This window comes from Nelumbo lutea, chromosome 2 (assembly GCF_056320005.1).
Source record: "Nelumbo lutea isolate HS-2025 chromosome 2, American lotus-T2T, whole genome shotgun sequence".
NCBI classification, from domain to species: Eukaryota; Viridiplantae; Streptophyta; class Magnoliopsida; order Proteales; family Nelumbonaceae; genus Nelumbo; species Nelumbo lutea.
The window spans coordinates 30,222,688-30,294,776 of record NC_142685.1 but is presented as its reverse complement, the minus strand read 5'-3'; the positions used below and the strand labels follow the sequence as shown (position 1 = coordinate 30,294,776).

Below are 72,089 nucleotides of genomic sequence, written 5' to 3'. Positions count from 1 at the left end.
CAAGGATTCTGATTCCACTGCCAATTTTGAAGTTTGGATTTAAAACCACAAGAATTCTGATGGTGGGCATTTTGGTAATGCCCCGCTTACTGGTGACTCGGATGTTTATTGATGGTGTGTGATTTGACTGCTCTCTGGTTGTTTGGCTACTTCCTGGTGGCTGGTGACTTAGAGGCCAAGATGGAGTATTTCTATTGGATGAAGACTTGGATGCCAAGTTGACTAGGCTGAGTCGGGGGTAGATTGGGTGTCAAGCTAAGTAGCTCTTTAGAGAAACCTGCAAAGAAACAATGTTAGAAGACCCCGGCTGGCTAACCCAACATGGTAACTCCGATGCTTAAGATAGTACTGGATGTATTGTGAGTTGAAAGCTTGTAATGAGAGAGTTAGTATGCAAGTAATCGTGCGTACTTTCCCCCACTTTTAGGTTGGAGGTTAGGCCTTTATATAGGCATTGCTTGGCATGGGCTTCATGCATCACGCCCGAGTTCTCCGAGAAGTCATGCCCAACCAGTCTGAAGCCCACAGAGGTAGTCATACACATAGACCAGCCTTCCTGCCTTGCTCGGTCACCTCCGGAACATTCGATACGAGGGCTAACTTTTGAGAGACCTAGTAGTGATGGGTCGTGCATGCAAAATTTGTCAGTGAGCATGTCTCGCAAGTCGCCACCTGGACCTCGGTCAGGTCGGAAAGCCCTTGAGGGAGGTTGCTTCTCGTGTCAAGGTCACTTTAGCCAGTGATGAGGTGCTATAAGTTGGCCCTAGACGAGGTGCTCCTAGCCAACCTAAGTTATGGTCGAAGTCACTAGGTCGGCGGTAAAGGCAGGTTGCCAAGTCGGGGTGAAGACGAACCCCGATCTGGGGCTCCAAATTGTCACTTAGGTGGTGTTTATGTGTCATCCAGTTGTACCAAGATTCCATGTGTCATAGTGTCACTGGAGGGCCAAATCCGCCCTCATCAATTTCCCCCAACTCCTGAGCTGAAAGTAACTCGACGAAGAGAGTAGAATGCTCCTTTTGGCCCGGAATGACTAATTTGATAAGCTCGTAGTCGTAAGCATCAGTCCAATTTGCTTCTTAGGTCATAAGGGTCCAAGCATTTGCAGCCTTACACAAGGCCTCACCGCCTTGAGTATTAGGGCATGAGAGCAAATTCATCTGCTCGAGGAGAGGTGGAGTAGGTATTCCGAGGACATCTACCTTATTAGGGATGTGACCATCAAGGGGTTCTGCAATCTGGCTAAGCACCTCAAGAGCGAAGCTCATCACGCCGTCCTAAAAAAGGGGTTCTTTATGATTACATTATTGGGTCGCTCCACTTAGGTAGACTTCGACGCAATGTCCCTTGAGTTGGTTCTCAAAAGAGTAGCCAACGAGTTCGATGCGGAGCCTAAAACTGAGGTGGAGGTCGACTGTGAAGGGATCGGCGAATTTGTATATCTACCACGGTGTTGAAAGTGAACTAGTCATTCCTTTGTTTCTTTTTCTCTCCCTTTTTGTTTTCTGCTCTTTTTTTTTTTAGGTCGGCGGTGAGATGTTGACATCCTTTGATGTCGATTAAGTGTAGCAACTGCAACCATGATGCTATCTAGCTAGATAGATAGGGGGCAACCTACTGAGATCGGTCTTCATGTTGTTGATGTGCTTCGAGGTTGGCTTGAGGGGGCCTTCGCTAAAAATCAGTATAGCTTTCCCTTAAAACTCGATTTGATTAGGTCGCCAGAGTAGATAGTCGTTCTGTAGTAGCTTTAAATGTGGTTGCTTCTATGTCTTCACTTGAGATTGGCTTCCCCAAGTAGGTGCTTGCGAGATCATGGCGTACATGTACCACTTGCTCCTGGAACTGCTAGCTACCCACTCCTACTGGAGTCCTAGGAGGCTCACCTTGAGGGGTCAGCTTTTTTGCCTGCAGGTTGCCTACTCTCACGGGAACCATGAAGGGCTCAACCTATGAGGCCGGTTCCACATTCAGTTCGCTTCCAACTCTCAGGGAAGCTATGAAGAGCTCGATCCATAGTGAGGCTTCGTAGTTCAGGCTGGAGGTAGTTTGGACCTGATCACTGAGGCTCACCTGGGCTGGTTGTTCATTTATGTTCTACTTGAGAGCTTCGTTGATATGTACACTACTCTCGACGTCAGATGATAGGGTGATGCCACGACCGCACTACATCAGCCCTTGGAGATGCTAATCATCTACTCCTACGAGAAGCCATAGGGAGCTTGACTTGTGGGGGCAGCTCTACTAACTGTAGGTCGCCAATTCGCACGAGAGGCTTGAAAGGCTCGACCTGCATGGGCGTTCACATAGTCCATAAGTCACTAACTCCTGTGGGAGCCACGAAGCGTTTAACCTATAGGGGAGACCTCATGAAGAAGGTTGACGAGGCTTGTTTGGGCTAAAATGAGGTCAGCAGAGCTGCTTAGTCTGTTGGTCATCAACTCCCGCGTGAACCATGAATGGCTCGACTTGTGGGGGTGGCCTAACTCCGAGATGCTTATCGCTAGACCGCTGGCTGTTGAGGTCGTTCTGCTACTGATTATTCTATGGCAGCATGAGTGCACCAAACTTTTCCCGTGCCTACATCTGGAAATTCGTGCTTCAGCTCAAGTACTACTGCGCTTCAATCCCAGTGGGAACTGCTGATGGCTCTATCACAGGGTGAGGGGCATTCACATGAGGTAGCAATGTGTTTTTTTGGGGTAATGGGAGTGTTGGGTTTGACACGGTTTCTACTCCAAAAAATGCCATGGGCACTGAACTTGCTTGATTGTCACAAGGGGGGTTCTCAAGGTTCATCATGGATGTTATTGTCGAGCTTGGTAGCTCTTCAAAGAAACCTGCAAAGAATCAATGGTAGAGGACCTCAGGTGGCTAACCCGACATGGTCACTCCGATGCTTAAGTTAGTACTGGATGTATTGTGAGCTGAAAGCTTGTAATGAGAGCATTAGTATGCAAGTAATTGCGCGTACCTTCCCCCACTTTTAGGTTGGAGGTCAGGCCTTTATATAGGCATTGCTTGGCATGGGCTTCATGCATCGTGCCCGAGTTCTCCAGGAAGTCATGCCTAACCAGTCCAAAGCCCACGGAGGTAGCTGTACACGTAGACCAGCCTTCGTGCCTTGCTCGATCACCTTTGAAACATTCGGTACGAGGGCCAACTTCCGAGAGACCCGGTAGTGACGGGTCGTGCATGTAGAATTTGTCGGCAAGCACATCTTGCAGGTTGCCACCTGGACCTCAGTCAGGTTGGCAAGCCCTCGAGGGAGGTCGCTCCTCGTGTTGAGGTCACTTCGACCGGTGACAAGGTGCTTCTGGCCGACCTAAGTTGTGGTTGAAGTTGCCAGGTCAGCGATAAAGGCAGGTCACTAGGTCAGGGCGAAGATGAACCATGATCTGGGGCTCCAAATCATCGCTTAGGTGGTGTCTATGTGTCAACCATCTATACCAAGATGCCATGTGTCACGGTGTACTGGAGGGCCAAATCTGCCCTCATCAAATTCCATCCCCCAAATCCGGTGGTAGTAGATGCAGAGTGGCAGGGAATAGTAACGAGGGAACAATGGTAGTGAACAGTATGATGCGAAAACCATGGTTCAAATTGGAACAGTGGCAGTAAAACTTAAGGGTCATTTGTGTCTTTTCCCATAACACTTAAGGTGACTTAACGCTAGGTATTAGGTTATCTTAAAATGAAAATTTGGATACTAGATTGTCGCATTTTAAACTCCGGGTACTAAATTCCTTTCCTTACATTTTCCTTCAAACCAAACATAATCTTAATTAAAGTAATTAATGGGTTGTTGAACCGAAAGAGTTATTGCTTTGTCTTTTAGTTGTTAAAATAATTATATAATAAAAATTTCAAGAATACGGTGGTCTTATCCAACTTCAGTTTCAACCACCTTAAAATCTTATGCACTAAAAGGCAAAATGATTAGTATTTTCAGCTGTTAAAAAGTAATTATTTTTTTACTTTTTCTTCATTGAAAAAACAAATTAGACTTGGATTAGATCTAAATCAGATCCAAGATCCAAAATTCGAAAGATTTCGGATCGAAGTTGGATTGGATTCGGATGTTGCTTTACCCGACCCGATTACAGCACTGGCCAAGCGTCCAGTGTCCAAAATCGATCTGAATCCAAAAATAATAAAATCTCCTTCGAACGAAACTTACGTTAGCTAACCAAATTTGGATCTAGGGGAACGGATCCAGTTGGTGAGCCCTAAGCATGACGTGGGTATATGATTTCATCTATGATTGCACAATGGTTTTCACATTTCCAACATGGATCGCCCACGGTTATTTTGGTGCTCCCTCCAATACCCAAATAATATTGGAAACATCAAACCATCAAAGCACAAACGGTCAAACAATTTTGTCCTTTGACGACACCCTGACCCGAAGATCGAGAGTTTTTACGCAATCGGACCGCCAGCAGGCATGCAATCAAATCCTCGAGATCACACGGTGTACAATCCCATCAAATCACATGATTTCGAATACCCTCCCCTCCCACTTTTTCCAATAATGGCATCTATGTCCTCATTCCTTCATATCCACCCAACGTTGGCATTTCTGAAAAATCGAGGGTATTTTCAGTAAACTGGAAGAGTATAATCTCGTTCACACTGCTCCTTCCGAAAAGGTCCCCACGGAACGACTGGAGAGGGATACGGTCGCATCGAAAATGAAAGAAATCTTTAATTCTTGCTTTTCTGTCTAATCTGTTTTTATTAGAAGAAAATACTTATTATCTTTTGTTAATTAATTTCTCGGTTTTTCATATAAATAGCAGCATTTCATCTGCTTCGAATCCCAGAAAACCCAGAAGAACCCATCTTCAAAACCTCCGCTAATTCGTCACTTCGGTCGTCGGTTTCGTTAATTCGATCAAAAACGACGGGAAGAAAATGACGAACAGTGAAAGCTTGCCGTTCTTTATTAAACAACAACTGTTTGAATCGTCCGAAACGTTTCAGATACTGAAGGAGTGTCCCTCCTATTACTACGAACCTGCTATCACTTTCGCAGAACTGGCTGAGGATAACTCTACAAAGGATGGAATTGTTTCAGGTGATTTTTCGTATGGGGGATATAACAAAGATGAATTGCCACCTGTTCTTGAGGGAATTGCTGCCGTAGTTGGTCCAGAAATTCTCTTTGGAAAGAGTTGTTGTAATGGTAGTAAAGGAAGGTCAGAGGTGGTTTCCATTTCCGTTTCACAGCGTTTTGGCAGCGAAGCGCCGAAGACGATGGAGGAGAAACGAAGAGTTAGTAGTGTTACGGTGGAGAAGAGCTTCCGGGGGGTGAGAAAGAGGCCCTGGGGGAGGTGGTCGGCGGAGATACGGGACCGTATTGGGCGTTGCAGGCTCTGGCTCGGCACTTTTGACACGGCGGAGGAGGCGGCGCGAGCTTATGACGCGGCTGCGAGGCGACTAAGAGGATCCAAGGCTCGGACTAATTTCGAGATCCCTTCGCCTTTACCCGAAACGTCTGCCTCGTCGCCGTGTTCGTCTTCATCATCGGTGGACAAGAAGAAGCTAAGAGTGCAACGTAGCAGGAGCTGTATTGTCGTTACATCTTTGGCGCATCTGTTCGGTCCAGCAACCGAAGAATGAGAAGCTAACAGAGTAGAGTTTGACTTGAAACTTGGTCTCAACTTCTCAGACAACAACACCATCGCTGTAACTTCTAATCTGAGATTTCTGGGAAGACCTCCTTTCTTCTTCTTCTTCTTCTTCTTCTTCTTCTTCTTCTTCTTCTTCTTCTTCTTCTTCTTCTTCTCTCTCTCTCTCTCTCTCTCTCACTTTTTTGGGTAGTCCTAGGCTCTTTAGCCTCTGTTAATTATCTCTGAAGAAGAAAACCTATGAGAACTTTTTGTGCTTTGCAGAGAATGTATAGCTGTTTGCACCTTTGATGATGGTAATGAGATACATAGAGAAACAAAAAGAGAAAAAAGAAGGAAAGGGTGTCATGTTCAGGAATTTCTCCTCTTTTGTTCAGTGGAATGAGTGGATTTACCGCATATTGGTTTGAGAAACTCTCTCTCTCTCTCTCTCTCTCTCTCTCTCTCTCTTGGTTTCTTAGCTCCCTTATCCCTACTTGGAATTTAAAATTTTCTGCTATTTCATCTTCCTCTAATGCACTTTGGGTCCCTGAATTGTTTGCTCCTTTTACGTCGTCGTCGTCTCTCTCTCTCTCTCCAAGTACGAATAAATAACAGAATAATGATCACAGTGTAGCCTTTTTCCGGTTTGTGAATTGTGACGGAGGATAATTACCCTGAATCAAAGGTGGATATGAAGATGAAGTTGGCAGCGTGGCTGCAGAAGACATATACACGCAGAGAGAGAGAGAGAGAGATGCTTTTCAATTTCGATCAGAGTGATAGATGGTAACGGTATCATCTGTTGATTACGATAAGGCGGGAGAGTTGGTGAGGGTGAGAAATCATTATTGCCTGATAATACGCCACCTGCCCCGCCACCATCTTCGGCTCTGCAATCCTTCGAAATACAAATAAGAAAATTAACGGTGCTGGACCTGTCTTAGGCGGTGTTTGGACCGAAATCCGAAATCCGAAATGCAGGTTAAAAGCTCATTTCGGTCAACTCAAAACGCACCACCCACCACGGAGGCCATGACGACGTATTTTGGAATGAGCTCTACCTAGTTACGTTCTCAAATACAAAACATTGTGAATTTTGAAACATGCCTATATTAATATCTCTCGTGTTGTAGAATGCACCACATCTCTTTCTAATTCTAATCATAAAGCATTGATTTAGTATAAAATATAACTATTTTCACATCTCAATGTCTTGGAACACATCACACCATCACGCCATCACAGTAGGGGTGTGGTGTATTCTAATACTTACCACAGAAACAAATACGTCCAAAATTGTCAAGTATCAATACATATTTTACCAAAAATAAATATCATTATGTCACAACTTTGCATCAATATTTGGACCAGCTCCATATCAATGACTAATGGTCCAATCATCCAAATCTAGCTAATATTAATGAATGAAATCTGATTGTAGGCATTTTCTCTTCAAAATAATAATAATAATATGCATTGATATACAAAGAAAAATGAAATAAGAGAACCATAGAAAGTTTAGCCTGAGGGGAATTCAACTTTCAAACCAAACATAGCCTCAAATTATTGTATATTATAAATATATATAAAATATAAAGTTTTGCATTGTACGTATTTGTATTTTTACTCTCAGTTTGAAAAAAATACAAAAAAAAAATGTACAGTATAAATACATACAAAATAATATAAAAAACAAAGTTTTGCACTCTATATTTGTATTTGACTCCTTCCGTACTGAGCCAAAATAGTAAAAGATAATGAAATAGAGCAAGGTCATGGTGATCCATCAAAAACCTTGTTATATTGAGGCTCAATTGGATAAAGATGATTCTTAGTACGCATGTCTCAAGATCTTCTTGTAACAACATTTTTTACTAGACTCTTAGAATTGAAAAATTTTCCATTCAGTCAGTCATCCAGTACTTTTAGACTGATAAGGCCTTTAGATTGGCAACGGATCATCCACAAGGTTTGGAATTTACCTATTTTACATTAATATATAAAGGGGGGTTCTTTTTTTGGATTTTGAGAGGGGGAAGTTGGTCAATGGGATTTTGGTTCTCATTGACCAAGAATCCCATGTTCATTTTACAGATTTATGGAAAGTTCATTTTTCCTAAGTATCTCCAAAGTGGATAAATAATCTTCTCACCTAGGGGGAAGTTGCTAACACTTGAATGGGACAAAAATACCCCTTTAAATAATAGATTTTTATAACTAAAATGGTCATTACCTTATTTACTCAGGAAATAAAAGAACATGGGTAAATGCACTTACCCTGATAAGTATTTCCCAGGAAAAACTTACCGAGGTAATTGCATTTACTCAGATAAATAACTTATTGAAAAGCGAATGGGGCCTAAGATTCTAATGGCCAATGTTTTCTATTGCTAAGTCTCTTGTAGTTTTTGCCTTACCTAGGGGAGGTTCAGTTCTATAGGCCATCCTTATGTGCTTAGTCATTCTTTTTTATGTCTTAAGCCAACTAAACTGGACCTGGAATGGAGTCTTTCTTATGGTGGCAGCTGTTATCCTTTACCATATTTTGTGGTTTAGAAATGATACTTTGTTTAGAGGAATTTGTTGGCTTCCCAACATCCAAGTGAATTTTAGGTTCAATCAAAGATTCTTGGAGTGTTTCTTTTATTGGGAAGCTAGAAGAGTCCGAAAAGGTTTCTTTTGTAGTTCCTAATTCTAGTAGCCTGATTAGAAATGTTGATTATGGGGATGTTTGTAACAATGGCCATTTTTCAAAAAAAAAAAAAAAATGGTGCCACATTGGATCCGCATAGGCATTTCAATAAACACCCATGTATGTCATTGTTTGGTTCAGCCAATTATTAAAAAATCGGGCATGCCTTGAAAATCGGGACCCCACCTCAATGAACCGTTTCCCCCAACGGTTGACTGATGTGTATCCTATGTGGTGTTTACCTGTTAGCACATACATGAAAAATGGAGATGAAAATCACCTTACCAAACAGTATAGTGTTGCTCACTGCCTACGTGGTAGAAGCATTTTTTTGTGAAAAACGGGTCTTGGACGTTTTTTTCTTAAAAATCGGTCCCAAAAAGCACCCACACTTCCAAACACCATGTATGTCATTTTGTGATTGTGGGTTGAGTAGTTATGGGATAGGTTTGTATTCTTTTGTTTGTTTATCTAATGTTGGATCTTCTGTAGTTGTTGTAAGAGGGAGATGTTTCATGAATGCTTCTTTGTTGGGCTTGGAGCTAAGAGCCATTCTAGGCATGGTTTTCCAAACTAGATTGGACTGGACGGTCGGACTAGAAAAACTGGAAACCAGTTTGTTTTTTCCCAAAATTGGATTTTTCCCAGAAACCATTGATTTTGGTCAGCAAACCGCTGAACTGGACAGTTAACCGTTCAAACGGTTTTTGACCGCTTTTATTTTTTTAATTGTTATGTCAAAAAGGCCGACCGTTCAACCCGATAACCAGACCCCTGACCGGTTCGGTCTCCAGGTTCGTTTTAAAAACCATGATTCTACGTGTTGTTTTGTTTGATTCAAGGGAGAATCTTCACAATATTATTATCCTTTCGGACTCTTTATCAACTGTAAATATTTTCAATGTAGGGATGGATGGTGTTTCCCCAAATTTGTGGCAAATGGTGGATTACATTCTATTTTTGTCTATAATTAACATCTTTATTTCTTTTAGGTTCACTCTTTATTAAGGAAATACTTTAGCCATCAAGTAATTGCTAGGAGAGCCAAGTGTTTTTATTGAGGTCTTTTGGTCAAACTCCCCTCCTACTTTTTTATGGACTCTATTATCTTCTTTCTCGTTGAATTGGTAATTTTATCTCAGGTAAATTGTAGATTAATACCCTATACTTGGGGTTAGTCTCACTTTAATATCCAGATTTCAAAGCATGCCAATGAAGTACCTAAACCCCCGAAAACTATCACTTTAAGCCCTATTGTTAACATTTTGTCAGTTATTTGACGCGTGATTTCGCATACATTCGAAATATTTCAAAATCCCAAAATTACCCTTCAAAAAAGACACTATTCATCATCTTCTTTTGCAAGATATTCTTCATCCAATGGTACCTAGGAGTGTCAATTGGACTGGATCTGGACCAATCCGGTCAAGTCCAATGTGAGTCCATTACAAATGGACCTGGTCCAATCTAGTCCATTGAATATTTTAGACCATTTTGGATCGGTCCAAAGACTGTCCAATCTATTCAAATTCTTGTTAATTTAGATTGGTTTCAACTCAAACTTGGTCCATTGATACCTATGTTTTTATTTTCTATCAATGAACCAGATATTGGCTCAATCTAATATAAATTCATTATAGACGGACCAGGACCAATCTAATATGTCATATTGGTCCGTCCAGTCCGTCCAAATAGATTTTGATTTGGATGGAGTCCAACTCAAAACCGGTCCATTGACACCCCTAATGGCACCTCGCCAATGGTCTGCTGAGTTCAGTGGAAGAATGAGTGATGGGGTTGCAGTCTACGTGAAGGGAGGAAATGTGGTTTTCCTAATGAACAAAAAGGGAGGAAATTAAGTAGGAGTTAATCGAAATCATATTGGGAAGCAACAAAATTAAAGTCAGAAACGTGAAACCAAGGTTTTTAAAATCGAATTGGACAATAAATTATTCAGGGTCCGGTTCCCAGGTCGAACGGACAGCTCATTCTGACAAAAAATTAAAGAATTAAAAAAAACAAAACAAAACAAAAACCATTAAACAGTTTGAACACCTGAATCAGTGGTTTTTTTACCAAATCAATGATTTTTTACCAAAAGACGGTTCTGGGGTAAAACGGAACCAATCAAATGACCAATTCCTAGTTTTTTCGATCCAACCATCCGATCCGGTTTAGTTTTGAAAACCATGCATGAAACCTAAAAGATTATAGAGTTGGGTTGTTACAGTCTACATGACATTAGGCCTGTTCATGGACTGGACCAGGCTGGGTTTGGGCCGGACTTTAATTTACATGTTTTTGCCAAGAACTACACACTTGTATTTCTATGCTTAACCAATTATCTGTCCTCGTCAAGCAACAGATGGATTATTCATTGTTATCCTTTCTTAACCTAGTAATTTAATTCCTATGTAACATTTTGTATTCTGCCCCCATCTCTGCTTCTTTAATAACTCACTTGAAAGCTGAAGTTGAACCTCATACTTTTCTTATTAATATTCAAAACTAAAATCATTATCTTCCATGGCATCTAGCTCGTTAAAGCCACAAATATAGAAGCAATGATGGTGTTGCCTGAGTGAGAGAACATCCGTAAGAGGATGTGCAAGTTCTTGATGAGGTGGCGTTCAACCGAATATAGTTTTTGTGTATTTGGTTCATAAAGAAAATTAGGTGATACCTAAAGAGCATTTGTGTTCTTTCACATATCACTTAGACTCAGTTCGGGAGGAGTATAGATACAAATTTATAGAAAACAAAACCTTGTATTTTGTATTATTTTAAATGTATTTGTATTTACATTTAATCTAAACTGAGCCTTATTTTGTAAAGAGTATAAAATATAAATGTATAGAGTGTAAAGCTTTGTATTTTTGTGTGTATTTATACCGTAAATATTTATATTTGTATTTCTTCCAAACTAATGTACAGTGCAAATACATACAAAATATAAGGCATTGCACTCTACATATTTGTATTTATACTCCTTTCAAATTGAGCATTAAACGTCAGTTAACAATTTTGAACTAAACCAATAGTTTTTGGGTGTTCAGGTGCTACATTGACATGTTTTAAAATTCAGATGCTAAAGTGAGATTAACCCCAAAATACAAGGCACTAATAATTGAAATTCATTATGAAGCAAGAAAAAAACATTTAATGATATTGGTATATTTTCATTGGGTTCTATTTGTTTCAATTGAAATTTACATCCCAACAAACAAAGGTTTTATAATATTAGTTGGGGAAAATCTATAATACATGAAAGACATGGCACCCAATGCACCGGGATTTGACCTATTGATTGGCTGCAATTTTTTCAGATATCATGTATTTTCCAGCGTTGCAAGTTTTACATTTTTTTCAATTAATCTAGAACCAAAAATGTAACTGAAAAATAAAATTGAAACCCAATTTGAAATAATCCTCACGACTCACCTTGTGAAGATCCCACCGGAAGATGCTGATAGTTGAATATGCCTTTTTTTTTTATAAACGTACAAGTCACGTGGAATGGATTACAAAAGCAACTGCCAGACTGTTCAGGGGAGGAGAGGCGTGAGGCGTGTAGATTTCACAAGGTACTTTCTTTTTTCTTCGGTAGAAAGTAGAAACTCACAAAGTACTTTTGGAAACGGGAGATGATGATGGAAGGCATCACAATTACAACTTACAAGCGAAAAGACCAAAGCCATATCTCTTGCCGACGCCTGTCTGAGAGCAGCGGAGTTGGGTGGGTGTACGAGACAGCAATCTTCCGAGGGAGACCGAAGAAATGGTGTGCTTCCTAATGTGTAGATCATTCACTGGTCCAAAATTTGTCAGCTTTTTAAAATTTCAACCAATAATGGATCAACACGTTAGAATCTCACACCCTATATTCAGTGTGACTGCTCCCGCTTGATCATCACATCTTTCTTTTACTTACTTTTATGTATCTGAGACTGAGTGGGACCAACGTCACAAATTGACTGATAGAAATAGTTAGGTTGGGTGGGATGGGCCCCATGACCTCATGCCACTTAAAAAGTTCTCCCTTCTTTTTATTGGTAGATTTGTTGGATAGTTCGGAGTAATCATTTACGTACATGAGCTGCAGCATATCATTATTACAGACTTTTCGCAAAGAGACGGGATCATCTCCTCACACTTGGGCGCGTCAGATGCACATCCATTGTGCATTGGGAATATCTCCCATAATAACTTAAAAATACGAAGATATTCTCGATGCATGATAGGATGTGTGTGTGTGAGGTTCAACGAGAGCGCGCTCTCATTGTTATCAGTCGTGAGCGAGACGGATCTGCTTCTCACGCCACACCTGACCCTCACCAGCGCCTTATTCGCACATCCTACCGTGCATTGGCTCCTTCGCATTTATTAGTAAATAATATTCACAGAAAATGTTCTCAATGCACAGTGAATGTTCCACACCCGCCCACACTATAACTTTCTTCACTTTAATCGGTGAGAACAAGTAGAGCGTAGTATCCAACGAGAGCGTGCGCATCGGTTCACTCGTTTTATTTTTTGTTGAGGTGACCATATCCATCTACCATTTATCCTGTGGAAACAAAACTGGTGCAGTACTCACTAGTACTAGTCACTACTCAGGTCGGTCCCAGTCCCTATCCAGATCTGATGGTACAATAACAATGCTAGGCAATTTATAATCTTGTGCCATCTGTCTTGGATAAATTAAGAAAAGGGTAAATTATAAAAACTCAACTTTGTTTTGTGAGAAAAAAACCCCTAGACCATGACGTGAGACAAAGACCCCTTCACTATAAATGCATTAAATTATTAAAATATCTCATTAAATTTTTTCTATCTTTTTTTTTACCCTTTTTTTCTTGAAACCTATTTTTTTCCCTTTCTTTTCTTATTTCCCCCTCTCTCCCCGTCCTCTCTCATTCTTTCTCTCTCCCAACTTTTTGCTTCAAAAATTCACAAATTAGTTCTGATTACGGTACAAATCAATCAACCCCACTTACAGGTTACCCGAGTACTTCTCCACTGGCCAACAACGTCAAGATAAAAGAGAAGGTTAGGGAAGATTTGCTGGTTCAGATTTGTAGAAAATCAGAGAAATAGTGGGCTCGAAGACTTTTAGACTTTGGAGGAAAGAACTCTCAGCTCTCTGATTAAAGTGATGCACAATGGAAACCCCCAAGTAAGGCAGCGTTCAAATGCCCCGGTGCAGTCATCCTATTTACTCTATCAGCGCAGAAAACTAGCTAGTGACTTCTGCTGTATATTGTGCTAATTAATTACATACTTTAACAAATGTCCTCGCATTTGAAAAGTATGATCGGTTTCAAGGAAGAATCCGCCAATCCTTATATGATGAGGGATTTCTTCCATTGAACACCTGGCAAGTTAGAGAGACCTCTAGCTACAATTACTTGCCCTGTAACCTATCAGCATTGCTGAAAGAGGGAAACACAGTGATGATGGAAATAAGAGAACCAAAACACAGCGCGCAAACACAAATACACCCCAATGGTCGAATTATCAAACAACACACAAATATGATCAAGAAAGCGCAAAATGAACAAGAATTTCAGCTACCGCCGTCACCACCATCACCACCGTGGACAGCAGCACCGTGATGAACAGTATTGCCTCCATTTTCGTCTCCACCGTGACCACCAGTATCATGATGCTGGGTAGCAGCTTCACCAAGATGTTTGACAATATCATGAAAGCCATCCCTTTCCGTTAGCATCCTTGGCTCGTTTATCTTGGGTTTGGTCCGCCCTAGAAACTAATTGACGGATAGCGAGATCACCTCGGTTTGAGTTTGTTTTGAAATGGAACTCAGCTTCTGCACCAGAGAAAAAGGGGAAAGGAAAGAAAAAAGATCTGGGGAGAGAGAGAGAGGGAGGACTTCGAAAGTCTGTCGCCGCTGCTGTTCATGTATAATGAGGTCGGGGAAGATGAACAGTATTTTTGGGATTAAAAAATATTGTAAGGCAAATTTCAACGGGGCAATGGAAGGGGGTCTTTGCCTCACGTCAAGGGGGTCTTTCTCAGAAAACAAAGCACAGGGGGGTTTTTATAATTTACCCTTAAAAAAAAGGTAAAATACAAAAACCTTCCCTTAACAATTATAAAAACCTCTCTTGTAGTTTCATTTTAACAAAACTCTCCCCTAAACTTTTAAGGAATTCAACAAAAACTTCCCTTTCGTCAATGACCCACATGGAAAATGTTAGATGATGCTAGGGGTGAGCAAAGAAATCGAAAAACCGAATCAACCAAAAAACAAATTGAAACCAAACTAAAAAAATCTGTTGATCGAACCAATCGGTTCGGTTTCGGTTAACCAATATAGAAAACTGGTGATTAACTGAACCGACCGCCATACATATATTTCTATTTATTTTATATATATTTATGTATATTATATATATTTTATATTTTTATATATTATAAATTAATAAATATGCATTATATATATTTATCATTATTCATTATTTAAAATATAACAATTTTTATATATTTATAATTTTTATTATATATATTGTAAATTTTAAAAAACCGACAAACCGAACCAACGGTTAATTGAACCGATCAATCAATTAACTAATTGACTTCGGTTCAATTTTCCAAAAACCGATAGTACTGATTCGGTTACAAAAAAGAGCCACATTTTGATTAACCAGACCGTGAACACCCCTAAATGATGCATCAATTTTTTCAAATACCCATTTTACCCTTTTTTAAAATTAATTTACATATATTTTTTTGTAATCGAATCCTAATGACAGAAATCTCTCACAACTTATAAGTACACATTCATGTGAAATTGTACGCATCAACCATGGCAGTGATAGGAAGGTTCAGAGCACATTCTGGAGCCATGTACCGCTTTGTTCGTCAAATCTTAGAGAACTCTGAAGTCTGAACCAAATCCACCTCTTTGAGAAAATTAGGACAATCCAAAATCTGTCCAGAAGTATATTTTCAAGATTTACATCACAGTGGACTACCCATTTCGTCGAGCACTGCAATTGTGCTTCTGTTATAACTTTAACTTGTTCTATTGTTTCTAAATACACTCATATCAGGGTTAGGCCAATACACGCTAGAAATGCCAGGCCCTTCATACATTCTAACATTAATCTCAAAACATCTGTTTAGATAACTCCTAAGCGTTGAAAATGCAAAAGAAGAGTAAAAGAATAAGACACTGAACATAAGAGAAAAAGGGATAACTGAACAACGAGGAATTGGGTGTCTCGTGTTGGAGAAGAGATAAACTGATCTTAAAAAAATTAGATCGTCTGAAATATTTTTGGAAAATTTTGGGTTGCGCCCTGATTTCTGATTTTTGTGGATAAACATCAAGTTAATATGCTTTTACCAATGACACTCAAATTTTCAACGTTAATAACGTAAGGGTCGTGAGTGAAAGAGAACATAAAGGATAGTCATCAGCTAATCGTCGCCAAAGTTCATCTCTTTTTCTCTTCAAGGTTCACTGAATTCATTTTCATTGGCAGCAATCAGTGTGTGGCGGAACCTATCGTTTGCTAGAATATCAAACTTCACCAAAATTGGCTATTACTATCGATTTTTTAAAGCCACTTTGTAGAAGTTCTGGAGGCAGTTCCAGCAATTTGTGATAGAAAACTCTTACAATTGCTGCACATCTTCGCAAGTTCTAGTTGCGGGAGAATGTGGGCTTAGAGTCGGTGAAGGCCAAGCTAGAGGATGGTGTCCTTACAATATCCTTGACCAAGCTGTCCCTAGACCAGATCAAAGGCCCCATAGTAGTCGGAATCCAAGGTTGTGAGGGGGAGAAAGTTAAGTTGAGTGGGACCAGCACTAGTCATTAGTCATGCCAAAGGACAAAAAATATATAAACTAATTGAAAAAGGGTAAAATGGGTATTTAAAAACGTTTTCCATCTGGATCAGTGATGGAAGGGGGGTTTCTGTTGAGTTTTTTTTTTCATTATTTTAAGGGAAGTTTTTGTTAAAGTAAAACTATAATGGAGTTTTTTATGATTGTTAGGAATTTCAGGGGAGGTTTTTATATTTTATCCAATTAAAAAAAGAGTGTAAAATTGAAGAAACCTTTCCTTGAAGTTTTGATAATTACATTCGCCTCCCCTAAATTTTCTAATACAGTTGACCCTTTGGTAGAATCCTCTAATAATGGGCATGAAAATGTCCAAAATATCCATGTAGTTACTTTTGACCGAAATGTTTACTTTCCAAAATTTCTCTTTATATCAATCCTACCCAAATCCTTTTAATATCTTTTTTGAAATTGAATTATTTTTCAAATTTTTCCTTCATATCTATAGCTCAAAGGTAAAGATGCAACTTTAAACTCTCTTATTTTTTATTGTTCATAAAGTTTGTATTATTCTTTTTTTTTTCTGTAAAAGCCAATCTGAATGATAATTACATGGGAATTTTGGACATTTTCATGCCTTTTATTAGAGGATTCTAACAAAAGAGACCTATATATAACTGTTTTCGAAAGTTTAGAGGAGGTAATTGCAATTACCAAACTTCAAGAGAGGTTTTCAGGAATGGTCAAAAACTTTAGAAAAGGTTTCAACAACTTGCCCTAAAAATAATTATGTGCGTGTGCAATATTATTTTATTTTTGAAAATTCCAATGAGTTGACAACAAAGTCACACAAAAGTGGGATTCGTGTTTACCCTTAATCCAGATTCAGTTTAAATTTCTTTTTATTTTTTTGATACATTAGGAAGGAAACAGACAAACGAAAATAACAAGAAAACAAAAAACAACAGACGTTAGAAAGATACATGGCGCTTGCCGATTGGTAAAATGACCCCAAGCACCCAAAAAAAAAAAAAAGATCCAAGGACTTGATCTTCTTCTATACTTGGACCCGAAAAAGTTGAGTGACCCAAGCTTGCAGGCGATCCGTCGCTAAATTTGCTTCCCTCAAGACATGAGAATATGAGATGGCGAGCTCAGAAGTAGTGTGAACATGGCGACATTCATTGACGAAGTTATATATGTTCCAGTTCCATGGAGGCACCATACGATTCAATGATAATACTAGAGTCCCCTTCAATGATAAATTTGTACCAAGAGAATTTGGCCGCTACGAAGTGGGCCTCACGAGCAGCCCATGCTTCAGCCTCATTTATCAAACACACGCCTATATCCTTACAACTGACCCATAAGGTCTGACCCCATTCATCTCTTAATATGGCCCCAACCACAGATGTTCAATTCTCCTTTGGTAAAATTGAAGATTTTGGGTGACATGCCCCTTATATACTCTTCGAATTCTATTGTTACTTTGTTAATTGTCTGATGGATGGGAAGGAATTTGTTGTTGAAAACCTTGTTATTTCTTCTCTTCCATATATTTCACGTGATTATACCGGATTTTTTCTTGTATGAACTTGGTACTGCACTTTGAAGCGGATGTCATGACCCTGTCCCACCCACTAAACCTCTAAATTTTCTCCTGGAGTGAGCTTGGGAATAATTTCACCACATCTTTCCCAGATTTGTTTAGTGTCTTCACAGTTGTGAAGGTGGTGTTTTAAGTCGTCTTCATTTTCACAGAATGGGCACTCCGCTTCATCAACAAGACCTAATTTCTTAAATAAATGGGTATTTTTCAATACTGATGTGGCAATTGTTTTCATTTTAAAAGATAAATGGGTATTTTTCAATGTGAATTAGTTTCCTAGTTATGAGTTCCAAAAATAAATAAAACCATCTGATTTGAAAATAAATTGTTTCTTAAAACAAAAAAAAAATATGGACAAATGTGTGTTTTTGGTTTTTAAAACTGAAATCTAAAACATATCTTTGAATTTCTGGTTTGGAAAACATGTTTTTTTTTTAAAACCATACAATATATTTTATTATTTTTATGAATTGTTTCTTGAAACAAACAAAAAAAAAAAAAGAAAGAAAGAAAGAACGAACACACAGCTCAAGAATTCTTGTAGAACACCCTTAAAAGAATGCATGTTAATTAATTATTGACACCCACTAAAATATTAAACATACATCTTTCGGGGGAGATCACATTGGCGCCCCTCATGCACCCCACATGCACATCTCACCGTGCATTGATCAAAGTTCTCCTCGTATCATACCCTTTTGGCATCACAGAAATCGCCTATTTTCTGTCAAACCAAAAAACTGATATGAATATTGTGGTAGTTAATGCATGGCCTATTTTAGGTGGGGTTGTGGTTCAATTTTGTATCTCCATTGTCCTTGATGGTGAGATGTTTTCGAGGATCTGACAAGTTACGGCTGGTCTCTTGTTTAAGCCCAAATGACCCATCTTATCTCTTCGAAAGACTTTAGTTGATAGAATTAGGTGTGTTTTAGAGTGTTATAAACCAATAGCTTAAAAATTAGTAGGTAATTTTAAGCCGTGTTTGATTTTAGTGTGAATTACATTTGCACTGGTGTAAATGCATGGGCTGAGTGTAAATTGTGGTATACTTCTTCAGATTTGATCATGTATATGAGAAGTAAAATGGTTTGGTTTCACCTTATGTACATGTGAAAGAGTATGGAGGTAGGAGAAAAGTTATTTATTTGGGATGAGGTAAGAAGTAGGATGATGTGGTTCCTATAGAGTTGAGGTAGAAGGAAGGTGGTACAAATTTTGCATCGGTTTTTAAAATGCAAAATTTACACTGCCAGTGAATACAAATAAGAGAAAAAAAAAATACAAATTTTGCATCAAGAATGGCAATCCGCCATCATCTTGTCACCATCAAAAGGGGCATTCAGTCAATGAACTGTTTCCCTGCAGAATCTCCACTCTCTAAGTTCTTTTTTTAGCAATATTTTCATGATTTTTCCAGGAAAATTATTGCTTGTGTTTCTTGCTGTCTATAGCATTGAAACTGGCGAGACTTTTTTATAAATTTGTTATCCTGTGTTGGATGGTGTTGAACATTGAACTCAGATGAGTCGTGTTTTAAATTTTACTGGTTCATATATATATGCTGTTTTTTTTTTCATGAATCTGGATATCCAAAGTAATGCAATTTCATCAATTTTCTAATGGACTGTTGAGATTTGGGATTTGGTTGAGGGAATGTAAAGGAAAGGGGGGGTGGGAAGAGAGAAAAACAGAGTTTGGAGCCTGGGTCGGAGGAGGAAAAAGCATTTCTGAATGTTACTGTCATACCCATTAGACTTCCACACATGGACATGAAAGGAGTTGAGAACTAATACAAATACTATCACAGTTAGCTCTTGATAGGGGTATTTTTGGAATAAAAAGCATGCCCAAAGGGATATACAAATAGTTTTTAAGGGTAAGTGGATTAAGGCAATTGCAAAGTAGAGGGGTGGCTTGGTGATAAATATATAAAATTATAGGGGTGTTTTAGTAAATGATCCTAAATTTTAGGAATCTTACTCTTCTGAAAAAAGCATGGCACTAATGATAAGAAATGGATCTTCATTTTGAGTTCCATATTCAGACAAAGAATTTATTTGCTAGCAGTACATGGATGGGAGTGCAAATGATCCTAAATTTTTCTATAAATCTGTTTGCAGTGCAAATAAAAATTTGCATCGATGTACATGGATGGAAGTGCAAATGGTGAGTGTAAATTCTATTTGACTTTATCTTTTTTGTTTGTGAGAAGTAAAATAACACGGTTCTACCTTATATGAAAGAGAATAAGGGTAGAAGGTTATTTATTTGAGTGAGAAAGCAATATATCACTTCTTCCGGAATAAAAAGATAAGAAGCAAGATGATGTGGTCCCCCACTTTATACAAAAGAAAATTGACGTAGGAAGAAGGTGGTGCAAATTTTGCATTAATTTTTGAGATGTAAAATTTGCACTGCAAAAAGTACAAATGAAACAAATAAAGTAAATAATGTATGAGATAGGAACCCAAATCATTTTAATAAACAAAGATTCAAAATTGAACTGAGTATAAAATTTGTATCTGATTCAGATTTACACTGCAAACAAACGTAATATGATTTTGTTTTGATGTAAATGTCAAAGAAACCAAAGCATTTCATTGTAAAATTTGAGGAAAATATGGCTCAAATAATTTTTCACCCTATCCATTTTCAACTGAAAGTTAAAACTGATACAACCTTGATCAAATGTCCAATAAAAATTAAAGATTATCTACTGTTGAAGTAGAGATGGAAAATACTTCAGAGCACGTGTGGATGATGAAATTGAGTTCAAATCTACTAATCACAATGCATTGATGGCCACGTTCACCTTATATAAAAAGTACACGACTCAATGCAATCTAAGGTCATGTTTGGGAGTGCTTATGTTAAAAATAAGTGTTTATTGAATAAGTATGTCTATTCAAATAAGCACTTATTTGCATTTGGAACCCAACTTTTTCAAGTGCCTATTTTAAAAAATAAGCACTTACTTCATATAGGACATTTGGTAGTATTTTCTGCAATGAGCACTCAAATAAGCATTTGTGACTATTTTGTCTTTCATTTTCTTTCAAAATTTCAAAATATACCATTTACTTTTATTAAATTACATTTATTTTATAAAAAACAGTTTTATGAAAGTACTTTTATGAGTGTACTTTTATAAAAATAATTTTACACAAAATCACATTTGTGAAAGCGCTTTAATAAAAGTAATTTTATGAAAGCACTTTTGCAAAAGCACTTTTATAAAATTCAACTAGGAATAATTTTATAAATGGCATTTTAAAATTAAAAAAAAAAAAAACTGAAATTTTGGGCTTAAAAAATAAGCCCTTATTTTTAAAATAAACACTTATTTTGGGGCTTATCTCCCAAACACCAATATATATATATATATATATATATTTCAAATTTGGATCTTAATACTTGCATCCAATTATCTATCAAATTATATGCGGATTTGACTCCATCCAATCCAACTAAGATATGAGTCCAATAAAAAATCATTATAAAGATGTATATCTAATATAATTATGTGTATGTAAGTGTATTATATTGATACTTGCCTTGGTTGTAGTGTAGATCATAATAGTTAAATCAAATACTATATCATGTAGAGGTTATACTTGTATGCTTAACTGGTTTATCTTTATTTACGCATATGCCCTTACATTAATATTATATAATTATATAAAATTTATAATTAATAAATTTAATACTTTATATTTATATAAAATTATTATATGTATAAATAAAAATAATTATTATTTTTTTAAATTAATAATTTCTTACTTTAAAGATAATAGAGTAGATTCATAAAATCATATTTAATCTCAGTCAATATTTCAAATTTTAGATCAGATTCAAATTTAAAGTTACAATAATGGAACCAGATTTGGGGGTGACAAATTTTCATGGAGATGTTGTCAAGTCATCAAGGATGACGAGTGTAAAAAGATAAGAGGAGAAGCTAACTTTAGAGTTAACATTTCAGAATCAATAGAGAAGGAAATCAAGCCGCAGATTAGACTGGTTAGCTAATGAGGGTCACAAAGGTGACTGACTGCATCCTTTCATGTCTCTAGGAGCTTGCCTACATTTTGTTAATAGATTCTATAAGTGGTCCCTTTTTCAGGCTGGTTTAATTTTCTCTTTTATATCTGTAGGGAATGATCCCTATGTTTTTTTTGTGCAAATCAAAGAGATTTTAACAAGAAATAGCAAGTATGAAGTAATGAAACAAATAGTGAAACACAAAGCAAGCAACAGTAATAGACATCAAGATTTATGTGAAAAACCTCTCAATGTAAGGGTAAAAATCATGGACCAAAATCCAAATCATCTACTATCAACAATGAAAATGGGATACAATATTTTTTTTTTATCTAGTCACGGATAGATGATGAACACCAAGAAGTTCTTGGATTCCAACAATAAAAACATCAACAAAATAGATAGAAAACAAGATGTTTCTCACCAAGAGTGGAAGCACAACCGAGGAAGCAAGAAGATATACTAAAAAACGTATTTGTCTTCTTTATTTCAGTCGTTGTAAATCTTCTTCTTCTCAAGATCCTTTTCTTTCTCTAATATTTTCCCTTAAACAATTGTTGGAGTTGAGAGAGTAGTGAGTGAGATCCCAATTCATTGGGTAGCCAAGGACGTATTGACCTGAAAGACAAGGCAAAAAATACAAAGGCCTTTTGATTTTCCTTTTTATCCTTTTACACCTTTTCTTCTCTTTTATCTTTATTGATTTGTGGGTCCCACATCATGAGGAGGACAACCCAAAAAATCTCCCATCAACTTATGATGAGTCTTCTTCATACTCAAATCCACCAAGCCTATACAAAAATCAAACTTGTTGTTGAGTAAACATTTAGTCATCATATTTGAATCATTATTTCCCATATGGATCTTCTCTTGTTACAATTGCTTCTCTTCAAAAGCATCTCTAATCCAATGATACCTGACATCAATGTACTTGGACTTGAAATGAAAACTTGGATTTTCAGTTAAGTGAATAGTACTTTGACTGTCACAAAGAACAACATATTCATCTTGTTGTATACCTAATTCTTTAAAGAACTAATAAATCCATAAAATTTCCTTGCAAGCTTCGGTTGCAGCAATGTATTTAACTTCTATAGTGGATAAAGCAACACATTTCTGTAGTTTGCATTGTCATGACACTGTCCCCTTACAAAAGTAAGTAAAAATCTTGATGAGGACTTTCTAGAGTTAGTGTCCCCAACCTTGTCTACATCAATATAGCATTCCAATACTATCTTACCACTATAAAAACATAAACACAATTCAAAAGTGCCCCTGAGATACCTGAAAATCCACTTAACTGCTTTCCAATGCTCTTTGCCTGGGTTGGCAAGAAATTTATTAACTACACCAACTACATGTGCAATGTCAGACCTAGTGCAAACCATAGCATACACTAAATTTCCTATGGCTGAAGAGTACGGCACATTCATCATTCCTTCTTCTTTCACACTTTAAAGACTTCGTTCAAGACTCAACTTGAAGCGACTTGCAAGTGGAGTGTTAACTAACTTGGCTTTGTCCTTATTGAACATTTCCAGCACTTTCTCAATGTACCTTTCTTGTGATAGCCATAGTTTTCCAGCTTTCCTATCACAAGAGATTTGCACTCCCAAAATTTGTTGTGTTGAACCCAAGTCTTTCTTAGCAAAACATTTGCTTAACTCCTTTAATCTATTAATCTTGCTTATGTTCTTCCCAACTATCAACTTATTATCAACATAGAGCAAAAGAATAATAAAATCATCATTAAAAAATTTCTTAATGAATACACAATGATCTGTAGTTGTTTTGTTGTACCCATTGTCCACCATGAAGGACTCAAATTTCTTGTTTCAATGCCTAAGTGCATATTTTAGCCGATACAAGTTTTTTCTTAGTTTACAAATTGTGTTCTTTTCCCTTGACTTCAAACCCTTTCAATTGCTCCATGTAGATGTCTTCTTCCAAATCATCATGAAGAAATGCAGTTTTGAATCAAGCTGCTCAACCTCTAAATTCATACTTGCTGCTAGGCCCAACACTACTCTGATTGATGACATCTTTACAATTGGTGAGAAAAATTTATCAAAATTAATGCCCTTTTCTGACCAAAGCCTTTCACATCCAACATTGTTTTATACTTTGGTTATGAGATTTTTTATTCAGTTTTTAACCTAAATACCCATCTATTCTTGAGTGCCTTTTTGCCTTTTGGTAAATCCACCAAGTCATAAGTGAAGTTCTTATATAATGAATCTAGCTTTTCTTGCATAGCTTTCAACCAATTTTCTTTTTCTTTATTTTCTATAACTTCCCCATAACATTGTGGTTCACCTACATCACTGAGCATAACATACTCATGAGAGTATTTTTTTTATGGCACTTGTTCCCTAATAAACCTTCTCAGTTGTGGTTCTTCTTCATGAATTTGAGGTTACCCTTGTGGCACTTGAGGAGCTTCTATGGGTTGTTCCCCCTCTTCTTCATGATCAACATCACTTGAGTTGCCACCTAAAACACTATCATCATCAACCACATTATCTTGTAAATCTTCTCTATTTTCACCATGCACAACAAATGAAGGAACCAAATCCAAATCAGCAAAGCTTTCAGGCTTTGATTGTGACTTTACAATGTTCTTAAACCCAACTATTTAATCTTCAAGAAAGATCACATCTTTACTTCCTACTAGCTTCTTGTCAATTGGATCCCATAACCTAAAAAAGTGCATTGCTTAGACTTTCCATCAAGCTTTGACCTTTCACCTTTGGGAATTAATATGCACAAATGCCTTGCAATCAAACACCCATAGGAAACATCTCTCTATCTATACCTTTTCTGGCACACCTCCATCCAAAACAATTGAAGGAGACATGTTAATTAAGTAACAAGCAGTACGCATTGCCTCTCCCCAAAAAGATTTTGGCAATTTAGCATATAAAAGCATACACCTAACTCTTTTCTCAATAGTGTGATTCATTCATTTAGCCACACAATTATGTTGTGGAGTCTTGGGAACTGACTGTTCATGCCGAATATCATGGTTTTTGCAATATTCCTTAAATGGACCAATTTATTCACCTCCATTGTCTATACGGATGCATTTGAGGAATTTCAATGTTTCTCTTTCAACTCTAGCTGAAAATGTTTGAATATCTCAAAGACCTCATTTTTATGTTTCATGGTAATGCCGATACTTTTCTAGATGCATCATCAATGAACGTAACAAAGTAAGACTTGGCTTTCATATCACATACATCAGAGTGAACCAATTCTAAAACATTATGCTTTATATGAGGAGGGTTTCTTTGAAAATAAATTCTATGTTGTTTACAAGAAAAACAATGAACACATGAATGTAAATGTGTACCTTTCAAGCTCGAGAGGAGTTGTTTCTTGACAAGAACTTGAAGTCATTTTTCACTCATGTGACCAAGCCACTTATGCAATAGGTTGGATAACTGAGTTTTCATTCTATAAAGAGTACAACATCTTCATCCCTTTTCCACCACAAGAGATCATTTGGCGAATTTCCATTTTTCTTTATCAAATTGTTGTTGTAGCCTTTTTCATCTAATTTTCCACAGAAATTAAGTTGAAGCAAAGATCCAATACGTGTCTCGCATCTTTGAGAACCAATTTACAATCAACATCGGTCTCTATTTGTACATCACCTAACGCCATATTTTTGTGTAGTTATTACCCATTCTTATAATACCAAAATCACCTTATTTGTAAGTAGCAAAGAATTCCTTGTGTGGAGTAGCGTGGTATAAAGCATCGGTGTCAATGATCCAATCTGTGTCTTGGCATATAAAATTAAAACAAGATTCTTCACATCCTACAAAAATCATAACCTCACCATCTGAAACAATTGCAATTATCTCATTTCCTTCTTTCTTTTTATCACTTTTTAATTTTCTGCATTCTCTTTAAGTGTCTCGACTTATTGCAATAATGGCAAGTAATATCCTTTCTTGACTTGAATTTACTTCTAGACTTGTCACGGTTGTATGGACCCTGGCTTTGACTTCTACTCTAGCTTTCTATAATAAGTGCATCTAATTTACTAGTGTCCAATGATTTCCTTCTATTTTCTCATTGAGCAAACAGATTCTTACTATACTCATTGTGACTTTTTCTTTAGATATAGAGTTGCTAAGAGACACCACAAGAGTCTCCCAACTTTCTGGCAATGAGCTCTGTAACAATAAGGCTTGGAGTTCATAATCCAACATAGTTTTCATTGAAGCCAACTGATTTATAATATCTTGCATTTGGTTCAAGTATTTGGTAATGGATGAACCCTCCTTATACTTCAAATTTACGAGTTTTCTTATTAAGAAAACCTTATTGCCAATGATTTTCTTCTTATACAACTCTTCCAAGTTGTTCCAAAGCGAAACAATTGAAATTTCATTTGCTACAAAGATGATAAATACTATCATCCAACCATTGTCGAATACATGTAGTGGATTTCAGGCCAAGAATTTCCCATTGGTCACTTGACATATCCTTAGGTTTGCCTTGTTCACCTTTCAATGGTGCATACAAGTCTTTGGAGAACAACATATCTTTCATCTTTGACTTCCAAAGAGACAAATTGCTTCCATTCAATGAAATCATCATAACCAATTTTTCTTTCATGATTTGCAGAAGAACCTTGCTCTGATACCACTTTGTTGGGAATGATCCCTATGTTTTTTCTTGTGCAAATCAAAGAGAAATTAACAAGAAACAACAACCATGAAGTAATGAAACAAACAGTCAAAAACAAAACAAGAAATTGTAGTAGACACCAAGATTTATGTGGAAAATCCCTCCATGTAAGGGTAAAAATCACGGGACTGAAATCCAAATCATCCATTATCAACAATGAAAATGTGATACAATTAATGTTTAAAATTTCGATACGATACGATACGATACCTGATACGGGGTGTATCGTATCGTATCTTTGAAAAGCCGATACAAGATACGTATGGAAATCAGATGTTTCATCTTTTCTCATGCATATTGGACCTGTATCGGGGCATATCGGGGATGTATCAAGGCGTATCGGTAGCATATCGACGAAAAAAATTCAGCCAAAAACAAAAAAAAAAAATACTGAAGGGGAAAAGCGGGAAAAGCAAACTTCTTTTCCCCAAAATAGGTAAATTCCAAACTTCATTCTTAGAGTGCTAGATTTGCAAAAGTTTGCAAGAAATAAGTGTGAATCGCTATCTTTTTTAAAGATTTTTCAAATTTTGAAAATATAGGTAAATTTTTCAATCTCTTATCTATCATATCCATATAGCAATTGAAATTTCTCATTTAATATTTTTTTGATTTTTTATATTTTTAGAATTAAAAAATAAATAGTAATTGAATATATTATAGTTCTATGGTCGATCTATCATATCCACAGACCAATTGAAATTTTTTCTTTAATAATTTTTTTTATTTTTATATTTTTAGAATTAAAAAAATAATTAATTAATTAATTATATTTTATCATTTGATCACAATGATTGAATATATTATAATTCTATGGATGATCTATCACATCCACAAAACAATTGAAAATTCTTCTTTAATAACTATTTTTTGAATATATTATTTAATGTTTATTTATTTTTTATAATTTTTTTAAATAATTAATTATATTTTCACATAGAAGTTGGGTTTTTCTCATCCCATAAAATAATAAATAAAAATTATAATTTATAAATTATAGTTAAGCATAGGATTTTTAATGAAATTATAATTAGCTATAATATATTTCTTTATAAAACCATTAAAATATATTAATTTAATGCATATACACCTCATTGAAGTCTTATATTTAGCGTTGTTGATGTATTTTTATAATTCATTAAAGTATTTATAGTGTTTTCAAATGTATCTATGTGCATCTTAGTTTTTCTCCGATACACGTGTATCCATGGCATATCCTGATACATCTCTTAAAATTGTCTTTCCGATACACTTGACGTTTTCAATACTTTGAACCTTTGATACAATGTCTTTCTATTTAGTCACAGTTACATGATGAACATCAAAAAAAATTCTTGGATTCCAATAATAAAAACATCAACAAAATGGATAGCAAACAAGATGTTTCTCATTAAGAGTGAAAATACAACAAAGAAGCAAGAAAGGATGCTAAAAAAACGTATTTGTCTTCTTCGTTTCAGCACTTGTAAATCTTCTTTGTCTTCCCAAAACCTTCGTTTCAAGACCCTTTTCTTTCTCTAATATTTTCCCTTAGAAAGCTGTTGGAGTTGAGAGTAATGAGTGAGCTATCCCAGTTCGTTGGATAGCCAAGTCCATATTGGCTTGCAAGACAAGCCAAAAAATACAAAGGCCTTTTGATTTCCCTTTTTGTCCATTTACACCTTTTTCTTCCTTTTTTGTCTTTATTGATTTGTGGGTCCCACTTCATGAAGTGGACAACCCAATAATATCAAGAGAGCTTTCTAAATTGAAAAATGGCCATCGCAAGTAAAAAAAGAGAATTTGATCTTTCCTGGGATGTATTCATCAAAATATCAAAAGTGGAAGAGTGGAAGATACTACCAACCAATAAACTGAAGCGATGCAACCGTAGTTATCCTCCGCAGAAAACAAATGATCATATGCAAAAATGGTTTCCCAAAGGGATTATAATCTGCACCATGGTTGGATGGATTTCGAATGTCAGTAAAAGAACTGCTCCCTATGATGTGAGAATGGGCTTTGAATGTGCTTAATGCAGTCAAGTAGAACCTGCCACTACATTTGATATTGGATCTACCAATATGTGCTTTATCATGCAACTGAACCCACAACCAGTAGTCCAATGATTACATGGCAACCCAGGTAGTCCAGTGGGCCTTACATGCCCCCTGCTCTTCCCTAAAAGACCCACATATCCATGAACAGCAAAGGAACAAGTCCCCTTAACACATCGCTTTTATATAATATGAACCCTATAAAAACCAAAAGCGAACAGATAATGAGGACTATAATTTCTATTCAAAAAGTGGTCCACCTGTCCTGTTACATCTGTGGAAAAGGGATAGTACTCTTACAAGAGGCCAAGAGGGGCATGATGTAACATACAAGCAGAAGGAAAAATAAAGAAACCACAGGGAAATGCCTAGAAGAAATCATTTCTTAGCTTGTGGTTGTGCTGTTGAGTGTTGCTGTTGTTGGGCTTGTCCCTTCGAAGGAAGATTAGCTGCCATAGACCGTAACATGTTTGCAATCTCTGTGAAACTCGGTCTCTCTGATGTCTCCGATGACCAGCATTTCTCCATCAGCGATCTCCACTCTGGATCACAATAGTCTGGCACCGCTGGCCGCAATGTGTTGCTCACAATACCACCTTTTTTTTTCAAAGCATGAGAACTATAGGTATAAACATATTTGTAACTAAAATCAAGTGAGAGTGACAAGCATACAATATTGAAAAGTACAATTTAAACATTACCAATGATTGCTCCATAGTGCAAATCTGCATATGGTTCTTCTCCGGTTAGAAGCTCCCACATAACAATAGCAAAGGAGAACACATCAACCTGTGTCACATCAATAATACCAAAACACTTATAACATCCAAAAAATTGAATATCATGGATGCTAACTTGGTACAGGAATCAGAACAGACCTTCTCAGAGACCAGGCTGTTGCTGCCATTTAGAAGTTCCGGGGCCATCCATGGCAGTGTTCCCCGAACACCACCTGAGATAAGGGTCTGGCATTTCACTTTTGACAGGCCCAAATCACTAACCTGGCAGTAATACAGTATTTGAAGACATTAACCCAGTTCACCAGATATTTATTTTTTGTGCAGATAGCAGAAATAGAATAGTTTAGATGGTCTGGTTCAAAAATAACATTCTTTTGAAAGTAAAGAAAAGAAAATTTCATTAAACTAAAAGATATTGCAAAGGTATATGGCAATGAGGCATCACCCGTTGCATCCGTGACATTAAAATAAAGTACAAGGAACCTAACAACCGGCATCTCCACTTTCTAACTCTAATGTCAATAAAAAATCAGACCCAAATAATTCTTTGAAAGCTTCTATAAATTCTAATAATATCAGAATCCACTCCATTTTGATTCCTATTCTTTAAATTCTGGTTCAAAAATAGCATGCTATTTACTAGATGCATCTTAAATACAGAACATTGCCAGCAAACAAGAATTAGCACAACCCTCTGATGAAGATAACAAGATTTCAGAAACTCAATTCACAAATATTGCAAGCCAAAACTTTAAATAGGTGTGAGTTGCTTGTTTATGCAGAAATAGAATAGCTCGTATCATCTGACACAATACTAGATACAGTGCACTATGCCAAACCAGAAAATAAGAATCTATCCTCACATTATCATTTTTCAAGAAATTCAACCTCAACTGATCATGTTGACTGGCTGTAATTTTTAATAGTTAAAAAAAGAGCACACAAACATTACACACTTTTTTCATTCGTAGCCATAAATAGGGATAGCAATGGTTTGGGTTCCACAGCACCCACAAAAAATTCCATATATTTAAGTCCCAAACCCATCTTTGATAAAGTTTTCCATGAATATGACAAATCCAATCAGGCCCCCATGCAAAGAAAAATCAACAGTCAATTACCCGAAATGCCCACATGAACAGAGTCAAAGCCGCTTACCAGAAACAGAAACAGAGTAAAATACTGAAGTGGGAGGAAGATATGGGAATGATTCTCCCGCCTGTGTAATTTATATTATATGTGGCTTAATCATATTCAGACTTGTTTAGGACTGAGTCAAGGGCAGAGAAGATGAATTTGAACTTCATTTAGTGGATACGCAACCATAGGGACACAATCTGCTCTCCAAAGCCTGAGAGTTGTGAAGGATGTTGGTTGCATAGGACTGAAGCATTGTAGACTGGTAAATGTTTCTTTGTGTGGTAAATGGTGGTAAAAGTTTTCCAAAGACCAAGTCTTCAGAGGAGTGTTATTGTCCCAAGTACAGAATGTCCAATCAAGTTGGAGAGACACAGAAAGTTCAAATTACCTATTTTTAATGGAATTTGGAGGGGATTCAGAGAGCTAAGGATTTTCTTACCAAAGGAATTGGGCACAGTCTGGGAAATGGTTCAAGAACCCAATATTGAGCTTATAACTGGTGTCATATTTGATCTATTAAGGACATTTTTGCTTGCTTGTATGCAATCACTGTGAATCATACATGCAATCTTTTAAAATTGAGAAGCACAAGGTGCAAGGTGAGACACATGCTTGACCTAAGTGAGACACCATTTTTGAAAAAAAAAAAAAAAAGAGGAAAGCTTAATAAAAAAGAATAGGAAAATTTAAATTCTAAAAGAAATAAAATATTTCAGAAAAAATCTATTAGCTCAATTAGGTAAAGTATGTTGTAATCAACATACTTCAAGCAGAAAAGTACATCTAAGGAGGCTCTGATAGGAAGGACTGAGAGGCTTCTACTAATTGGTATCTAGTGCTGAAGGAATTAAAGGGATGCACTTTCAATCACCTACAGAATTAGTGGGGATATCTAATTTTATGAAGCTTTTACTGATGGGTGACCCTTTGTACTTTTGCTTTTGATTCTTCCTTTTGTCTAGTTATTGTATTATGAGGTGATTCCCTCATCACCCTTTCTAGGTTCCTCACCTTTTTATTTTTTTGATAGGAAACAGTAACTTGCATTAAGATAGATTAAGAGAATAGGTGGGTCCAGTCCCCAAATTCCCATGCTACTTGTTTGTAACCACCCTATCACCAGTTTTTAATCCCCCTCCACTTCAATTTGTTGGAGGCCTAGTTGTTTTGCCAATCTCCCTTGGAGGAGAGCTAGAACTTCAGCTCTTAGAGAATCACCCTCTCCTATTGGCCCTAAATGCAATACCACTCTCCCTTTTCCATCTCTTATTACTCTACCAATGCTAGACGGACCTGGGTAATCAAAAGAGCCCCCATCAAACAGCCTTTCACTTGTTGATAGAGACCAAATCTCCTGTAAGCCCTTGAGGTTAAAGAAGTCATTACTGCATTCCAATTTCTAATGATATCATCATTGTCAATAGAGAGGCACTTATATCAAAATAATAATAATAACAATAATAATAATAATAATAATAATAATAATGATAATAATAATAACAACAACAACAACAACAACAACAATAATAATAATAATAGTAAGAAGAAGAACAACAACAACAACAACGACAACAACAAAAAGACGCTTCGTTTCTGGTAATAAGAAAAACTCATATTATACATGAGGGGTAGCTGACCCCAAATGCCTAAAGAGAGATAGAGATAAGTTCTTTAACAATAGAATTGTTCTTATTAAAGAGAAAATGCCTACAAGTCACTTTTGCTAGCCAATCAGATTGGCTTCTCTGAACAAAGGAGCACTTCTTTTTATAGGTAAAAGAAACTATATTAAATTAATGCAATCTAAAGCTGAAGAGAGTTAGGCATATAGCCTGCAACAATTTCTTCATGGGCTATATGCATGGCCATACATCTAAACGATCCTCAAAAACTCAACAGATCCCATTCAAAGTTTCAAACTTGGTCAAGTGTGCAAGGTTGTTGCTTGTAGAGTATTTGAAAGAGTTTCCCCATCATAAGAAGTTTCCAATCATTTAAATTCCTTCTAAACCTTGGAGACCACACAATGCCATTTTGAGTTGCTTCACACTGTCAGTTACTTCTACATTTCTGTTTCAGGAAAACAGAAACAGACCTAGGAACAGCTCCATGAGGGACCTATCTGAGACCATGTTTCCTAAAACTTCTAAAACTCATCCTTTTCCCATATCCAATTTTATAAATCAATCCTCTTGGCTGCATTTGTTTCCAGTGCAAAAACAAATATGTACAGTTCAAAATCCTCTGACTGGCTCATGAGTGCAGAGTGGTTTAGTTTACACTGAATTTTTTTTTATCAGCAAAATAAATTTCATTTGTTAATGTCTGAAATAAAATACAAGTGTTTTACCCAGTGTTTTAAAAGGAATGGGAGGCAAGGCGCCCCCCATAACACCCTGAGGCATATGCCAGAGGCGCTGACACCTCTGCGGAATACGCCTCATACGCTTTTTTCATGACGCGTGCTAGAGCCTAGAGGTGTACGCCTCATGCACACCTCATGAGGTGTACGCCTCATGCACACCTCAGGAAAGGGAAGTTAAAGGGAAAGAAAGTGGGCTGGGGGCTAAGCCCCCGGACCCCTTGGCTGGGGGCCCCCCCTTTCAACTAGTGCTGTGCAATTTCATTTTTCTTAATATAAAGTTTTTTATTACATTTTTCTTCCTCCTTCCTCATCACCCTCCTCTTAAGGAGGCTTATGCATCTTTGTGTTCAGGAGGCTTATGCCTCTTACATTCTGAATGCCTCACGTCACACCTCCGTGTTTTAAAACATTGGTTTTACCTACTACTAGCCCAGGAAACATCAAAGTACAGCTTGTCCCCAATACTTAGGTCTGTCAGCCCCCTGTTTTACTACTAATAGGTTACAACATTGCCCAAAATAGAGTAATTTATCCAAAAAAAAACATTGCCAAAAATAGAGTAGATCTATCAGGTATCTGTTTTTCTAGGACATCTGCCAAACCATTTTCTGTCCTTTTAACCCAGCCAGAATTAGTGTTAAACTCTTTGCAAGAAGGTCAATTTCCCTTAAAGAAAATCTGTATTTCCAAGGGGCTGAATTGATTTTCTTATCCCAAGAAATAACCAAGAGTCTTCTTCTACTTCCAGCTCTCTAAATTCTAGTTGCACTGCTAGTTTCAGTTCTTGTAAGAGAGGCATTATCTCAGCCTTAACCGAGTTTCTAAAGACTCCCCATATACCTGCCCCCCCTGGATTTCCAAAGGAGCTGGAGTCAAAGTTTCGCTTTAGTTTATTTGGATCTGGAGGTTTCCATTCCATTCTCATAACTCCTTTATGTGTATCTGTCTGTACCACTTCAGCCCATTTCCATAACAAGCCGTTCGTAGAGACATCTCTGAAAAATTCCAATGTTTTTACCCAATGTGCAGATCTGACTTTGATGGTTTCAATCACTTCCTCCTTAGACTTACTCTTCTCATTGAAGATCCTTTGGTTTCTTTCTTCCCATATAGTCCAAACCAATGCTGCTCTTGTTATCCTCCACAAACATCTATCTGTCTGTACCACTTCAGCCCATTTCCATAACAAGCCGTTCGTAGAGACATCTCTGAAAAATTCCAATGTTTTTGCCCAATGTGCAGATCTGACTTTGATGGTTTCAATCACTTCCTCCTTAGACTTACTCTTCTCATTGAAGATCCTTTGGTTTCTTTCTTCCCATATAGTCCAAACCAATGCTGCTCTTGTTATCCTCCACAAACATCTTCTCCTTTTTTTTCTATTGCCTCAAGAAGTTGGAGTTGAACAAACTAACCACATCCAATGGGGAAACCCATCTGGAACCAAAAACAGAACATAAGTACTCCCAATGCAAGTCACAAAAGAGCAGGAAATTAGTAAATGAGGAAGGGCCACACCAGTGGCCTTACAGAGGAAACACATATGAGGAGAGAGGCAATTATTTGGCCTTCTTTTTTTGTAGCATATCACAAGTGTTAATCTTTCCAAGGAACATTTCCCAACAAAGAGCCTGCATTTTAGGAGGGATTGGCTTGCACTAGATTTCTCACCGGGAAAGTTAACCCCACAGGTTCAGAGGGGATGAGGTTAGAAAAGGATGCACAAGAGAAGAGGTCATTAGGTGAGGGGTACCAAATTCTGCCATCCAAAAGATTTTGGTCTAAGAAAACCTTTTTCCAAAATTAAGAGGAGAATAAGGGATTCACACTCAATATCCCTCAGACCTCTTTTAAAACCAAAGTCTCAGTTTAACCCGTGATCTAAGGGCAAGACGAATCTAGAAACAGGTTCAGCCTTATAGTTTGATAACAAGTACAGTGCAGGGAATTGCAAATTAAGTGGTAAATCCCCAAGCCAGAGGTTTTCCCCAAAATAAGACTATTATCACAATCCACACCAAAGCGGATGAAGTTAAGACAGGCAGGCAATACCTCAAAGACTGCTTTTCAAGGGGAGTTTGAAGTAGTGTGAGGTGCTAGTTTTACATCCCAGACATTGTCTGCTACACCATGAATGTTGTTGTTAGGACCGTTGTTAGGTCAGTTATTGGGCTGTTAGTGGACCTATTTTAATTATGTTTCTGTTAAGATGTAATCAGGGGTATTCTTGTAATATCTCCTTTATCTTTGAACACCCTAATATATAAAGCCAAGGGGGTGCAACCCCTAACACTTTTTTCTCAAATCTTCTTCTCTCTTCTGCTTGAACGGATCATCCTTTCTCTTCTCTCTCTCTTGTTTTTTTTTTCTGGAAAAGATTGTGGTCTTTCAAATCTGAGAAGGAACTGATCAAGTAAGGTTTTCTGGATATTTTTCCCTTTTTGGCCGTGGGACCAAAAGGGCGATTGCTTGGGTGTTTCACTCGTATCCTGTGGTGGAGGTTTGAATGTGTAACTGTGTGGAGAGGTGTCTCTCAGTATTTTTTTCATGGTTGTGTAGTCTGAGATCCAATCTGCTGTCTGGTAAGTGTTGGTTTTGGATCTTTATTATCCAGGTCTGATTTGTTTCTAGTTGTGCTGGTGTGTTTGTACTGGAGGTGCCTTCTTCTACTGTAAGTTCAAGACTGTTGCAGAGTTTATCCTGTGAGGTTCAGCTGAAGGGTTCTTTCTCATTGTTTATGACTTGGTAGTGCTTTAAGGCTCCCTATATTGCTGTTTACTTCTTGTGGAAGGAATTATATGCAGTTATTTAATTGCTTGTAGTGGGCTATTAATAGCAAAAAAATGGAAAACAGGCATGGTCTCTCTCTTGTTGGTGCTGTTACTTGTTTGTTTGGTTCAAGTTACTTGTGAGATTATTATACTTATTGTACCTAGACAATGTCAACTGATGATTCAGCCATATTTGAAGTCACCAGAGGTCAGAATATGGTCAGTCCAAGGGCTGAAAGTTGGGGTTCCCCTATTGTTATTACAGTCCTTGATGGACTGAACTATCAAAAGTGTTAAACTGTATGTTGGGTCCAAAGGAAAGTTTGGATACCTATCTAGTGATGCTCCTCAACCCAAAGAAGCTGGTACAACCTATGATAAGTGGGATCGAGATAATTATTTGGTTATGTCTTGGATTTTAACTTCCATTCATCCCAACCTGAGAAAGAACAGCTGAAACCTCAAAGGAGATTTGGGAGAAAAGCTTGTCATGTTACTATTCATCCCTTACTTGGAGGGAACTTGATCGTTATCAAGTGTTAACAGGAAGAATGAATCAGATGCAAGAGAGTACAAAAGGCTTGTGAATCAGTAGTGAGTATTTGCCTTCTTAGCTGGTCTTAGGGAGTAGGTAACTCCCATAACTTCAAGAAGTGTACTCATTGGTTCAGTCTAAGGAGAGTAGGACTGTAGGAGGATAGCCATGAATCCTCTAGAGGGGGAGCAACAGGTTGCTCTCTTTGCCGAGGTGGTGGAAATAAGAAGGGCGGTGCAGGGATGAAGAAGACTGAGGAAGTTGATAAAGATTAGTTAAGATGTGCTCATTATGGTAGACCCATACATACTAAAGAGACATGTTGTGATCTTGTTGGGAAGCCTAAGAATTTTTAGTCCTTGCAGAAGAAGCAACCACAATATTCTGGGAAGAACTTTGGCTCATCTAATGTTGCTTCAGGTGGTTCATCTCATGAGGGTATCTCTACAAGTTCTAACTCTAAAGAGGATTACTGAATACCTTACGTGATCAGTTGGAAGAATATGGTAGGAATCTTTGTCAACTTGAGGAGACTTCTATGACTCCTACCTCACATGTGTCCACTTCAGGTAACCAGGCCTTTGCATTTCATGTGTCTTCCTCCAACCCTTCGATCATTGATTCCGGGGCAACCAACCACATGAATGGTAAGCCAAACATGTTTTCAACATATCGTTTACTTTCTGGTAGAAACAAAGTTAGGCTAGCTGATGGTTCTCACACCACCATTGCTAGCCAAGTTGTCCCCTTACAAAAAGGGGTTCTTCTTCGTTCAGTCCATCATGTTCTTAAATTTCCTACCAATCTTTTATCTATTAGTTGCATTACCAGATCCTTGTATTGTAGTGTTAACTTTTCTTTTCTAATTTATGTGTTCTCCAGGATTTGAATTTTGGGAGAATGATTGGTAAGGGTTGTGTGGTTAATGGTTTCTACATTCTAGATGATGTTGCTGCTATGGAGTCAAGTAATAAAACAAGTCTTGTGAGTCAGCCTGAGAGTCCTTGTAATAAAGCACAGATCCTATTGTGGCATTACCGTTTGGGTCATTTGTCTTTTTTGTATTTAAGAGTCTTGTTTCCAATGTTATTTAAGTTAGTGTCTGAGTCATCACTTCAGTGTCCAACTTCTCCTTTGAGCAAACATTGTAGAACAAGTTTCCCACCAAGAAATAAAATTGTTGAATTTCCTTTTCAAGTTGTTAATTCTGATGTGTGGGGCCCTACTAGTATTATTTTTGAAGGACGTTACAGATATTTCATTAGTTTCATTAATGACTTTTCAAGATACACTTGGATTCATTTACTTTGTTCACAAGTTGAAGTTCCAAAAGTAATACAAAACTTCCAAAAAATAGTATTTACTCAATTTCTTGTGGAAGTGCAAAATTTCATTCAGATAATGCTCGAGAATATTTCAGAGTGACCAAAATCAAATTTTCCCCCCAACATCATACCATTCATCTAAGTACTTGCCCTATGACCCTACAACAAAATGGTATTGCTAAGAGGAATAACATGCATCTCCTTGAAGTGGCCCGTAGTTGTGATGTTGCATATGCATGTACCTAAGAGATTCCAGGCTTTTTTTTTTGAGAAAATTTAACCAAGATTAATTGAGAATAAAAGAGGGGGGGGGGGGGTGGAACAAGAGGAGATATACAAAACAGGGGCGGAACCCCTGCAAGTTACAAAGGAGGAAGTGTCGCTATACAGATGCTCCAAATACACAACAAATTTAGCTAGGCCATCTACAGTATGATTGTATTCCCTAGGAATCCAAACTAAGTTAACATTCAATCCATCCAAAGAATCCCAAGCTTCAGTCAGATAGTGATAAAGTCTCCAAGGGCCCCCTTTTTTGTCTCTTAACCATTTAATTGTATTTGCTGAATCACCTGCAATGATCAAATTCTGAATTCCCAAATTCTTAATTATCCTGATTCCGGTGAGAGCAGCCATCACTTCAGCCTTTGTGGAATTGGCCCAACTGATTGGGCCACTAAAAGTCCAGCAGATATTGCCCCTTTCGTCCCTTACTGTACCACCAATACCTGCAAAGCCCAGATTGCCTAAGGCACAACCGTCAAAATTAAGGGTTATCACACCTTCACTGATGGAAACGGGATGCCTCAAGGGAGTTTGCTGAGGATGAGGTAAAAACAGAAAGAGGTGAATATTTCTAATAATATCATTGACTGAAAGTCCTTTAAATACATCTGAATTCACCGACCAAAGGATGCAAAGATAGGTAATATCTGATATTAAATCCTTCAAGGTTCTGCTTTTATTCTCAAAGATACGGATGTTTCTTTCATCCCAAATGCCCCACATTACTGCATGAGGTACTGATTGCCAAAAGACTTTACCCCTTTTGCTAAGCCCTATTCCTTGCCACTGATTAAGTTGTCCATAATGTGTTTTGGAAAAGCCCAGCTATACCCTTCCATATTCAAGAAATGGGACCATATCCTTTGAGTGAAGCTGCAATGAAGAAGGATGTGATCTGCAGATTCACCCTCGCTGAGACATAAAATACAAACATGAGGAGAAATGGAGCGTCTTCCCAAAAGTTTTTTTTTTTCTGAAGGAGATCACAAGTATTAACTTTCTGGAGACATGCTTCCCATACAAAGAAGAAAATTCTTGAGGGGATGTGGCTGCACCAAATTTTCTTGTAAGGAAAAGAGGGATGCTGATCTTCAGCAGTCAAAGCCCTGAACATAGACTTAGAAGAGAATTCGCCATTTGGGTGAAGGGTCCATATTCGGGTGTCAGAATGAGAGGGGGATATATAGGTATCTTTGAGGGCTTGGATTAAAGCTATTAAATCAGAAATCTCCGAGTCCCTTAGGGGTCTTCTGAGGTGGAGGTTTAAAGAATTCTCGGCAGACTGGTTTGGGAGGCAATCAAAAATAGAGGCTTCTTGGACAAGGGTGAGGTTAAACAGCCTAGGGAAAGAGGCATCCAGTCCCCTCACCAAAGATCTTTCCAGAATTTAATTTTAGAACCATTACCCACTTTATACCTTATAAAAGGAAAGAAAGAAGTATGAATCGAGCATATACCTTTCCAAGGATTGATGGCCTTTATCCTGTTCAAATGGAGATTGCAATCCCACCCGTTTGTATTTCGTCCATATTTACTTGAGATGACAGCAGTCCAAAGAGCATTAGGTTCTTTTGGAAATCTCCAGAGCCATTTGCCTAGAAGAGAGGAATTTTTCTCTTTAAGCTGTCCAATATCCAAACTGCCTTCCTCTTTTGGTCTGCATACTTGTTTCCAACTAACCAAATGGTTTCTCTTATCTCCATCACCTTCCCAAAGAAAATTCCTTTGAAGCTTCTCAATCTGATTTCTCACTTTGGTCGGAATCTGGAAGATGAAGAAAAAGTAGACCGACAGATTTGATAAGGAGGCCTTTAAGAGAGTAAGCCTACCCCCTTTGGAGAGATAACACTTTTTCCAAGTCGATAGTTTCTTCTCGCATTTCTCCAACACAAGACTTCAAAAGTTCAGGGATTTTGGATTCCCTCCAAGAGGCATCCCAAGGTAGGTAATGGGGAGATTCTCCACTTTGCACCCCAATAAAGATTTGAAATTTTCTAGAAGATCCACTTCCACTGAATTGATAGCCACAATACTACTTTTGCATAAATTAACTCTCATACCAGTGAGAATCTCGAAACATTCAATTACCATTTTAGTGTTTGTGATGTTGGTTATAGAGGCATCTAAGAATAGGATTATGTCGCCGGCGAACTGTAAGTGAGAGATGTGAAGTTTATCCCTACCCACTTCAAAACCTTTCACCAAGTTGAAAAGAATTGACTTATCAAAGAGATAATTAAATATATCCATCACTAAAGTGAAAAGTAAAAGGGAAAGAGGGCAACCTTGTCTTTGACCCCTGCTTGCCTTGAAATAACCTTTCACTTCACCATTTATCAATATTGAAAACCATGGAGAGCCAATACAACCTTTAATCCACCTGATCCAGTTTCTCCTAAAACCTCTTAGCCTTGAGCAATCAAGAATGCAGTCCCAATCCACTTTGTCGTATGCCTTCTCAAGATCAAGTTTCACAAGAACCCCCAGGATCCAGAGGATTTTCTGTCTTCCACACACTCATTTGCAATAAGAATGCTGTCCACAATTCGTCTTCCTTTAACAAAAGCAAACTAATTTGGGGAAATTAGATCTTCGAAGACTTCTTTAAGTCTGTTGACTAGAACCTTGGCCAAAATTTTGTATATGCTCCCAACCAAACTTATGGGTCTAAAGTCTTTAACTTCCAAAACTCCCCTTTTCTTAGGGATGAGGCAGAGAAAGGTAGAGTTAAGGCCCTTGTTAATAATGGCAGATGAATGGAAGTCCCTGAAAAGCTCCATGAGATCTGACTTTACAATTTCCCAACATTTTTGGAAGAAAAGAATAGGGAAGCCATCCGGCCCTGGAGCCCTATCACCGTCCATGCTGAAAATAGTCTTCTTGACTTCTTCCTCTTCAAAACTTCTTTCCAACCAATCCCTCTTTTCAGCTGAAAGGGTAGTGCCATCCCAATTAAATATTGTGAATTGATTTTCACCATCCTTGGAGTAAAGGTTTTTAAAGAAAGAAAGGAAAGCTTCAGAAATTTCCTCAGGATTCACAGGAGGCAAACCTGAAGAGTAGTGCATTCCCTTTTGAACTAGGTAATGTCTCTCTTTGTGATCCTACTTGTGATCTTGATGTCCCTATTGTTGTCCAAAAAGGTACCCCATTCATGCACTACTAAGCATCCCATTAGTCATTTCACCACTTGTAGTAACTTATTCTCCTGAGTGGAAAGATGGCTAAGCTAAAGGAACTTGATACTCTTCATAAGAATTGCATGTGGGATTTGGTGGGACTTCCTAAGGGTAAAAAACCTATGGGATGCAAGTGGGTGTTTACCATGAAGCATCGTGCTAATGGTTTAGTGGAAAGGTACAAGGTAAGGTTGGTGGCCAAGGGCTTCCCTCAAACATATGGATTTGGCTACACAAAAACATTTGCTCCAATTGCCAAACTCCATTCGTATCCCACTTTCCCTTACTGCAATACTTGATTAGAGATTATACCAGTTAGATGTCAAGAACACCTTCCTAAATGGTGACCTCAAGGAGGAGGTTTATATGGTTCAGCTTCCAGGTTTTACTTCAGAGGAAACAAAGGGCAAGGTTTTCCGCCTCAAGAAGTCATTGTATGGTCTAAAATAGTCTCCAAGAGCTTGGTCCAGCAAACTTAATAATGCAGTCAAGCAAGTTGGTTTCAAACAGAGTCAAAGTGACCATACTCTCTTTGTTAAGAGAGAAGGGGATAAAGTGGTTGTCCTTATAGTTTATGCGGATAACATTGTCATTATAGAGAATTGGGAGTCAGAGATACAGAAATTAAAGAAAATCTTGTGGACTTAATTTGATGTCAAAGATCTAGGTCCTTTACTTCCTTGGAATTGAAGTGTTGAGATTCAACGATTTCTTATGATTTTCTTGTTTCTAATCATTAGTTAGTATTATTGGGCCCAGGCCCATTAGATTGTGTTTTTCTTTTTGGAGTTGTTTTTATGTTATGAACAGTAGCCGCCCCATTAAGGGCATATTAGTCTTTGTAATCAATCTTTTTTATGAGTATAAGATAAGGAGTAGGGGAGGCAAGAACATCATTGGCTTCTCCCCATCTCTTCTTCTCTTCTCACTAAGAACTCTTTCTTTCTTTCTTATTTTTCACTGTTATCAAATCGGGTTATTGTTTTCTATTTTTACTACTTGGTACCAAAGCAACTTTTGGGATTTTTTGAGTCTTCCATCATGCAGCCCTAGATCATCCGACTGCATGGTGAGTTAGAGAGCTGATCGAAGACTTCAAAAGTGCCCAGTTCTTGGATTCTTTGGTGGATCTAGAACCCTTTGTGTAAAATCTTGGGTTGATCATCGAAATTAGGAAGAACTAGAGAATGAGGAATAGTCCTAATTATAGTAGGACTCTTTATTTTTTTCCTAGGAAAGGGTGCTCTGGATTTTTTAGACTTTTTGGTGTTTTCTAAAGGGTATGGTTCTAGTTCTAGAGTTTTTTGAGGTCTTTCGTGTTAGAAGCAACCTTCCTATTTCTACCAGATCCCAAGAAGACATGAATCTTTGTCTCCATTCTACAAATGCACCTTGGAACTGGGAGACCACGGAGGATAAGGCTTTCTTCAATATATCAAAGAGGATCTTTGCCAAAATTTTATAAAGACTCCTCTCTAGGCTTATAGGTCTAAAATCCTTCGAGTTTGCAGCCTCCTTAGTAATTAACACAATCAACATAGCATTTGCTCCTAGACAAACTATCCCTCTTTGATAGAATCCATTAAATACTTCCAAAAGATCATCTGTAATAATGTTTGGACATACTTGATAGAATTCCATAAAAACAAATATGGGATAGGGGCTTCATATCTCTCCATTGAAAAAACAGCCTCTTTGATCTCCTCAAGACTAAAATTACTCTCCACTAAATCCTATTATCTAGCCTAACTTCAAGTTCCATTAACTCTTCTTTAACAGAAAGAACCTTTGACTCTCACCCATCCTACTATAGGGTTTCCTTCATATGGGAGGAAGTTTGTGGGAAGATCAGCACTTGTAATCTTATTCAAAGGAAGAAAAAATGGAAACTATTTATCTAACCTCAAATGTGCATACTGTGTTTAAAGGATGGAGAATCTATTGGCCATCTCCTTATTAGTTTTCCTTTTATCTTTATGATAGGTAGCAGTAGAGTTTTACTAAAAATAGTAATTATAAAGAATCAGTACATGCCTCTCTTAGAGAGATGGGAGATAGGGGTGGGTTCGAGCCCAATATCTAGCTATTCAAGCTCGAGCTCGATTCAAGCTACAGACTTGAGCTCGAATTCGGCTCTATTAGGCTCTAGCTTGGTTTAAACCAAGCCAAATCGAGCTTTTCACAAGTCGAGCTCGCATAGCTTGTGTAAAGATCGGCTCGTAGACAACCTAGTGGAAAATGCAACATCTCACATAAAAATGTATCACAAATCCCAATAAAAATGATCCTTGTTGACCCCTTGCTTGACTAAAGTGTCAACCCCTTGCTTAAGGGTGCAATCAAGTTCAGCCAAGCCGAATTTTTGCATGTCTTGGCTCGGTTTAACTAAAATACTACTAAGTTCGAGTTCGATTTGAACTCTTTCCCTATTCGAGCTCGGTTCGATTAAATATTCGATGAGCTCGAGTTTGGCTCAAAAGCTCGAAAATGAATATATTTTTATATTTTATAAATATATATTATAATAAAATAGTATATTCTTATATTATATAGAGTATAAAATATATTTCCATAATATATTCTATAATATATATATATATATCTATTTATGTATGCATGTGATTGAACCAAGCTCACGAGCTTTCAAGCCAAACGTTTTATTTGTCAAGTTCAAGTTCAAATAACTAATTGAGCTTGCCTTGATATTTAAACTCAATTCTAATCGAACCCGAACCAAGCCCAATCAAACTTGAGCCCGAACTTTCAATTAGAGCATGAATCAATTGCAGCCCTACTCAAGGTCATGCTGCTGGTTAAACATTTAAACTTATTTTTGTCATCTCTATAAGCCCAAAAGATAGACTCCAGCTTCATCAACTATCCCACCACCAACTTGGAATCCCCTTCAACAACCAACTTGGTTTTTTGATAAGAAGTAAAATTTTATTAAATGATCAATAAAGGAAAGTTGTACATTGAAGGCTTCCCATACAGAAGAGCAAGATGCAAACTCAATAACATGAGCAAAATTACAACTAAGCCCAATCAATTGATTCTTATGCACCCCTTTCTTAGCCAAGAAGTCTCCCATACCATTAGTCGACCTCCTTTCCCATTGAATTCTTGCAATTATGCTTGTGGTCAGCCACTTAAATCTTTCCATTGCTTCCCTATAGTTCCAGATTACTATATCCAGCTCCTTCAACCACCCGGATATCAATTTAGAATCATCTTCAATTAACAATCTATCAAGTAATTACAGCAAGGAATTCCTTTGCTAACTTCAAGCCTTGAATTACAGCAAGGAATTCATCTCTAATTGAATCACCCTCCCCCACCAGACTCAAATACAAAGCAACAATGTGACCATCTTTATCTCTAACCCCCCCCCCCCGCTAGAGAGCCCTGGATGACCTTGACTGCCTCCATTAAAATTCAGTTTAATAAAATCTTAATACGAGATACCCAAATAGAGGGATCTAATCTTTTTCTTTTTTTTTTTTTTTTTGGAGAGCTATTTGCTACTGCTGCGCATTTTCTCCAAATATTATCAAAGGAAAAAAGGTGCAAAAAAGTCCAATATGTCACCCTTGTCATCATACATTCTTTCACCAGTTTCACACTTTTCTTCCCATAGATCACAACAATACTGCCCTAGTACATCTCTACAAGATTCTGCCCCTTTTTCTAGGACAGGCAAATGTATTTAGGTTGAACAAACTGCCAAGCTCTGTTGCCAAATTCCACCTACATCCAAACAAGGAAAAAATTATTCCCAAATGCCTACAATAAATGGACAGAAGATTAGTAGGTGACAACAACTCTCACTGTTAGATTTACACAAAATGCACCAGTTAGGGTGGAACAATTGGTCATAGTAGAAAACCTTATGTGCTGATACGGCCAAGCTTCTTGTGAAAGGAAGAGGAGAAAGTTGTAGATTTCAGCAATAGACAGAGGAGAGGAAGAAAAGAAGAAGAAGGTCAACTAGGATTGTGTATCATGACCCTAGCCGCCAGCCCCTCATTCTATTTATAATTAGCATAAATATGAGATATTATAAAGATGCCCTTAGTAGGGCGGCAACTCAAACTAAATAATTACAGCTCTTTAAAAAATAAAAGACTAATGGGTCCAAAGCCCAACAACATCTTAATTTAAGAGAAAATAAACTAAACACAAGTCAGCCCACTCAACACTCCCCCTCAAGTTGGGAGTAGATATCACACATCCCCAACTTGCGTAGATCATGCTCCAGCTTATTCTTTGCAATGCCTTTTGTGAGGACATCAGCAAGCTGCAGATCAGAAGAAATGTATGGAAGACAAACTTCTCCAGAAGTTACCATTTCTCTGATAAAATGTCTATCTACTTCAATGTGCTTAGTTCGGTCATACTGGACTGGATTATGGGCAATATTAATTGTTGTCTGGTTATTGCAGTATAGCATCATAGGTTCTTCTGCCTGAACACCGATTTCTTCTAATAGAGAACGGATCCAGAGAAATTCTGAAACTCCATGTGCCATGGCCCTATATTCAGCTTCTACACTTGATCTTGCCACAACTGTTTGTTTTTTACTCTTCCATGAGACTAGGTTAACCCCAACTAGGGTGCACACTCCTAAAGTTGATCTTCTGTCATCGAGGCATCCTACCCAGTCCGCATCTGTATAGGTCTCTAGTTTCAGCTGTCCATGATCAGTAAACGATATGCCTCTGCCTGAATGTCCCTTCAAATAAGCAAGGATCCTGTCAACTGCCTTCCAGTGCTGGTCTCGTGGAGCATGCATGTATTGACTCACTACACTTACTGCATAGGAGATGTCCGGTCTTGTCATACACAAGTATAGTAGCCGACCCACAAGTCTTTGGTACCTCCCAAGGTCCTTTACCGGTTCACCTTTTGATGCATTAATTCTATGGTTCTAATCAATGGGGGTGCTAGCAGCCTTTGTTCCAAGTTTCCTTATTTCTTGGAGAAGGTCCAAAGACATACTTCCTTTGAGAGATAAAAATTCAATGTTTCGATCTTGCAACTTTGATGCCTAAGAAGTATCTCAGTTCTCCCAGTGACAATAATATCATCCACATAAACAATTAGGATCGACACCAAGGATCCCCTGCGCTTCACAAACAATGTGTGATCAGATTGAGTTTGAGTGTAGCCAAAAACAATCAGGGCCTTTCTGAATCTGTCGAACCATGCTCTGGGAGACTGTTTCAAGCCATATAGTGACTTCTTCAGCTTGCATACCTTTCCCATTTTAGCATTATCATAAAAACCAACTGGAAGATCCATATACACCTTCTTGCAGATCTCCATTTAGGAAAGCATTCTTCACATCCAGTTAAAACAAGGGCCAAGAGTATGAGGAAGCAAGAAAAAGGAGTATCCAAACAGAGGTCATCTTTGCAACTGGTGCAAAAGTCTCTTGATAATCAATGCCATAAGCCTGTGTGTATCCTTTTGCAACAAGTCTTGCCTTGTACCTCTCTATGCTTCCATCTGCCTTATACTTTACTGTGTAAATCCATCTACATCCAACTGCCTCCTTGCCTTCTGGTAGGTCCACAATCTCCCATGTCTGATTCTTAATTAAAGCCTCCATCTCTTCTTGCATATTTGTCTTCCACTCAAGTTTGGAGAGAGCCTCACTAACACCCTTGGGTATAGACACGGAATCAAGAGAAGAGAGAAAAGCACGGTAGGAAGGAGAAAGTCCATTGTAGGATAAATATTGTGATATGCAATGAGCAATGCACTTCCTCTTCCCTTTTCTAAGAGCAATAGGGAGATCAAGGTTATCTGTAACAGTCTTAGTGGGACCAATGGGAACTGAAATAGTAGTGAGATTAAGAGGAATACCTAGATCTTTATCAGCCGAATCTGGAGTCTCCAAGGGACCGACAGGAAGTGGTGTGAGTTCTGCTGTAGTGGAATCAACCTCCTTATGAAGTCTTTGTCGTGAGCAATACTGTGAGACGAAACGCAAAGGGGGTGGAAGGTAGGTGACATCGGATGGTTGTCAAGCACAGTAATAGACACAGGAACTGGAACTGGGAGAGGGATAGACTGCTGACTTACTTCCCCAAAACACTCCCCCTAGAGAAGGATTCCTTGAGAAGAAGTATGTAGATTCGAAACAGGTAATGTCCATAGTAACAAACCGGTTCCCAGAGACTGGATCACAGTAGCGGTACCCTTTCTGATTCTCTACATATCCAAGGAAGACACATTTCTTTGCTTTGGGATCAAGTTTCGAACGGTAAGGACCAAGAATATGTGCAAAGCAGACACACCCAAACACCCTTAGAGGAATGTGAAACATCTCCCCTTGAGGAAAAAGAAGGTTGAATGGAGTGTTGAATCCAAGTATACGAGAGGGCACCTTGTTAATCAAATATACTGCCGTGAGAACAACATCACCCCAAAAACGAACTAGAACTGTAGATGTGATCATCATGCTTCTTGTCGTTTCAACAATGTGCCTGTTCTTTCTCTCTGCAACACCATTTTGCTATGGACTGTAGGAGCAACTACTCTGATGAACAACACCATACTCCAATAGATATGAGGCAAGATGTCTCTCAAAATATTCCCTAGCATTGTCAGATCTGAACATCTTGATTCTATTTCCAAACTATGTTAATACCATATGGTGGAATTGCCTCACCAAGGATGGTACCTCATCGCGTGATTTCATCAGGTAAATCTAGGAATATCGAGAGAAATCATCCACAAACAGGAGAAAATAGCGATAGCCGCCCATAGAGGGAACGTGATAAGGGCCCCACACATCCGAATGAATAACATCAAAAGGAGAAGAACATCTTTTATTACTCGGTTTAAAAGAGTGTCTACAATGCTTTCCAAGTTCACAACCTTCATACTTCAACCTTGACAGACTCATAGACTCAAACAGCTTTAGAAACAAAGAACTTAAAGAAGAAAAAGGCAAATGACTCAGACGATTATGCCAAAGTATAATCTGATCCACAGGTTTTGACTCACTGTCCTTGCAAACATGATGACTTTGGTGAATTGGAAGAGTATCCAAGAGGTAGATTCCATTCACTTCACGATCTCTCCCAATCGTCCTCTTTGAATCCAGATCCTACAAAATACAACGTCCGGGAGAAAAAATTACTAAGCAGTTCAGATTCTTAGTCAAACTACTAACAGATAACAAGTTGGTGCTCAATCCAGGAACATGGAAGACAGAGGGTAAACAAATGGAATCATTAATCTTGACAGATCCCTTCCCAGCAATAGGAACATAGGATCCATCAGCTGTGGAGACCCTATCTCTGCTAGAACTGAGCTGGTAAGAGGAGAAAATGGTAGAGAAATGGGTCATGTGCTCTAAGGCTCCAGAGTCTATAATCCGATGAGATCTCTCCTTACCTGAAGCAGAAACATAGTTTGCAGTGACATGTGGACTATCTGTGTGGGCAAGGGAGGTAGAGTGAGCTCCACCTGTGCTACTTGTACCTTGTTGTCTAGTCACGGTTGAATTGGAACTAGTTGTATCCCTCTGATTCAGAAGTAACCCAAACCTCTCAAGCTCGGCCCTTAATGCAGCAACTGTAACGGACTCCAAGGCAGTTGTAGTAGGGGGGGGCGCGGAGTGTCACCAATAACAACCATGTGTGCATTTCCTTTCTTATTCTTCAATATGGTCGGCACAAAATGTGGGTGAAGCTTCCAACAAGTATCTCTTGTATGCTTCGGTTTCTTACAGTAGTCACAGACTAAGTCCCTTTTGTCTTCCTTCTTATTCTTATTGCCATTCTGTTTAGATTTCACAGCAGTTACCATATCAGACTGATCAGACATGAAATTCTTCATCATTACATCCCTCCTGCACTCCTCTCCTGACACAAATGCATATGCTTGGGAGAGAGTAACACTGTCCTTAGAAAGAAGATGTTGTCGTGCAATGTCATACTCAGGGTTAAGGCCAGCAAGGAATTCAAACACCCTATACTTCTCTAAGTGTCTTTGATAGGTATCTGCATCCTTGGTGGTTTCCCAAGCAAAGGTCTCTAGATGGTCAATCTCTTGCCACAGGGTCTTAAGGACTGAAAAATAAGCTGCAACAGATCTATCTCCCTGCCTAGTAGCAATAATATGATTTCTCAGTTGATAAGCCCTAGCAACATTCTCCTTCTGTGAATAGGTTTCTGCAACCCCATCCCATATCTCCTTAGTAGTATTTGCCCATAAAAAATTTTTACTTATATGTGGATAGGTCCCTGCACCCACCGGGAGTTGCCAGTTTTAGGTTTCACCTCGTCACCAGTAATATACCCCAATTTCCACGAGCCCCAATGACCATCTTTGCAAATTGGGACCATTCCAAGTAGTTTGTACCATCCAACCTAACTGTAGTAATGGTTCCAGCTCCGAAGGGGTCTCCAGCACCTCCTCCCACAGGTCTCATTTCATTCTCAGGCTTATATTCAACTCTGTGTCCCTCCATGTTTCTCAAAAGGATATAGAAAACAAATAAAAAATGCAGCAAAAACAAACAAAACACCTTTTGGAACCAACGAAACTTCTTTGGTATCCTGAACTTTCTCCCCACGAAAGATTCCTTTTCTGTGGGGTGGGAGAAGAGAGAGAAAAAGCAATCGCCCTCTCTAGAAGCCTCCAAACCACGTGGGACTTGAATCGCCCCTTATAAAAAACTCCAAAGGACCCTAAAGAAATAGGACACCACTACCTAAGTCAAAATTGAAGAGTACAAAAAATGACTCTTCCCCTTTCTCCAGTTTTTCTTGATTCTGATGAGAAACCCTAGACCAGCTACAGGGCATATAGATCCATCGAGAAAATCCAAAAACTGGGCTTACCTGAGAGCTTCGATCAGCCTCTTAAATCTCCATGCAGTCAGCCGATCTAGGGCTGCATGAGAGAATCACTTCAAGAACCTTCAACCTGCTCTGATACCAAGTAGAAAACCTTTTGTGCCGATTCGGCCAAGCTTCTTGTGAAAGGAAGAGGAGAAAGTTGTAGATTTCAGCAATAGACAGAGGAGAGGAAGAAAAGAAGAAGAAGGTCAACTAGGATTGTGTATCATGACCCTAGCCGCCAGCCCCTCATTCTATTTATAATTAGCATAAATATGAGATATTACAAAGATGCCCTTAGTAGGGTGGCAACTCAAACTAAATAATTACAGCTCTTTAAAAAATAAAAGATTAATGGGCCCAAAGCCCAACAACATCTTAATTTAAAAGAAAATAAACTAAACATAAGTCGGCCCACTCAACAGTCATCTTCTTGTTAGTTCTGCTATCACTAGAAAATTCTGGCAGTTTTTCCTTGACATGGAAAGAGATGATAGCCATTTTGCAAGATCTGAGGTTGGCCAATTATCTCAACTTTAATGATATATTGGTAGAAGGACAACGAAATTTTTCCTTGCTTGGATTAGGAATATTAGAGCAGGATCTTGGAGATACTAAAATATGTCAAGGGAAATTTTAAAGCTATCAATGAAAACTGAAACAAAATAAAAGTGGACTGCAAGGTCAGCCAACTCCTTAGAAGATGGACTGGGAAAATAAAGGTTCAACAGGAACCAAATGTTTTGGGATATTGTATCAAATGGGGGAGCTTTGTAAATTGCAGGTGGGGAGTTAACCGAGGCTAACAACCCAAAAAGTGTACAAGGTGCTTAACCACTGCAATTACCTCAATTCAAATGAACAAAATATTTTCCATTGTTACCAATCCAGAAAAAAAGGTGGCAGTTACTGTTGGGATCCCCCCAAAAATATTAGAGGTTTGAGATTTCCTTAACAATGGACTAATAGGAATTTTAGATCACAAGCAGACTATAGTGGAAAGCTGTAACTCATGCAGTTCTGTGGTGCATTTGAGAAGAATGCATGAGAACAAGGCTACTCCCTTTTAAGCCCTTAGGGGGAGGATTGTATCCATAATGAATTCATGGATTTTCCTGCAAAATCTTTGAAGGCATTAACTATGGAGACTTTGTTAAAACCTTTTGGTGATCATCTAATCCTTTAATTATGAGCCCCTTACAAGATCAGTCTCTAACCTTAGTCAAGACACTGAATTCAAACTTTAGTTTGATGGTAGTTGCATGGGGATCCCTGGCTCCATAAGTGAAGCAAATACTGGTGGAATCATTTTCAAGACGGATGGTGATAAGGTTTGGGCATTTAATGGACCAATAGGTCAAGGATGATTCCATAAGTGCAACAAGAGGTTGTAATGTTACAATTAAGTTCTTTAAGAGAATAATCCCTGCCAAAAACAACTGTTGCCTGCTGGACACCTGTTTAGTTATTCCAACATCCAAGCTGTTGGTTGATCTTTATGCCCATTGAATTTTTAAGTTCATCTATCTAGAAAACCATCTAAAACGTCTGATTTCATTCATGTACCTCCAATTGACTAAGTTATCGTTCAAAATCCAGCTGATAACCACTTTAGAGAAATCATTACTCAGTTGAATAGTCAGACTAGATTGATTCTAAGGGAACTAAATTCTGTAGCTGATAGATCAGCTAAAAGAGTGGGGGACCTTTTTTGTATGGTAGAAACATTGTGTCATTGCAATTTCTTGGGTTGGCACTGTGCTTCTTTTACTTTATTTTGCTTGTACATCTGTGTACATTCCTTATTCTGCTCTTTGTTTACAAAGTCACTCCTCAAAATAACAACAACAGCAACAACAACAACAATAATTGACAATTTCCACACTCAATTAAACAATTATTTAGGCTCATTTGGCAGTCCTACTCTCCTCCAAATTATAGAAAGGAAGTCCCATAAGCATATGCATGCTTGCAATAACCATGATGCACTTGAAGATTATCATGCAGCAACTGATTTAATGTAGGTTCCAAACAGGTTTACCATACAAGATCCAATAAGTCATTAAGAAATCATGGAATTGGGAGCTGACCTTGCATATTGGCCTATGAGGATCTCGAAGATTCACAAGTAAGTTGTCACTTTTTAAGTCAAAGTGAACTATATTCTTCCCATGCAAGTACTCCATCCCAAAAGCCACGTCCATTGCAATTAAGACACGCTTACGCTTGTCAATGATCCTGATGATAATTAGAAATGATCAAGCACTTACATGAAGGGAAGGGGATGCTTAAAGCATGTCTATTAGGTATATTATGGGCAATACAGAAAGAGAATATAAGAACCAAAAATAGGAAAAAGAGAGGATTACTTATCACTCTTTTGTAAAGCATTTCTCAACGATCCATTAACCATGTATTCTGTTACTGTTGCCACAGAACCCCCAGGACCATCAAGCACAATACCATAGAAAGCTACTACATTTGGGTGGTGTAAATCAGCAAGCTTGATTGCTTCGTTCCAAAAGTCATCTCTCTAATTAAATGCAAAATCAGTAGTATAAGGATAAAAACAACAGCAATATCAAAATGTGCATACCATAGTTGCCAAGGAGATACCTACATGACAAGGCGCCCATGGAGGATTGTCTCACTCAAGTGCTTAGTGATTTTGTACATGACACTACAAAATATTTTCATATTCTTTATCTTTTGAGATTATAAGAATAAAATAAACATTATTATACTAAATTATTCATTTGTAAGTTAATATACTAGATTTTTATTATTTTCTTACTTTCTAGGGTTCATTCTTATTTCTTATTTCTTATTTCTTATTAAACTAATTTCTTATTTCTTATAGGGTTCTTAAATTAAATTATGCATGTTGGAGCATGCTGTCTTGGACCGTTGAAGACTTTGAAATATGAACCATTGAGTAAGGAAGAACTTGAAATTTTGTCCAATCAACACAATCTCCTCCACCTTTTATTTATTTTTTTTTTCCTAGGACAAATTCAGGGGTTCAGCCCCTATATTTTCTGAATTTTCTTTTCTTTCTTCTTTTTCTTCTCTTAAATATGTTGATTTTCTATGTTTTAACATTAAGTTTGTAATTTTTTAATGAATATTATTGGTAACTACTAGTTAAAGATGATTGCCGCTGCAGAGCCCAGGGAATTGCCCTAGGATTTAGAGTTTTATTTATTAAAAAAGTATCATCCAGTTGCCTAGCCTTGCCTTGGTGCCTTGAAAACTATGGTTCATACATCACATTGATGAGAAGACACAAACCATGCGTTCTTGCTCTGATAGTTTCCCAGAAAAGCACCTATCATTGATCCTTTTGATTGCAACATCTGAACCTCTCCATTTTCCATGATAGACAGTGCCAAAGGTTCCAGAACCCAGTTCTCTCAATTCTTCAAGGTCACTGTTTTTGATTATCTGCCAAAAAGGAAAAGGGACAGATATGAATAAGTTGGTCAAGTAGCATACAACTCCAACTGGTAAGAGTCATAAGCAGCAAATCCTCAACCTGCAGTCGACCAATGCCATCTGAAATTGGAAAACCAGGATGTGCCTTATCTTGTAGTTTGGTCTTCATGTCCTAAATTACAATACCATTAAGACAAGTAAGTTCATCTTAAATTCTAAACAGCCCAAGAAACACCAGGTAGCTTAAGCACCTCAACATTAACTCTACTTTGTGCTTCTACATCATTATTTTGAATTTCTCTATCTTGGTTGGCTTCAGAACTGGATTCATTTATCTCATGGATGGAGAAGTCAGAATTATTAGACAGTACAGTTGGTTGAAAAACAGAAGCAGCAACACCTTCTGCAACAGCCTGCAGCTCCTTCTTGATATGTTCCTCTGCTGCACCTTAAAGAATGAAATAGAATATAATCAATACACACACCAAATCTGAAGCTAAATCTAAGAAACCATTACTATGATGATGGTATAAAGATATCAACGACATATGTATCACCTTTAACAGTTTGAAGATGTTCAGAGTTTGTATCCTTGTTCAGAGTCCATGATGGCTCGTGAACAGCTCCTTCATTTAATCGCATCTTTGTACTTGTGTCCCCACCATTATCCCTTGTGACAAAGGCTTCTTTGGTTGTGGTCACCTTGATGAGCCTTGGAGTGAAATGTGAATCATGTCGCAAAATCCAAGGATCCTGGTTGCTGAAAAGTGAATTTGAGGGAGCAGAATCCCAATCGTCTCCAAGCATCCCACTAGGTGGTGATAAAGCAGAGGGTGCATTAGCACCTGAAGGGACAAATGCTGCATCATTAAGGACAAACCTAGATTGGAACCTTGAAACTTCATCATTTGATTCACCAATAGGTGGGATCCTATCAGTGGAATAGAGTGAATCAAAACCTGAGAATGCAATCTTACCATGCCATATTTCATCAGGAGAAATGTGAGAATTTTCATTATTTAGATATGGGTGCATTCCCAAATGACCCACTGTTGGTTGTTGTGCTATTTGACTTGGCTCTGCCAATTTAATATTGTTCAAGTAAACAACTTCTGAAGAGGAAACTGGAAGCATCTCAGCTGGTTTCGTGCAACTACCATCAGGAGCAATTCCAGCTTTGATGAAATCATTAGCAAGAAATATTTCCTTCCCTGCAATTTGTGGTTTTTTATCTGGGATCTCATCCATTTTAGGCTTATTAACAGGTAATCTAGTCTGTTCATTGTTGCCAGAAATTTCAGGTGAACTAATACATATTGCTTCCATTTTTAAACCCATTGGTCTAAGATGGTCATATGAAATGCAAGTATCTGATGTGTCTTCCTTTGGAACAAAGCCAAGAATCTTACCAGAGCACTCTGTGATAGTTTCATGACCTAAGGGTTGTGAAGTTTGGTAAGGCATGACTCTGGCAGGAGGGCTATCAGTAGCAGCTGATTTATTTATCAAAACTTCCTGTTTAACTTGGCACCGGAGCGGTAAAGGAGACTGCTGGAGAGAATCTTCTTGGTCAGACTGAGGGGCATTATTGGGGAAAACACCACCAGAATACAGTACATCACCTGGAAATCGCATCACACCTGGGGCTGGGGAATATAACATCCTAGGGTTATCAGGGTTGTCTAGTTTTTGGAATAGAATCCTCTCATTGTCATGTTGAGCCTCAGGATTCTGAGCAAATACAGGTACATTTAATGGAGATTTAGGCCTCTCAGGATTGACGTGTTCCATGACCTTCGATGGAGTCCCACTGCCTTGGTGTTCAACCGTGTCCTCCCCCAATGCTCCAGTTACTCCCACTCTATTCGTAGTCCGGCCCCTCATATTGTCCTCTGTTGGGAAACTGTGAAAAACTAGATTCGAATCAGAAACGGTATTTTGGGGATTGTCCCTGCGTTCCTGTACTAAAGTATCAGAATGTGTATGGGGCAATGCTTTTTGACACATATAACAATCCTCAAATCTCAAAATTTTGTCAGGAAAATTCCCCTGTTGATGAGGCACCCAACCCTCCGAGGAAACCACCTGCTCTGTAGGTGGCACCTGATTCAAATCATAAACCCCTGCCTGCAATGGAACCGAGGCCAGTTGAGGCTGGGGCTGGGTTTGATAAGTTTTGTAGTTCTGATCAATAGGAACCTGAACTACCTTCTGCCCAACTGAACTCTCTTCAGGATAAGGCTCCACTCGTGCTTGTTGCGACTGTATGTACTGCTGTACCCCATTCTGTTTAACTCCAACATAAGGAGATGAAAACGCCATTGTCATGTCCATGTGAACTGCAGGTATAAATTGATGAGGTGGAACACCAGCTGTGTTTTCTCGGACCTGTTGTGTGTGATCAACAAACCTGTAAGCTGATCCCGCGACACTCAACATCTGGGGATTTGCATATCCACCTTGGGATGGCAATTGCAGATATTCCACACGAGTAAAAGCTTCCTGGGGATTATCCGCATAAGGCTGCATGTAAGTGACAGAGGGTGGAACTTCCACTCCAGAAGGTTGCTGCAAATCAAACCCCAATATCTGTTGTTGCTTCTGCTGCCCCATAGCAGGCATTTGTCTTTCTAATTCAATTTCCTGTCTAGAAGAAGATTGAGAAGGAACACCCAGGACCGCCGCATGACCCAAAGGCACTGCTGAAGCATCTGTATACACCACAGGATTTGGACCCACATACACCAATCTTGTTGCAGACTCCTGAGAAGCAGAAACAGCAACTCGAGGCGATAGCACGCCTGGAGATGGCGACCCACCGAGACCAAAGCTGTCTGCACCATCACCACCACTCATCAAGCTATCAGAATTCTGCGTAGAACCTGCACTAGCTGTACTCCCCTTCCCTGTAATTTTACAGCCAACGCCATCCGGAATCCCATTCACAGCATCAACGTACCTCTGCCCGCTATCCTGCAAATCACAAAAATGCACAAGACCAGATGGGTCGGGCTCAGAAGCAGCGAACAAGAAGAGCCTCAGCTTCGACGACCCATCGGAATTCTCAACCAGCTTCTCGTATTCCTCCATCATGTTTTCAATATCCTCCGGACAAGAAATCGATACAAGGGCATCAAGATCTTCATCAGGGAGCTGGTATTTGATATGCACGGATTGGCCATAGATGTCGGTCATCTTCTGCACTAGTTCTTGAAAACATATATCTCTCTTCACGCCAATTATCCTAGTCTGACCTCCGACATATCTCAACATGCCATCACTCGGTCTCGGCAAAATCTTACCTCCGAAACTGCACAAAAACTTAACTTTCTTACCCGACACCGATTCTTCGACACCCTCATTGCTTGCCTGATCGGCCCCATTACCTCCAACCCGGTTTCCAACATTTGGAAATTCAGTATACCCAACAGGCACAGCACCAGCGGTGCCAATCAGCACAGGCGGACGAGAACACCAAGCCATCATCGGATTCGCAAACCCTAACCCCACATACCCAGTATCGGGAACCGTCGCCGCATAATACAGTGGTTGTCTAGACCCAGGACTACCAACATCACGAGCCGAATTAGGGAGAAATCCCTCGGCGTTCCTCCCTGTCGCCAAACCAGTGGCAGCACGTGGCTCTTCGGCGACCGTCCGAGCAACGTCTAACTGTCGGAGGCCTTTCTGGGTGGAGCTCTGATCAAACGCCATCAGCAACAACAATGAAAACGGTAGGCACCGATTAAATGTAAGCCAGGTCGAGTCATTGAAGAAAGAAATGCAGTGTTTTGCGGGTCCTAGGCTGGAATAACACTAGAGTCCCAGCTTCCATTTATTTAACATTCAGAGAGAGAGAGAGAGAGAAGGAGAGAGCGCACCGGATTGATTGATCAGAGAGGAAGAAAGATAGAAGAAGAGGAGTTTCGGTGGGGGCTTTTTCAGTTTAGGAGGTGGCAACGAGAGGCGTTCCGAAAAGGAGCGCGCGATCCTCTTATGATGTGATCTTGTTGATTACGACGTCCCTTTCCGTTTTCCTTAATACTTTCTTCGTTCAATTAATGTTGTAGTGTTGATATCTGGACAGAGAAAATATTGTTATTGCCACTCCACTTTTTGCTCAGCGCACTTCTAATTTCTTTACAAATTATATCCGCTTGGACTGAAATAGCCCCTTCAAGCAAATGAAATGACCGAAATTACCCACCAATAATTCCCACCTCAATATATTATTATTATTATTATTTTCCACAATAATTTTCTTGGGTTTGATATATATATGGTTTGTTTTACTAAATGTAAAATGAAGAAAATGAATAATTTTCTTGAAAATTGATTATAAAATTCTTAATTTTTGTAAGAGGCCTCATTTTACTAGAACTAGTATTCATCTTTCGAGAAATGCTTAAATGTTTACAACCAAACGTATTAAAAGTATGGTTTTAGAAAATCATTTATTTTTCTTGAAGAGGAGGGTGGGGTTCGTTGATTGAGGTACTATCTTGTCAAACACCCCCTTAATCTAGGTGGTCAGTTGGCATGCATCCATTACTTTCCAAATTTGGTATTTTATTTTTTTTACTTTCGTTTTTTGCTGCTGTGAAAACATATGATATGCATTTGTGCAAATATGACATATATGATATATGGTATTTAAATTTAACTTTTATAATTTTTATAATGCAAAACAAGTATCCGCTTTATATAGCACTAGTGGGGACGGTGTGATGCATGGGTTTTGTTAAAATAACTTAAGGCAAAAGCATGGTTTTTAGAACCAAATCGGTCAGGGGTTTGGTTACTGGTTCGAACAGTCCGACCATTCGACCTGAATGGCTGGACTATTCTCACAAAAAATAAATAAATAATTAAAAAAAATTAAAAATTTTGAAAAAATGGTCAAAACCGTTCGAATGGTTCAAACAGTTCGAACGATTAATTGGCTAGTTCAACGGTTTGCTGACCAAAATCAACGGTTTGGGGGAAAAGAGCAGATTTGGGGAAAAACAGAACCAATTAGGTGACTGGTTTCCGGTTTTTACAATCCAACCATTTGGTCTGGTCCGGTCCGGTTTTGAAAACCATGGGCAAAAAAAGTTAAGGTGCAAATTGAGTAGGCCTAACCCAAGCCCAACCCAACTCAACCAAAGATTTTGCATAGGTTGTGCTTGAGTCTTCAAACTTTAAGTTGGATTTAAACCAAAAAAACTGAAGTCTAACCTAAATTCAAATTGAGTTTGGGTTGAGGGCATGGGAAGCCCGAGCCTGATTTGATCAATTTGAGCCCACCAAACATTTTGTGATATACATATCTACATATTATCAATATATTCTATCTAGAAATTGGGCTACAAAGCTCAATACATCTATTCCTAAGCCCAACCCAAGATGTTGGGTTAAAGGTCAAGTTAAGGCTAGGTTGGTATGAGAAACTATTGGTAATTTTCAATAATTATTAATAATTTATTAATATATAACAAAAATATAATGACACTAATTACTGGTAATTTACTAACCGAAGCCTAAGTTTAACAACCCAAGGTTAAGCTTGTGTTTACCAACATAGGCCCAACCCGAGCTTAACCTAACATTTTGAGCTAGACTTGGGTTTGGGCATATTGAGCTATATAGCAGTCTATCATAAAATGTTGGCATGATATCAAATTGGTTGGATTAAGCTCAAACTACCCAAGACCTCAACCCAAGCCCAACTTGAGTTTAGGTTACCCTTGAGTTTTTTGATCTAAACATAGCTTAAAGTTCAAATGCTCAAGCCCAACTTGTGCAAAAGCTTTGGCTGAGTTGGGTCGGGCTCCGGTTAGGCCCACCCAACCCAATCTACAGCCCTAGTTCATTTTTGCTTCAAATTCTTTTAACAAAACTCATGCATCTCACGAGTCCCCGCTAGTAATTAGTAACATTAATTTTCATTTATAACTATTAACAATAATATTAATTACTAAAAACAATAATATTTATGGTATTTTTAATTATTCACAAAAATAGTTAATAATGATTTTTAAATTTTATAATTAATATTTTAAAAAAATATGAATAAATCTATAATTTTCGTTATAATTCTTAATTATGAATTAATAAATCTTATAATTCTTATTTTATAAAAAAAATATTACTATTGTTAATAGTAATATTGAGTAATACTATTAATTAATAAAACTAATCTTATGAATTATTGGAAAAACAATAAATTAATTAATTTAATCTTAATAAAATAATTAATTATTATTGGTAATTGTTTACTTGTTGGTAATATGTCACTAAAATTAACTATTAAAAACAATAATATATTTGGTATTAAACTTTAGTAATTCTGAATTAATGATGAATATATAAATAATAGATTTTTAATTGAATCTTGGGAATTTTAGTTAATCCCAATATTAAAATACTAATAAAAATAATTAATGTAATTTTTCATGAAAACAAATATTAATTTTTAAAATTTCATATTAATAAAATAATTATTTATTATTGGTCATTAATTAATTTTGGTAATATATCACTAATATTAACTACTAAAAAAAGTAATATGTTTTGGTAATTCTTAATAAAGCATGGATCTAAATAATAGATTTTAAGTGAACTTTGGAATTTTGTAATTAATCTTGAAAATAATTAATCTAGTAAGTTGTTGAAAATATTAGTTATTCATCTTAAAAATATTAATAAAATAATAATTATTAATTACTATAAATAGTAATATTGTTTTGGAATTTTTAATTAACCACGAAAATAATTAATTAATTTTGGTATGAGTTATAATAAAATAAAATGATTATTAATTATAAAAAAATTAATATACCATTCAAAGTAAGTTAGTTATGAGCAATATTTAAAGAATGAGGGGAGGTTTTAAAATTAGGAGATGACATTTTTTAAATAATTGGAAAGTTGGGTTAGAAAAGGAGAGAGAATAAGAGTGGTTAAATATTAGGAGTGTGGAGAAATTTTAGAAGAAAGGGGATATATATATATATATATATATATATAGAGAGAGAGAGAGAGAGAGAGAGAGAGAGAGAGAGAGAGAATATGAATGTTTTTAGTAAGGAAATTTTAAAGATTGACAACTTGGTAGTTTGGGAGTGGTGGGAAGGGGGAGGGAGAGAGAATTAAGGAGAGAGTAAAATAGGGGTTTGGAGTAAGGAGAGGTATGGTGGCATGGACCACTTTGCTTTATATATGGATAGATGGTTAGATGTGTAAATGTTATATTAAATATATAATATTATTTATATTATATTATATATATCAAAATATATTTAATTTATTATTTGCATATTAACTTTTCTTTATTATAATAAATATCTTTTTGAAAACAAACTTTTAATTAAAAATGTGGGGATTCAAGTCCTCGACGGGGAACCCATCTCCATCGAGGACCAGAGATGCAAAATTTTTTCCTAACGAGGATTGGGGTCAAAGACAGGAATTAATTTAAAACTTGAGATCAGGATTGGGAGTATGACCCTTGCTTCGAAACCACCCATTGCCATTCCTACCTGGGGGGTCATCCCCTAAACCCATAAATATAGTTCCAATAATTATGGTAATTCTAAATGTTGTATAAAATACTTATGGAAATTACTAAAATTTTCAAGTCTTAAAATTTAAGTTTCACTAAATTGAATTACCAAAATTATGGTAAATATCAGAATTACTAAAAATATAAAAATAGATTTAGATTTATTGAAATTAATTTTCCACTAAAAAATAAATTACTAAAATTTTTTAATTATTATCTAGCAATATCATTAAATATTAATAAATTGAAAAAAATTTACCAAAAATGTAAAAAAAATCAATTTATATTTATTGAAATATAATTTTTAGTGAAAAATTACCAATTATTTTAATTAATAAATTTGTATTTATTAATATTTTAATTAATTAACGATCTTTTAGTAATTATTGATATCAATAATTCATTTTCAAATTTTTCTGAAATTTAATTACCAAAATCAATAATTTCCAGCATGTAATTTTTAGCAATTAAATTTTCCAATTTACCAAAACTATGAAAAAGTATAGTTTATGTGTTGATATTTATTGAATAATATCAATGATTATTGAGAATATCAAAAACATTTAATTTTTTTTTTGGCTTTTAGTTGGTTTATTGGGCATGTAATATAGATTAGCGGTTGTTTTAGGAGTAACTTTAGGTGGAAGGGAGAGTTTAGGAGAAATTTTAGGAGGGGGTTGGTTAAGTGTTTTGGGAACATGAGAGAGAGGGGAGAGAGAGAGAGAGAGAGAGAGAGAGAGAGAGAGAGAGTTGGAGTTAGACTCTAATGAAGAAGAGAAGGCTGCCACGTTCCTAATAGGGGTGAGCAAAAAAATAAAAAAACCAAATCGACCAGAACCAAACCAAAAACTTGGTTAACCAAACCGATCGATTCGGTTTTGATTATCCTTTTAAAAAAACCGGTAGTTAACCGAACAGACCGGCATATGTACACTAAAATATATTATATTTATATTATATTATATTATATTTTTATATTTTTTAAAACTAAATACCCTTTTCTAAATTCTAATATTCCTCTCTTCGAATTGAATTAACCTAAACGCCTTTCCCTTTCTCTCAATCTCTCATTTCTCTAGTCTTCTTCCCTAGACGGATCGGCAGCCTCTGAATCTCTGACCGATGACCTCTAGGCTCCGACTAACGGCCTCCAAGTTCTCAGCCTCTCATCTCTCAGTTCTCTCTCAGAGTAAACACCTTTCCCTTTCTCTCACTCTCAATTCTCAATCTCTCATCTCTCTAGTCTTCTTCTTCCCTAAATCGATCAAAAACCTCCAAGTCTCCGATCGATGGCCTCCGAGTTCTCAGTCTCTCATCTCTCGGTTCTCTTTCTCAGAGTAAACGCCTTTCCCTTTCTCTATAGAGAAAATAGGTACCATGGCACCCAATCCATGGTAATATAATGTGAAAGCGGGAGAAGCCCAAGATCACCACTTATTACAAAATTCTCCCTAACGCTTCACCGTCCAAACATTCAAGGAATGGGCCCCATAGAAATCCAAAAGTGCACAAAAGAAGTTGTAACGTGTAATTGTAGGGACATAAAATGTGCAAAAACCCAACTATCCATGTCATTATAGAAACCAAAGTAGTTGGAGTAGGAACGTTGCCGGAGAGAACTTGAAGATCGTTAGAAAAGGCTTGCTAGGAATGATAACATCGTTACAAAGCAAATGGATACCCATGGCAGACCTCAAAGGCACACCACACACGAATTCAACCAAGGCCCAACAGAAATAAGAAAAATAAAGGGAAAACGAAGATTAGAATGAAGAGCTTGGATCTCCTGTCCACACAAACTCTGCCCACGTTTATCGCAGCCACACATGGAGAACATCTCATCCTCCTGCATAATATTATGTAGGGAAGATGTTCCCAATTCACATGGGATAGTGTATTGTGGGTAGACGTGGGCAGAGTTCTCTTGAACAGGTGATCCGGAATCTAGAATGAATAGAACCAAAGACCCCAATTCTGCTCCATAGGCCTGAATCAAAACCGTCATCTCTCAAATCTGTCTAAAGAACCTTCCGAACAAACATCGATATGATGAAGAGAAATAAATGAAAGCACACATCCTTAGATGTGAGAGAAAAACCCTCACAAGAGTGTGAAAGAGAAAAACTCACATCTATAAATGTGAGAGAGAAACCTTCCCGCCGATAGAGACCCTCACACAGAGAGAGAAAGTCTTGCACACCCTTTGGTTCTAGAGAGATAAGTTTTTACTTTATAGGTTACATAATGTGAATAATGAGGATAGCCATTTTCCCAAACCTATAAGCCCCAACCTCGGTGAAAGGTGAGATTAGTCCCCACTACAACCAGTCAGATGGTGAATGTGAAATTGGACCGCCAGCTGGCACCTTTTGAGAGGCATATTTATTAAATCCATAAAAAGCAGGTTTACAATTCACATTGCAAGTGCCAATGAACTCCTATCTATGTAGGTTTTGGTTACCCTAACCCACTAACCAAGGTATAGTAGAGCTCAGATCTGGTACCTACAACACGCAACCCACTTACCCATAATACATTACAATCACAGATAAAGAATATCTCTCATAGTTGTATGTTATCATTCATAAGGAAATGTTCTAAATGTGTGGGTATAGTGCAATGTTTTCAAATCTAGATTGGACCGGATGGTTGGATTAGAAAAATCGAGAATTGGTCACCTAACTAGTTCTGTTTTACCCCAAAATTGTTTTGTTTTTTTTTTTTTGCTAAAAACCATTGGTTTAGTCAACAAACTGCTGATCCAAGTGATCGAACTATCAAATCGTCGACCCATACAATGATTTTGGCCGATTTTTAATTTTTTATCAAAAAAAGCTATCCGTTTAGATCGGATAATCCCTAGAACGATTCCTGTTCGATCAAGTTTTAAAAACCTTGCTATGGTGTCGTGTGAGTAGCAGATCCAGACTTAATCTAATATATAAAGTTTGGTCTCAAGAAGGTAAGGTTTAAAATATCAAAACATAGGATACTTATTTTTAAGGGTAAAAGACTTAAACCTCCCCTAATATTTCACTTAAATACTGAAATATCCCCTTAATTTTTAAATTGGACTTACACCTCCCCTTCTCAAGTGATATCATCAGACAAATACCCCTTCTATCAAGTTATCTTCGCTCATGACCATGTACGGGTAAAATTTTTTTAGAGATCCAAATCTATCCCTCTTTTCCATCCTTTCTTCAATCATGTAGATCCTTCATCGATGACATGCAAAATGCTTATAGAATCAATTTTTATTGGTGACATTGCTCATGTATCTTCATTTCTCAATTAGACTATGGAGATGCGTCATGTAAACCAAGCAATGAAAGATGTTGAGTCTATAGTTTGCGCCAAGTCTATGAACATTCTGGTTGTTGCGGCAAGCTTCTAATCTAGAGTCACAAATAAACTAGGGCTGTCACTATAGATGGTAATCCCCAACGCCACTGGGTTCAAGGATTGCTAGCAATGTAGACGCAAACAAGATTGTTTTTCCCACTTGTGGTTTTTGATTATGCAACTTATAAATGTTTGTGCCTATTTCTCTACAATTTCAATGGTTTTAAAATTTAAAGAATTATAAAAGGTTAAAATGTCTTTTCATTGATTATATCAACTTAAAAGGCTTCTTATTTTGAGGGGGGGGGGGAGGTATTAGGGAAAGTGTAACTATTTAGGCTAATGAGGATGAGTAGGCTAATGAGGATGAGTTCTAACATCTAAAACCTTCGAAACTCCAAATTCCCACCCATGACTTTCCATACGGATATGATACACGATGATACAATGCAATGCATATTAATAATTTAAACCTTGTATTTGTTGTGTTTAGTTTTAGTTTCTTTTTTCTTTCATTCGTAGTTATCAATAGGTGTACTCAGGTTTAATTTGGTTGTATTTCATCATTTTGGGAGTCTTCGATGGTTTTGTGGTCTATGTTGAAGGATTATGACCTTCATTTGCAGAGGCCTTGTTTGATGACACCACTGATGATCAGCTGTTTTACATTGTTGTTTCATCTTTGTGGTGATGTCTAGTGGGAATTGTTTTTTTTTTGTTGTTGTTGTTTTTTTAGGTTTGAGTCTTGGGTTCTTTATTCTTTGTGTATATTGCATTGGGGCCTTTAGCCACTTTACCACATCCAAAAGTGAATATTGATGAATTAATGATTTGATCTAAATTTGCATATGAATTTGATGTAGTCCACAATCATGCTCTAAGAAACATAGATTCATATAGCTAGTTGTTAGTGAACTTCTAACAGTTAGTTCATTAAAAGTTCCAACAACTCTTAACATCTAGTTTATCATTTAATGTCGTAATAGTTAGTTTTGCATTTAATACTCCAACAACTAGTCTTCTTATTTAATGTTCTAATAACTAGTTTATTCTCTATATAAAACCTTATAATCTCAAGCCAAAGGCATATAGATCTTTCCTTTTTTTTTTTTTGAGAAGCATAAAGCCTTCTTTGAGAGTTGAGAAAATCCCCTCTTTGGGTGAGTGAGTCCCCAATCCCTTTCGGTGAGTGAGTCCCCAACCTTGTTGCTTCATATTGTAAGTCTCATATTAATAAAATTTCCATCCAATTTCCTTCTTGTCTCTAATTCTCTAAGCAAATTTCTTTTTACGTTTTCTATCATACTTGAGCTGCATCAGAATTGTAGAGAATCTAAGAGCTTATCTTTGTGTCTAAGATGTATTTTTCATTATTTTTAGGGAAATTGTCTAAAACTCACCATGAGTTTTCAACATTTTTTGAACTCACCACAACTTTTCAAAATGTCTAAAACTCACCATATTAATAACATTTTATTTTCCAAAACTCACCTTCCTACCTGGCAACAACGATTCCTAACAAAAAAAAAAGCATCATTTTCTAAGAAAACGATGCTCCAATCCACACATCAAAAAACGGTGCTACAACTACAACATCAATGCCAAACATATACGTAGATGTTGCAGCTAGGGATGCAAATGGGTCGGAGCGGATCATATTCGAATAAGGATATATTCAAATCCGATTTGATCTGAAGATTCAATCGGATCCCATAAATATTTATTCGAATTTGAATCTGATCAAGATATTGGATATCCAATTCGATTTAAATTTTTTAAAAAATTAATAAATTATTAATAGGAAATGAAAATATAACAGTTTAAATAAAAAAAGTAAATATATTTTTCAACTATTTTCATCATATATATATACATGTTTCTCATAAAAATAAATAATATAAAAAAAATTACAAAATATAATATAAATAACATATTTATAAATAAATAATATATATACATATTATAAATAAATAAATGTATAAATAATATATATTTGATCGGATCCTTTCAGATAAGATAAGGGTGACCCAAATCTATTTCAATTTTTTTAAAGGGATTCAATTATCCGATCTGATCCAAAATCCAAAATAGAGATATCGGAATAACATCAGATGAGATTGGATGATGATCGAATACATTTGCACCACTACTTTTCAGCAATCTCTCTTAAATTTAATCAAAATATTAAAAAACAATTTTGACGAAACGATCTAACAATTTCGTGACCTTACCACTGACAGCCGGCTCAAATCAATATACCAAAGTTAATGCAATCACATTAAAGTGGCGATACCAAAATTAGACATACCAAAAAAAAAAGAAAACAAGAAAAGAGAAAACATATCTTGCCGGTTAGAGTCTCTCTATGCAGTTATGCTTCTCTTTTTCTTCAAGAGAGTCTGCATCACCTTCCAACGAAACATGTCCCAACTCTCTACCAACGTTAGGCCTATTCGTTTGTTCTGAAATCTGACATGTAATAATTATATTAAGATGTATATTAATATTAATGAAATTTTCTTTTCTCAGAACTTTAAATGTAGATAATGTTATTTTGAATTTTGAAAATTATCAAATATCTATTTTGACTTTATTTATGAAAGTTTTTATTTATCTTTTTGAGGATATTATTGAAAAACAAATGGTTGTATGATTGCACTTTAAGAGATAAGAGATAAGAGGAAACGAACAACCATATTTCTCTTAAAGTTAAAATATTCCTCTTAAGAGATAAGATTTAAAAGGAAACGAACAAGCCCATCTTATATGACATACCTCATACATGGCGGATCTCACTTTTTATTCCTACGACACATATAGTAGATGTGTGGCATCGGTGTTGGGAACATTATATCGTTTTTTGAGAAAAATAATGCTGGGCATATGGAGTTGTAAGCATTTTTGTTTGGAATCAATGCTGCCATATAAGTTATTTTCTGAGAAAACAACATTGGTTTTGTTTGGCACCAATGTAGGCAACATCGGTTCCACAATTTTTGGTTTTAGAACCGTCGTTGACCTAGATGGTTGGATCATTCGGCCCGGGGATCATCTTGGCAACCAGTTCCGTTTTACCCCAAACCCAATCCTTGGCCAAAAACCATTAAATCGGTCAACAACCTATTGACCCATACAATCGAATTGACAACTCGTTCGATCCATTCAATAGTTTTTGTTCGTCTTTTATTTTAACTATTTATTTTAATTTTTTTTCATTAGAATGGGCTATCCGTTTGGACCAGATGGTCGGACCATTAACCTAAAAATTGGTGGCCAAAACAGTTCAAGTTACAAGTCATTTTTTAAAACATTAATTTTCAACATGATCTATCCAACGTTCAAAATGATACCACTGTCAGTAATGCACTGTTTTCAATTTGACAAGATGTAATATAAAACAACGATTTTAAAGAAAAATGATACCAAACAAAAGGTATTGTTTGAAGTCGGACACTTACATGGCGCCGTTTTACAGCATCGATGCCAAACACCGCCGTATATTTTGGTATTCGATGCTATACAGCAGTGCAGAACTAAATCTCCGCGTGACCCCTTTTCTACCTAAAGTGGATAAATTATTCCCACAACCGCACAACATAAGTCATAACGGTTGGTTATTCCTACATCGCATATAACGCGCAAATGTTCTCAGTAGAGGGTATTTTCGTCCAATGGATAAAATAAGGGCGAAAGAGTGCCCGGAGCGAAAAAAGGAGTGGGAGTAGCATCTTCCATCGTTTCCATGGTGATGGAACGAATCAGTGCAGGATAAAGAAAACACGTGGATTGTTGCATGCAGAAAAGGGAACATGGGCAGAAGTTGCATTACACGTGTTTTATGAAATGTGAGAGGCTTTTAATCCCGACGTGAGCGCCTGAACGGTGGAGTGGGCTTTGCCTGCATTTAATAATTAAGGTAAAATACAAAAACCTCCTTCAAGATTCTGACAATCATAAAAATTTCCTAGGTTTTAATTTAGGCTCCGTTTGGTTTGCGGGAGAATTTGGATGGAATGATAAAATGCGCAAAATTTACTTTTCACCGTTTAGTTATACAAAAGAAAATAATGAAAAAATTCATTTTCTCATATTTGTTTTGTGGAAAAATAATTAGAGGTAGATTTGAATTTTTTAGAACCTTCTCTGTTTTTTCCCCTAGTTTGCCTTTGTTGTTTTAAGATTTCCATCCTCGCAGAACTCTTTCTCTCTCTATTTACATAGTCACCTTTGCCATATGCCGAAAAAAAAAAAAAACTTTGGATGAACCACTTACAATAAAATACATATAGAAAAATTAATGGTTCAATTAATTGGTGCAATAAAGGCTAAATAAACAAAGGTGCATAAGTCCATAAATTGAAATCAGATCCCAGAATAAATTTTCAAACATCATTATCATTGTTATTTTGACAGTATGGTAGAATAAAATACATTATTAGAATGAAATATATTTTCTACCAAAAAAAACAAAGAATGAAATATATTTATTTAAATGCCTGAGATACTAAAAAAAGAAGCACAAATGTGGTGTAAATGGTTAATATATTCTTTTCCTGCCAAGCTTATGCATATTCTAAATTTGCATCATCTAGTACTTCATAGCTCTACCTCTAAATGTGTGAGCTTCCAAAGACCTATCAGTTTAAATGAAGATCAACCTCTAACACAATCTCTCCTGGTACTATCGATTATAATCATAATGTTGGAGGCCTTCTACAAGAACTGCCATTTTTTTTTTCTTTGGAAAAGTTTAGAATTGCCATTTTTCTCTGTCCCTTCATATGCAGGTCAAATCTAATGCTACATATGTATAAAGTAAAACAAACAAGTCAAAAGACAAAACTAGAATTTTGTGAATTTTTACATAATAGGGCCTAGGGGTATTTCAGTTATTTAAATATTCTCTGCAGGTTTCAGCCTAATTGTTTTATCAGTTGTGTTTAAAGTTTTAGAGTCATTTTTTTTTTTCAATAAGCAACAAGGTGAATTTCATTAAATAAGAAAAGAAACCACACTTGCTCATAACCAAAGCAGGTAGGAGGAATTACAATAGATCCTCAACACAGGCTAAAGTAAGCACAAAAACAATAGAATATAATTAATAACCTTTTACAAATTACAACCCAAGCCTGGGAACCCTAATCCAATCAGGCTTTTCCTACTCCTAATCTTGCCAGGGAATTAGCTAGCATATTTGCACTACTGGGTTCCCAGATGAATGAGATGTTCAAGATGACACATTAGGAGTGATCCAATTTCACTAACTGTCTAAACTGTCAAGGTATTTGTTCCTGAGAATTCATCCAAAAAATGATTGTTTGACAATCCCCCTCAACCACTATATTCGATAAATCCCTGCTGGCCTATCAATTCAAGGCCATGAATTAAAGCCAACAGTTTTGCCCTAGAGAGTTTCCAAACCCAGATGGCCCTAAATAACTGAGAATTACAGTGTCACCAGAATCCTTAACCACTTCTCCCTGAAGAAATTTAATTACCTAATCAATTTTCTTGCTTTCATTTAAATTCTACAGATGCAGTTGTTGATCGATACCTATCCAGAATCTAGTATTTTCTTCTGGGAACCTTTCTTCACATTTACCACCCATCTCAGCATGCTCAACCCTTTGAATTGAGGAATTTTCACCGATTGAAGCACAAATCCTCTTTCACTACTTTGCACCAACCGTCTGGTTTTCAACACACCTAGAGACTAAACATGTTCATGGGTCGGGTAGCCCGATGGCCCGGCCCGCACCCCAGTCGGGCTTGGTCATCTAATTAGGCCTGCGGGCCTGAATTCAGACCTAACACAGTAAGCCCGAGTGTGATTCGGGCCAAGCTCGGGATTTGTTAAAAAAAACCCGGCCTGACCCGACTCAACATTATATATTTATAATTTAATATATATATATATATATATATATATATATATATATATATACATACATTTTTTATTCTTTTCTTTATAATATCTCTCTCTCTCTCTATTCAGCCGCTAATAGTATGGGCTAAATTTCGAGCTCGGGCCTAAGTCCTATGAGAGTCAGGCTCGGGCTCAAGTTGTAGGCCTGATGGTCGAGCCAGGCTCGGGCTCGGACCTTAAAAAATTCTGTTAATACAGAGTAAAAGCCCAACCCGGCCATGAACAGGTCTACTAGAGACCTGGATTTGTTCAACAATCTAACAACATGCATTCTCATTGCTAAATTTGAGATCTGAACATGACCCGCTCTTTGCAATTGGCTTATGGTGGTGGAAGCCCTAACCTTCCTAGTCCTAGAAGAAGAGGAGGATCAAAAGCTCACCCGGAGAGATGGCAAAGCAAGAAGAAGTCAAGAGGAAGGTATCATCACTTTGGCTGAGCTTGGCCATTATTGAATATTGATTGCTCCTCAGATGGAGATGGGAGGTGTCTCTTTAAGAGGGTCCCGAGAAAAAAAAAAAAAAAAAAAAGACAGAATGGCAACATGGGCATCACAACTTATGGCAGAGCCAATTTTCGTTGCAATAGCTGAACTAGTTGAGATCGAATAACGAGTACCAATGAGACAAACTGAACTACTTGCTTCTAGTAGTTTTACTTCGAGGTCAATCGCCGGAGATGGCTTCCTCACCTACCTCCTAAGGTGATTCCAAATTGCAGAGGAAACTTTCTGCGAGGTCAACCACCTTTACCATCAACAACCTCTTCTTAGCAATCTTCCCAACACACTGAGCCGCCAACACCGCCAACTGATGCATTACCGATGGGTCCTCTGGTAGCCCGACCCAAGGATCAAACAGAGGAGTGAACTCAAATTGCTTGATAAGTGGCAGGACTCAATCAACAACAGGAGGCGGGTTGTAGTTCACACCAATGACGTTGATAATTTCCAACAGTAGGACCCTAAAATGGAAGACGTCGCTCTTGGTACTGAGATTCTCCGGCGTGAGTCACGAAGAGAGGTAGCATTCTTATTTTTGGGAACCCGCATTCTTATTTTTGGGAAGGTATCAGTGGGGTCACATTCATTTAGTGCGACCCCGCGTTCTTATTTTTGGGAACCCGCATCTCATGTTTTTTCCATCCTATCAAAACAAATAAAGGAAAAAGGGATATTTTTAAAATATTCATTTTTTCCCATCCCCATCCCCCATATCAAATAGACCCTTAATTAATAAAAACTTCACTTAAACTTTTGAAGTACCCTACACATACCTCCCTTCCGTTATTTACCCAACGGAAAACATTCAACCGATGCATTAAGTTTTACACGATACCCATTCTACCCTTTGAATTTTAACTTTATATTACCCATGTATCGTTCTTTCTTTTTTCAATGTCATACTGTGACACTCCAGCGAGTCACGAAGAGAGGTAGCATTCAGCCACTAGAGACTCTTTCTCCCCTAAAACTTCCTTTGGTTAAAGTACAAATATTTTTCTATACCGAATATAGAGGATGCGGATTTTATTCTTCCTATCAGAAAAGCCCTTAATCATTGTTTCCGTTAATCTTTCTATACTAAATACAGAGGATGTGTGCTTGTTCTTCCTATCAGAAAAGCCCTTAATTGTTGTTTCAACTGTAGACAACCCAATGGAGGTGGGTGATCAGTAGATTCCAAAAATACTCGCAAATCAACATAGCTTATTCGAATCCCGATTCCTCCACGGCTACAAATTTCATCCTTTCTCAAGCTAAAGCCCTAACCCTAGAATATCATGACCTTGCTTTCAATTCTCCTAAATTCACACACTAACGTTGCTCCCATTGAGCTTCGGAAATGGAACCACCTCCCTTTCAATGCCCACCTCGACCAAGTTGATGCCAGAGGATTACAAGACATGAAATGTGTTGGCATGTAGTAGCTTGAGGCCATTCGTAGATTGAAGGATCATGGATTCCATCTGGTGAGGACCATTTAATCACCTTTTATCCTCGATGAGGAAACCATTCCTGTCAAGTGAATTTCTTTCATTAAAGCAGATATGCCAAGTGATTTTCATTCTTTTTCCTCTTCTTTGATTGATATTAATTTAAATATCAATCAGTAGCTTGAGGCCATCTGCAGA

General features: G+C 37.4%; 2 protein-coding genes and 1 long non-coding RNA gene across 8 annotated transcripts in view; 2 read left to right on the top strand and 1 right to left on the bottom strand.

The window, feature by feature from the left end:
• Positions 1 to 4,917: 4,917 nt before the first annotated feature.
• LOC148869565 (ethylene-responsive transcription factor ERF084-like) lies at positions 4,918 to 5,756 on the top strand. Its single transcript, XM_088968636.1, has one exon. The coding sequence runs from the start codon at positions 4,918 to 4,920 to the stop codon at positions 5,623 to 5,625; it is 708 nt and encodes a 235-aa protein (XP_088824762.1). The 3' UTR covers positions 5,626 to 5,756.
• A 22,933-nt stretch (positions 5,757 to 28,689) lies between these two features.
• LOC148869564 (RAF-like serine/threonine-protein kinase 20) lies at positions 28,690 to 57,172 on the bottom strand. Of its 6 annotated transcripts, none has more exons than XM_088973143.1 (10): positions 54,117 to 57,172; positions 53,697 to 53,999; positions 53,391 to 53,587; positions 53,240 to 53,311; positions 52,996 to 53,148; positions 52,074 to 52,237; positions 51,795 to 51,942; positions 29,388 to 29,510; positions 29,211 to 29,298; positions 28,690 to 29,105 (listed from the first exon to the last, which is right to left on the bottom strand). In XM_088973143.1, the coding sequence occupies exons 1-10, from the start codon at positions 56,851 to 56,853 to the stop codon at positions 28,888 to 28,890; spliced, it is 4,203 nt and encodes a 1,400-aa protein (XP_088829269.1). In that variant the 5' UTR covers positions 56,854 to 57,172; the 3' UTR covers positions 28,690 to 28,887. The 6 variants fall into 6 exon arrangements, with proteins under 6 accessions (XP_088829269.1, XP_088829271.1, XP_088829273.1 ...); XM_088973145.1 differs by having other exon boundaries at positions 54,549 to 57,170; XM_088973147.1 differs by having other exon boundaries at positions 53,511 to 53,587; positions 54,549 to 57,170.
• Positions 57,173 to 71,738: 14,566 nt separating this feature from the next.
• Positions 71,739 to 72,089, top strand: part of LOC148869563 (uncharacterized) — a 492-nt gene continuing 141 nt past the window's right edge. Inside the window, exons 1-2 of the long non-coding RNA XR_016106861.1 lie at positions 71,739 to 71,927; positions 72,069 to 72,089. The exon at positions 72,069 to 72,089 is cut by the window's right edge and continues 141 nt beyond it. This is a non-coding gene — a long non-coding RNA (uncharacterized LOC148869563). The remainder of the gene's footprint in view (positions 71,928 to 72,068) is intronic.

What these genes read in the sequence shown, in the direction of transcription:
- LOC148869565 (XM_088968636.1), top strand. Translation starts at nt 4,918, where the DNA reads ATGACGAACAGTGAAAGCTTGCCGTTCTTTATTAAACAACAACTGTTT.
- LOC148869564 (XM_088973143.1), bottom strand. Translation starts at nt 56,853, where the DNA reads ATGGCGTTTGATCAGAGCTCCACCCAGAAAGGCCTCCGACAGTTAGAC. An exon ending in CTCATAGGCCAATATGCAAG is followed by an intron (nt 29,511 to 51,794) that starts GTCAGCTCCCAA and finishes TATTACTGCCAG; the next exon opens with GTTAGTGATTTGGGCCTGTC. An exon ending in GCACTATGGAGCAATCATTG is followed by an intron (nt 29,106 to 29,210) that starts GTAATGTTTAAA and finishes TGAAAAAAAAAG; the next exon opens with GTGGTATTGTGAGCAACACA.